At 46.1% G+C, this 72,089-nt stretch overlaps 1 protein-coding gene across 1 annotated transcript; it reads right to left on the bottom strand.

Annotated features, from left to right (window-relative positions):
• Positions 1–40,136: 40,136 nt before the first annotated feature.
• On the bottom strand, positions 40,137–60,090 carry LOC140219578 (uncharacterized). The gene is made up of 4 exons (XM_072289472.1): positions 59,893–60,090; positions 45,232–45,241; positions 41,006–41,111; positions 40,137–40,670 (listed from the first exon to the last, which is right to left on the bottom strand). The coding sequence occupies exons 1-4, from the start codon at positions 60,088–60,090 to the stop codon at positions 40,394–40,396; spliced, it is 591 nt and encodes a 196-aa protein (XP_072145573.1). The 3' UTR covers positions 40,137–40,393.
• Positions 60,091–72,089: the final 11,999 nt, after the last annotated feature.

Here is a 72,089-nt window from a genome sequence, read left to right on the forward strand (position 1 = left end):
ATAACCTGACCCTAAGGCTTCGGTCAAAGATTTTGCTACTGTGAATGGAGAAATAAATCTAGCTTGTTTTTCAGGATCCTCACTGTGTACTACGTGGTATTTTGGGTTGGTCTCTTTCGTGCGGTTGAAACAAGTGCTTATGTCTTCAGTGCGTCCCCTCTTCTGAGGGTGACGATCAAGTAGGCGGGGAAATGCGGGTGTTCCCATAGTAGTTTGGTATGTTTTCAGCAGCAATGGCGGCCACCCACCATGGAGCCCAACTTGGGGACGCTGCAGGACTTAAACGGGTAAGGCTGCAGGCGCCTACCGTACACTGCCACTATAACCTAATATATTATACCCAAGGGAGGGCACATACACAAGGTTAACCCTTGCCGCCGTGGAGAAAGGAAGTAAATGGAAGAGAGAAGAAGACAGGAAAGATCAAAAAGGGAGAGATAAAGACGAAGGTTTGAGGAGAGAGAGACAGGAAAAGGCGACTACCGATTTCCCCCGGGTGGGTCAGTCCGGGGGTGCCGTCTACGTGAAGTAGAGGCCAAAGAGGTGTGTTGCCTCCGCCGGGGGGCCTTAAAGGTCCAAACACCCGGCATCGGCTCAACCCCCAGGATCCCCCTTTCCCCGGACACGGCTAAGCCGCGCACGGCTACACGCGGGAGGGTCCAACCCTCGTGTGCTCGGGTACGTGGTGTCGCAACACACCAAACGGCTGCTTACGCAGACGCCCCTGCGGGGAAATTTTTTTTTTTTTGCACTTCAAAAGAAAGCTTTATACAAGTTCAAAACAAAAATCATGGAATGAAGAGAACGGGCAATATTAGCTATTACAGTACTCCTACATACATACAATACCCTCCTTAATGCCATTTGGGCATTACACATTATTGCATCTAGTACTCCCTCTACAGTCGAGCATGAATCTCAAATGACACCAAGAGGATAAAACAGGCAGACAACAATACAAGCTATTTCCAATGCAAGCAAATGAAATGCAGATATGACAGCTTGAACAAAATTTGGGAAAACTACTTTTGTTAACATAGGTGAAATAAAGCTGCCTCCTGTTTACAAAAGATTGCTTTTTTGCTGCGCATAATCAAATTGTCATAACTATCAACACATCGTTTATGCCCACCGCAGAACGAAGGCGTCTCCAAGTGATCTCCAATTACCCGTCTTGCACTAGCTGACTTCAACTGGCAGCTGCAAATTCCCTCATTTCACCACCCCACCTCATTTTCTGCCATTTTCGACTGCACTTCACTTCGCTTGGCACCCAGATTCTTTAACTCCAATGGCCGACCGGTTATCTGCCCTACATATTATATGGCCTGCCAAGCTACATTTCTTTCTCTTAATGTCTTTTGGAACATCGGCTATGCCCGTTTACTCTCTGACCCAGACCGCGCTCTTCCCACTTACAGTTACACCTCATATAATATGTTTGATCAAATAAACAATATCAAAGTGTCACCTATCACCAGCAGTACAACATCTTGATGAAAATTTTCTTTTTTATGCTTTCACATTATGTAGAATACCGCTAACATTTACAGAGATTACCTAATTAGCATTCTCACCTTCATTATCCTTCTGTCTGTTGATATATCTGTAAATTAGGTCATTGGTCAGTTGCCTCTATGTCGCCTTCTCAGCAACTCAGTCTTCCCTCAGGGCCCTAATGCTTAAAGATTTGTGCATACTGTATTGCCACCTCTTAGACAGACCACAGTCCTTCTTGCCACCAAAGCTAGTTGTCAATATCTCTTTGTCAATATACGAACTGTCATGTTGATATTTAGGTGCAAAAAGGGCAAAGTGAACAAAGTAAACACGGATACCAATGTCCATGTGTTTGTTGTTCCATGTCCATTTTACAGTGAAGTTTCAATGCGAATCAAGATCAACTAGCCCAGCTTTCAGTTCTTAAGCAACAGCTACCATTTTTCAATACCTAGCCAAACCGTGAAAGCCGATGGTTGACATCATTGACATCTTTGCTAGAATGTCAGTGACTTTCCCAATTGTAATTAATCTAAATCCATGAACCGTCACGCCCATTTCTTCACCACATTTCTTCGGAATTCTGCTCGTTATTCAGGATTGTTCAGTCCTGTACGGCATTGCTGATTTTACGTGTTATTCTTTATACTTGTGTCACTTTGTTGCAGAGAAATCTTGGAATTTCCTAGAAGCTCCTAGATGTCCTGCCTGCACCATGCTGGCTACTTTACTTTAACCACGCTGCTTTTTCCAACACAACTTTTTGAAGCTACTTGAGATGAGGCCTAGACTGGGCTTTCAATATCTCTAAGGCGTCATAGCCACATTTTCTGATAAAGTACAAGAAATGCTGAAGCTGAAATGGCATGAAGTAGAATCATATGTTATCACTATGTGTGCACTGTTCAGCAGAATGTTCTACCAGCTCAGAGGCACTATCCAACCACTTGCGTTAGCATTCTTGTCACCTACCTCCTAAAGTATGCTACATTTACGAGACCCAAAATGAATTAGAATTGCTTTTTTTATTCGCACATCTAGAGAAGCATTGCCAGATATTAATCACCCACAAAGAGCTTTGCCCGAGACACAGTACGCTCCTCCGAGTGCGCTCCGTGCTTCATTTGTTTTCCTCTTTACCTCCTTTATATTCTAAAGAGGCTTTCTTTTAACCCTTTTTGTGCCAAGGACAAGTTTCACTTTCATTTGTCACAGACAAATGAAAAGTGTAATTATTTGGTATGAACGCAGCGCCTCTAGATTGTGCCAGGTTCACAAGAACTATAATGTTATTTGGGGGAGAGGCACTTGTTGGCGGGAACAAGTAGAAATCTGGTTCCCCTAGATTTTTAAAATGGCAGCACAGAGTTTCAAGATACAGCGAAGAGCTGCACATTTTTTCATTGCTGGAATTGTGTTTTTGGATGTTTGTTCCGTTCAACTAAACAATTAGACCAGGCAAGCTCTAGCGTGTCATGTTCGGGGCTTTATACAAGTAGTGCTGATCATAGCAAGTAATAACGTGAACCTTTGCCAACCTCCCTTGCAAGGTTACGGCTAAACAGAAACACATTGTAGCCTGTGCCTCAGCAGTTGCCATTCCTCGATGCCAGTTACCACATGGAGAACAAGAAAAGCACCGTTTGGCTTCCATGCCAAAAAATAAGACGATTCATATAGTTTTTTGTGGCCTTGCATTGATATACTAAAAAACAGGAGAAAAAATTGACAGTAATTGGCAACAGAAAATAGGAAACGCACTGCTATTTTAAAAATGAAAGCTGTTAACAATGAATGAGTCATTAAAAATATCAAAAATTTGCTGCTTTACAGAAAAAGAAAAATGACATAGAAAAAGCTACGCACTTGCTTTAGCCTTGGACATCAGTTTCAGGGGGCAAGATCTGAAGAGCAGGGACGTTGTACGGTTGTCATCCCACATTTTGCCAAAAAGTGCCACATGCTGAGTGCTGTGTGAGCAAAGGTACTGCTTTGGTACACAAGCCCACTGCCCATTCACACAGGTATTTACTCCTAACTACATCACGTAACTACTTGGGCACGTCACTGTAAATATGCTGGTCGACTACCTGAACTTGTGGTGCAAATTTAAAATTAACAAGCCCTTTTATGTCAAACAATTTCTCAGGACAGAAATGAACTAAACGCACAGATGTTATGTCCACCACAGCAAAACTGATGCAGTCAATGCAGGCTTAGAAGAAAGCAATGCAGTGAGCAGACAACTTTGCACAAGGTCACTGCTTGCCTATGGAGACGACAGCGCAGCATGTGTACATAGTGACGTCCATCGGTGTTAACATCCCTCTCCGACCTGAGTGAAAAATTCTCGTTCCTTTATGGGCCCTCTCTCATCATGCATTCACAACCAAATTCAATCTCTTTCAATTTTGTTTGGCAAGTCACAAATCAATGTTTTTCCTTCATTTCTGAAATTGATATACATACAGATGTCAGCCACCTCCTGTGGAAGCAATAAATCTCAGTTTCTGTCCGGTGACAAGAAGCATTTCTTAATGTGAGGAGGGACTGGAATTCCATCTGCAATAATTAGTGGCCTGCAGAAGAGAGCACAAATGTCTGCCTCTTTTACAAAGAATGTCATTTCGATGCATTTGTAGCAGCCACTGTTTGTTCTGATGAACCTTGTGTCAGATTTGGTTGCCCTTTGGTTGGCAGTGCTGTGAAATACTTGTTTCTTCATAATGAAACGCTCATACTCCACTGCCCTTGTTATAGATATCCCACAAGAATGGTGACGTTTGTCCTGTTTATTAGCACTGATAGCTGTAGCTTTTCCCTTTCTCAACAAAGTCAAATTGCAAACATGTAATGCCTTTTTTATGGTTGGGTACCCAATGAACTCATTGCAAAGCTCTCTTTCTCGAATAGATAACAGGGGACTTTCTATCAGCTGATTCGGCTTTTGTGTCATGATGACTCGTTCAGTTATCTGCCGTGGCAGCCCGTTTGCAGCTGACACGAGGCGCACAATGCTTCCATTCCCCCCCCCCCCTCAAATACAAACGCCAAATGTACCCAAAGTGGTCCAAGTGAGCGAGCACAGTTTGCCAAGTGTTGCAGGGCATGGACATTGAATGTCATGAATGCTGTGCCGTATAATCTCTTGCAGCGGCAAACGAAATTGCTCAGGAGGGCCTCTGAAAAAGAAAGCATTGACTTCAGATGTTGCAAGTGTTTGACAGCACTTTCAATTTTCAATTTCAATTTTTTTTCCCCATCTTACAATACAGATGGAGGGGTTGCAGAAAAAAGCTACACCAGGGCAGCTTCACAAGTCTACAAACATAATGTTCAGCAGGGAGGCAGTACTGGAACTTGTACAAAAACAAACAAACAGATAAGTATATCAAGTAATCACTAAAGTATACACGAAACAGCAATACGTGCACACAAGTAAACTCAAGCCATGTTATTTAAACACATAGTATGAAGCTCTTCGCGCGAACAAGAAAACAAATCAAAATTAATGAGAGTATAACCATTAAGAAGAGATGGAAGAATATAGTGAAGGCGTTGTTGTTCAAGTTTAAGTCGAGGCGTCGGTAGTATCCATTCCTCGCCATGTCTTGTTGGATAACTTAACGTTTTTTTCTTTAGTTCTGCTAATTTCCTGAGATTGGTTATATTATTCCTAATTTCCTATTTAAAGATGACACTGAGACGATATTTATAGAGATTATGTATTTTAATCACTCTAGAATGACTAACTAAAGCTGCACTTGGATGTCGGTATGACGTATTATACACATGTCGGAGATACTTTTTTGGATAAGGTGAATACGTTCAAGGTTAGTGAAGGTTGTGGTACCCCAAACTAAGTGGCAATAATTGAACTGCGAGTTGAAGCTCGAGTTGTAAATCAGCATGTTAGTTTGTGTAGGAAGGATGTTTTTTAAACGACCTATAGCGCCAGTGATTTGAGCTATTTTGTTTGAGACGTTATTAACGTGATGATCCCATGACATATTGGAGAAAGATATAACCCCTAGGCATCTGATGATGATGATATGTGGTGTTTAATGGCGCAAGGGCCAGGTTTGGCCAAAGAGCGCCATGACTAGTTGTGATGTTGACGATGTATTATGGAGATGTGACTTGGCTGTAAACTGGCCTAAAAATTGTCGCTGTAAAGTGCGTAAAATCTACGTGCTATAAAATTATGGCGATGAGTCATGACGAATACTTTGAACATTAAAATCCATCGTAAAAGAATGGTGCAGAATAAAACATATATGAGATAATAAAAATACCTGGAGCACTGTTGCCTCACCGGAGCCCTTGAAACACAAGGGCCTAGAGGCACGTACTATACAAAAGAGCTATCACAGTGCCATCCTCCGAAGAGAGGAGACGCTACGAACATATGGGGCTAACAACATGCAACACAACATCTTTCAGGAAACTTAGGACTGCATTGGCGTCAAATAGCGGTTCTGGGCCGAGTAACATTACGGGATGAAGGGGGATCTGCTGCCGGTATGCTAAGGGAAAATGTTTCTTTCTGTCATATTCGGCTTCCCGACACTCCAGGAGGACGTGGAGGACGGTCAGCCTCTCCCCGCATCTACCGCAGGTTGGAGGCTCATTTCCAGTGAGTAAAAAGTTATGCGTGCCAAAAGTGTGTCCTATACTCAGGCGAGAGAATAGGACATCTGTTCGCCGTGATTTTGTTACGGGGGGCCAAGAACCTAACTGTGGTTTTATCACGTGCAGTTTGTTATTTACTTCTGCGTCCCACATACGTTGCCAGTGGTTTCGCAGTTTTCTTCTTAAGAAAGGTTTCAGGTCTGTGACAGGGACTGCAGCGGTAGAATTAACAGTGTGTGATGCAGTTGATGTGGCCATCTGGTCCACTAGAACGTTACCCTGGATGCCGCTATGGCCAGGCACCCAGCATATAATTACATGCTGGTTAGATACATATGCTTTACATAGGACGGAATAGAGTTCGATTATTATAGGATTTTTGTGCTTACAGAACGACATCAAAGACTTCACAACACTAAGGGAGTCCGTATATATAACTGATTTTCTGAGTTTTGATTTCCTTATATGCTTCACGGTCGACAATATTGCGTAGGCCTCAGCCGTGAAGATACTAGTTTCGGGATGCAGTAAACCGGATTTCGAGAAGGATGGACCGATGGCTGCATATGACACCCCCTCGCGTGACTTCGATTCGTCTGTGTAAAACTCCGTGCAGGAGTGTTTGTATTGCAGTTCCCGGAAATGCATCTGGATTTCAATCTCTGGAGCGTGTTTTGTAACCTGCATGAAAGATATATCGCATTTTATCGTCTGCCACTCCCAAGGAGGTAGCAGCTTAGCTGGAGGCATTAGGCGGAGCTCGAGGAGTGGAACATGCATTTCATCACTAAGCTCTCTCACACGCAGCGAGAAAGGCTGTCTTATTGAGGGACGATTGCGAAAAAGTGTAGCATATGTCGTGTCATTAACGGTATTGAAAAATGGATGTTGAGGATTTGAGTGGACTTTCAGAAAATATGCTTGGCTGATGTATGTTCTCTGCAGATGAAGTGACCACTCATTCGATTCTACATATAAGCTTTGTATGGGACTCGTTCTGAAAGCGCCAGTGGCCAGTCGGATTCCTAGATGATGCACTGGGTCTAGCATCTTTAGTGCGCTCGGGGAGGCAGAGTGATAAATTACGGCACCATAGTCAAGTCGCGATCGAATGAGGCTTTTATAGAGATTCATTAAACACCTCCTGTCACTACCCCACGTAGTCTGGGATAGAAGTTTCATTATGTTCATTGTTTTCAGACATTTTTCTTTAAGATGTTTAATGTGGGGGACGAAAGTGAGTCTGCAGTCAAGTATAACACCTAGAAACTTGTGCTCTTTGTTTACAGGTATTTGTTGTCCACCCAGTTCTAAGCAAGGGTCTGGGATCATTCCTCTCTTTCTTGTAAAAAGAACGCAAGTGCTTTTGTTAGGATTGATCTTAAATCCATTCCTGTCTGCCCACATTGAGACTTTGTTCAGGCCATGCTGTACCTGTCTCTCGCACACTGCGAGGTTACAGGATTTGAAAGCTAGCTGAATGTCGTCCACGTAGACAGAGTAAAAGATGGCCTGATGTAATGAAGCGCGAAGCGTGTTCATCTTCACAATGAAGAGCGTGCAGCTGAGCACGCCTCCTTGGGGTACACCCGTTTCTTGCGTAAAAGGACGTGAGAGTGCATTGCCTACTTTTACCCGGAACGTACGATTTGACAGATAGCTTTCCATTATGTTAAGCATATTACCATGGATGCCCATTTCTGACAGGTCTCTTAAGATTCCGTAACGCCACGTTGTGTCATAGGCCTTTTCCATATCGAGAAATATCGATAGGAAGAACTGTTTATGTATGAATGCCTCCCGAATATTTGCTTCAACACGTACGAGATGATCGGTTGTGGACCGCCCTTCTCGAAAGCCGCATTGATAAGGATCAAGCATTTTGCTCATTTCAAGGAAATGGATCAGTCGCCGATTAATCATTTTTTCAAATACCTTACAAAGGCAACTTGTGAGGGCTATCGGGCGGTAACTTGCCACTGAGGAAGGGTCTTTACCTTGTTTCGAAACAGGGACCACAATAGCTTCCTTCCATGCGGTTGGAAGGTACCCTGCATCCCAGATGGTGTTGAAAAGTGTGAGTAGTGTAACTTGCGTGTCATCGTGTAAGTTTTTGAGCATTTCATACATAATTCTGTCAGATCCGGGTGCAGAGCTCTTGCATGAGCTCAAGGCAGCTTTCAACTCAGCAATACTGAATGGGCAGTTGTATGATTCACTCTGTGGACATTTTCTTTTGAGTGGCTTACATTCTTCTATTTGCTTATATTTCAGGAAGGATTTCGAATAATGTTTTGAACTTGACACACTCTCAAAGTGCTCCCCAAGTGAGTCTGCCTGATGTTGCAGCGTATCACCCTGTGTGTTTACCAGAGGGAGTGAATATGTTTGTCTCCCTCTAATTCTATTTACGCGGTTCCAGATTTTCGCCTCATCTGTAAACGAGTTGATGTTCGATAAAAACTTTTGCCAGCTCTCTCTTCTGGCCTGTCGGCGGGTTCTCCTGCCTTGAGACTTAACTTTCTTAAAGTTAACGAGATTCTCTGCAGTGGGCGAAGCGCGTAGCAACCCCCACGCTTTGTTTTGATTCCTACGTGCGACTCTACATTCATCGTTCCACCACGGGACATGCCGTTTGCATGCCGATCCACTTACTTCACGTATGCATTTAGATGCGGCATCTATAATAAAAGCTGTAAGGTAATCCACAGCAGCATCAATTTGTAACAAGGACATGTCATCCCATGATATGCTAGTTATGGTTCGGAATTTCTCCCAGTCGGCTGTGTCAACCTGCCACCTAGGAGCCTGTGGTAGATATTCGTTTTGTTTAAGTGTTCTTAATAGTATGGGGAAGTGGTCGCTTCCGTAAGGATTGTTCGCAACTTCCCACTCAAGTTCAGGCAGTATAGTCGGGGAAACTATGCTGAGATCAATTGAGGAAAAGGTATTATTTGCAAGACAGTAATAAGTGGGTTTCTTCTTATTCAAAAGGCACGCACCAGAAGAAAAAAGGAACTGTTCAACAAGACGACCTCGCGCACCTATACGACAGTCACCCCACAGGGAGCTGTGCGCATTGAGATCGCCGAGAACAACGTAAGGTTCTGGCAATTCGTCTATAAATGACTGGAATTCATGTTTGTTTAATTTGTAGTGTGGGGGTACGTAAAGCGAGCTAATGGTGATGAGTTTGTTTAGGAGGACAGCTCGAACTGCCACTGCTTCAAGAGGCGTTTGGAGCTGTAAATGTTGACACGCAATGCTTTTGTGGATAACTATAGCTACACCTCCCGATGATGCGAGAGCATCATCGCGATCTTTGCGAAAAGTTATATACTGTCGGAGAAAGTTTGTGTGTTTTGATTTTAGGTGTGTTTCCTGTAAACACAGCACTTTTGGATTGTGTTTGTGTATGAGTTCTTGTACGTCATCCAGGTTTCTAAGAAGACCTCTGACGTTCCATTGAATAATTTGTGTAGCCATATTTATTTTAAATAAGTACTGTGTCTACGGAAAGGGAGGTGATGCCTTAGGTTACAGAGCTCTTTCGAGGCCCTGTAACCGGGGTTTTGTTTTTTCTGGAGCGCTCGAGGGAACCTCGCCGCTCCTTAGGCGCTTGCTGCGCCGTAGGTATAGGTGTTGTGTCCATTGCCTCTTGTGAGGCGCCGGACACACGCTCTTTTGAGCGAGAAGTTTTTCGTGAGAGTCTCACCTCGGAAGGCAAGACCCCTGCGCCCACCAGCCCTGAGGTCGATGGGGCTCCCTGTGGGATTTGGCTGCGCCGGCTGTTGCCAGCGCTGGGAGGGGCCGGGAATGTCGAGGCAGCCTCAGCTGCGCCTACCTTCGTGGCCGCTATCGGTCCTGCGGGATCGCTGCGTGCAGCGCAGGTTGCCGCAGATAACTCTTGTGGGACCGGCAACCCAAGGGTAGCCGGGCCTGGTTGCTGGTTGGATGGAGTAGGCTTACCTACTTCCACCCTGGGGGCAGGAGCCAAAGGTGCCTGCTCGCTGCACGCGGGCAGGGCACTCGGCGATTGCCGCTGCGACGCTGCCCCCCGACGCGCCGCATCAGCATAAGGTGTGTTGTGGAATGGAGAGCACCTTTTACGGGCATCCTTAAACGAAATATTTTCTTTGACTGTAAGGGTGATTATATCTTTTTCTTTCTTCCAGTTCGGACAGGAGCGTGAGTAAGCTGGATGGTCACCACTGCAGTTCACACAGTGAGGTGTGCCACTGCAGTTCTCGGAGGGGTGGCCCTGCACTCCACACTTTGCACAAGTTGTCTGACCACGGCAGCTCTGCGAGCCATGGCCGAACCTCTGACATTTGAAACACCTTCTAGGGTTGGGGATATATGGTCGAACATTTAATCTGATGTATCCTGTTTCAATCGTTTCTGGCAGAACGCTGGATGAAAATGTTAGGATAAGATGTTTAGTGGGGATTTCCTTGTTGTCTCGTCTAATTTTAATACGTTTTACGTCAGTAACATTTTGTTCTTTCCACCCTTCCAGGAGTTCAGTTTCTGTCAAGTCTAGGAGGTCTGCCTCTGACACGACTCCCCGTGAGCTGTTCATTGTTCGGTGTTGTGAAATAGAAATTGGTATGTTACCAAATGTCACAAGACTGCCAAGCTTCTCATACTGATGTTTCTGAGGGATCTCAAGGAGAAGGTCACCGCTAGCCATTTTTGTTACCTTATAACCTGACCCTAAGGCTTCGGTCAAAGATTTTGCTACTGTGAATGGTAAAATAAATCTAGCTTGTTTTTCAGGATTCTCACTGTGTACTACGTGGTATTTTGGGTAGGTCTCTTTCGTGCGGTTGAAACAAGTGCTTAAGTCTTCGGTGCGTCCCCTCTTCTGAGGGTGACGATCAAGTAGGCGGGGAAATGCGGGTGTTCCCATGGTATTTCGGTTTGTGTTCGGCAGCAATGGCGGCCACCCACCACGGAGCCCAACATGGGGACGCTGCAGGCCTTAACGCGTAAGGCTGCAGGCGCCAGCCGTACATTGCTACTATAACCTAATATATTATACCCAAGGGAGGGCAGATACACAAGGTTAACCCTTGCCGCCGTGGAGAAAGGAAGTAATAAGAAGTGAACAGAAGACAGGAAAGATGTAAAAGTGGGAGAGAAAGTCGAAGATTGGAGAGGAGGACAGGAAGAGGCGACTACCGATTTCCCCCGGGTGGGTCAGTCCGGGGGTGCCGTCTATGTGAAGCCGAGGCCGAAGAGGTGTGTTGCCACCGCCGGGGGGCCTTAAAGGTCCAAACACCCAGCATCGGCTCAACCCCCAGGATCCCTTTTTCCCCAGACACGGCTAAGCCACGCACGGCTACACGAGGGAGGGTCCGACCCTCGTGTGCTCGGGTCCGTGGTGTCGCAACACACCAAACGCCTGCTGACGCAGACGCCCCTGCGGGGCCCTAGGCATCTGAACTGCTCTATTATTTCTACAGGACGTGAATTCAAAATAATATCTTCATGCGGTGGGATAAGTTTATTTCTTGGTTTGAAAATGACTGCCCAATCTTACCCTCGTTTATCTTCATTGAATTAGCAATGGACCAATCCTCGAGGGCTTTCATTGCAACGTTGCATTGATCAATAAGTTCTGAAATGTTATTACCGGCAAAAAATAGACTTGTATCATCCGTATAGATGACAAACTTTGCATTATAGTTAATATTTATTATATCATTTATATAAATGTTGAAGAGTAAAGGTCCTAGCGTACTTCCTTGAGGGACACCGCACTTGAGAGGTTTTGGTTCAGACTGCCTACCATTAATTAATACCACTTCTTGCCTAAATGATAGATAAGAGTTCAATAATGATAGTGCTTTCCCTCGGATACCATAGTGCTGTAATTTATTAAGCAGTATATTATGGTCCACGAGCTCAAAAGCCCTTGAAAAGTCCGCAAACACGCCAACGACACTAGCTTTCTTTTCTAGTTGTGCTATTATATATTCTTCTTGTTCGAGCAATGCAGACTCAGTTGATTTGCCTTTGCAGAAGCCAAACTGAAATGGTGTTAGCAGGTTAAATTTATGAATGAAGTTAGACAGCCTTAGATGAAGCATTCTTTCAAAGGCTTTTGAGAACGCTGGCAGAATTGAAATTGGTCTGTAATTACCAAGAACATTTCGATCTCCCTTTTTAAAAAGGACAACGACTTTCGGTAATTACATTTCTTTGGGAAAAACTGCAGTTACTACACAGATGTTAAAGATGTGAGCAAGTATGGGAGAAATAACTTCAGCTACATGCTTGACTGGCCGAATTTGAATGTCATCAATATCACAGCTACTGCTGTTGAGATTTCTTATCACTGACACTACTTCACCTTCTGTAACAGGATGCAGGAAGACTGATTCATCATTTCGAATGGGCATGTATCTGCTAGCGTCTGATTGAGCAGCGCTAGTAGTCAGGTTTGTTAAAAACGTATTGAATACATTAGCCAATTCCAAACCATAAACTTCCTTTCCATCAATATTTAGTTTGGTTAATGCAGTGTGTGCACTATTACGCTGTAAGAGAGTATTTAATCTTGCCCATAGTGCACTATGTCCAGCATTCTTGACGTCTAGAAGTGATAGGTGATAGGAAGTTCTTGCAGATCGCAGTTTTTTAGTCAATTTATTTCTGTATTTCTTAAAGACCGCAAGGTCCTCAGCCTGACGAGTGCGCAAAAAAATTCTGTATAACTTTTGTTTGGTTTGTATTTATCCGCGGAGCTCTAACGTCTTGCGGGTTTTGCGACTTTTTATGCGGGTCAAAGGAGGAAAGCAGTGATGATAAATTCGTTTAAATGTATCAATAAACGTATTATAGGCTAAAACTTCAAAAGAGCATTAACACACTCCAATAATTATTTGTTTAATCTCAGTTCTGTTAACATTGAACAGAATTTGCAATTAACTTGTGGGTTTTCGCATCCACCAGCTGCGCTGTAGGCTATGAGGAATGCCAAATGTAGGGCACTCCAGATTAATCGTCACCGCCTAGGGTTCTTTATTAAAGCGAAGTTTCCTTTGCCTCTTCCTTCGACTTTCCCACTGCTGTCTGGCACACCGCGTCGGGGGTGGTTCAGAGCGTGTATATGCATGTAAGTAGCGTGGTAAGAAGAAAAGAGATGTGAGAAACTCCTCTAGACCACATCGTGTCAAATGTGCACAATGTCCTCTGGAGCTCCCTGAGCGTCGCCAATTTGCCTCTTGACAGCTGTAATTATCCATGACCCCCCATGCGCTCACCTTTCTACTAAAGTGCAAGTCCAAAGGGAAGCTAGATAGAATAGATGAGAGGAGGAGTAGAGGAGGCAGAGAATGGGTAGAACCGACGCAGTCGCGAAATGAGTGAATAGCAGCCTTGCCAATCTTCGCTCACAGTTCTCATACAAATACAATATGTGCGGGATAGGGAAAAGGTGACGTGAGAAGGGAAGGAAACGCTACTACTATGGACCATCTTCTTATGGGCACTGCCATACTGCGTATGCAGTGGCATCACCTATGGACAGTCAGCATGTTGGCTTGGGCGAGCACTCTGTGTTTTATGCCAAGCGTACATTCGCCGGCAGTTTCTGGTGGTTCTCGCGCTCGCGCGATCTGCTTTGCATGATCTGGCATCTGCTACACGGGAAACAGTTCTGTGAGACGTACTGAAGCAATTGAAGTCGGCATGGCCGGAGTTTCTGTGGCGTTGAGGGGGACGGAGCACCAAGCATGATGTGTGCGCGTGTTTGAGCCTGATGTCAGCCTCGGAGATCAGTTTTGAATTTCTAGAAATTCGTTTCGCTAAAGTGACCTTACTGCGGCATTCTCGCTGTAATTCTAAGCTATGGTTTAGCAGCAATGCATAGTTCCGAAGCATATGACAATCCCAAAAGTGTGGGTACTCTCCTGTTACAGAGTAAGTTGTGCTGTTTAATTTGACAGGCGTTCAAACTGTTATCTGCAGATAGATTTCACGGCTATATACCTCTGTTGTTGGACGAGGTTTCTGCTCACGAATAAACTAGTTGTTTTAACAATAACAGCATACTGTACAATGTGAATTACTTTTCAAGTGGTTAAGTGATCATCTGCAGACTGCGTGATTTTCTGAAGCAGTGGTAGATTCTGGGTTATAGATCGCTTTGTTCTGTATAACACATGGTCCAAGCATGCGGCATGACCATGCGAGGTTTTATTGTAGCGTTAGAACATTTTCTTTTTTTTTTCCTGCAAAAGAAGAGAATAAGAACTGATATGTTTTTTTTTTTTCGTCTCATCCTAGCAACCACCTGTCTTATAGAAATTCTGTTCTCACAAATAGTTGCCATATTCATTTTATTCGATCCCCTTCGGATATTACTGTTTTACAGGGCAAAACCTCAACGCCAAAGCACAAAGCTTATATGGGCTATGAAGTTTTACGAACTGCAGTGATTGCTGTATTGAGAAAAGTCATCAGCCTCAGACAGCAGGCTAGCACAGACACTTCACAGTGATTTCAAGTCTACTAGACTTGAAATCATCCTTCTCATCCGGCATCTTTCTTGTGGATTCCAAGTCTACTAGACTTGAAATGCAAGAGAAGCATGCCGGTGACTGACGCAAATATTTTATAACCATCGGCGCTTAGACGTGTCGGAGATGCATTGGGTCAGCCGTACACTAGCATGCACTTTTACGTTTTAATTTCCACACCAAGCGATGAGACAGTGAGGTTATATTCCAATTCACACTGGCAATTCACAGACACCGGTTCTCTTTGTCGAATGCATATGGATATAATCAAAATAGTTCACAGCACGTGCACACACGCGGCTGATGATGCACGTCGCTTGTTTGCGCACTCAAGAGAAATTTCCGCATATTTATTTATTTATTTTACAAGTACTGCCAGCCTTGTTACCAGGCCTTAGGCAGGAGTAGGCATTTGGAAAAAAAATATATGAAATAAGATCAAACAATATTGTAGTATATATTGTAGTTACTGCTGTGCCGAATGGCTACACAGTGGTTCCTCGACGACCTTGTATACACTGACATCACATACATTTCAAAGAGACCAAGCTAAAACATCTCCAAATGGTTCTACAGCACGCAATAGCAACATGTACAAGCCGCGCCGCGCCGACTCGCACAAGCCAGAGAAGAGGAAAGGCTCATTGCGCTAACTTTCCTCCTCACCCGACTAAATGGTCCTTAGACACGGCAGCGGTTGCAAGGAAACTAGATAAACTTAATTTCAAGGCATGGTACGGTGTGTTTCTGCTATATCTGAAAAATAAAACCATGCAAATATGTCTAGCGGACAACTTAAGCACTGCGTGCAGAAGCAGCGGCGCATTAATTAAAGCACACCACCGGGTCTTGGTCACACGACAGAAGCGGTCACACGTCAGATCAACACTTCTGTGCCCGCCGTGGTAGTTTTGCGGCTATGGCATTGCTCGAGGTCATGGATCTGATCACGACCGCGGCAACCGCGCTTTGACGGGGGCGAAAGAAAAAAACGCTCGCCCACTTACACTTAGGCCCACGTTAAAGAACACCACGGTGTCAAAATTATTCCAGAGACCACCACTACAGCCTGCCTCATAATCTGATTGTCGTTTTGGCACGTACAGCCCCGTAATGCAATTGAAGTTTAATGCTTCTGCCACGATACGATGTGCCATGTGCGTTATGTGTACTACGTAGACAAATAGCAGTGGAGTACGCAAGGTATTGTTTAACATCAACTCCAGACTCTCGTGTTGGACTAAATATTGAATTAAGCATTCACCGTAAATCACCACTAATCATCGTCGATCAAAGGAACCAGCAAAGATAGCTTCGTTTACATTGATTCCCACAGCGCGTGGGATCTGCACAACTTTATGCACATGTGCCTAAGCACATAGGCACACTATGAAACTGCAGTCCTTCAGAATTCAATGCAGTATTACTAATTACACGGTCACATGAGAAATACCTGCTCTGTCAATGTCACGGGCACCCAATTCTTCTTGAAAAAGGATGTAGATGCCTTCCGAGAGCCGAGACAGGTGCTACCAATACGCAGGATGCAGAACACCATCAAGGCAAGGGATTGCAAAAAACAATATCTATTGCCTCCACTCAGATGCCTTCCAGTGGCCACAATCGTTTGAGCGGGCACGGCAGCCTGGTCACGCAGTGTGGGGGCTTTATGGCAAGCAGCCGCAACTCTATCCTCGCAGCAACTGAAGGCGGACTTGCAAACAGCAATAATGTACAGTTAGTCACCTATAACAAAAAAATAATTACCAAAACACGTCTCAACAAAAACAAGGAAGTACATTGCGATCTTCATGCTTACAGCTACATTTCCAGATGTGACTGTAAACATCAAGCTTACCTCGAAGATCAATTATGACCCCCTTTTTTAATATTGCATGTGCATTTGTTACTATAATGCATGGCTGAACTTAAATTCACCTAATGTGAATGCATGTCATAAGCTATGCAGCCACGAAGTGTGCTCAAGTAAAAAGCACTCGTGTCACAGTTACGGTTGACAGCACCTGAAGTCATGGCATTTACATGACTATGACAACGGTTCATTGCATTGCATTTTAAACATATCTCACACACGTAAATGGTGGTAGAAATGCGGTTCTGGCACAGAAAAACTAAGTGGGAAAGCTAGAAGAAATCCAACTAGCCCAACGTCGAATTCTCTTGTAAATGGTGGTTGCAATGCACAAGGAATTGAATGCAGCACCGACAATGCTCTGCATTGTGAATGGTAGCTAGTTAGTTAATCCGGGTTTAATGGCACAAAAGCGACTAAGGCTATGCTGCGCCAGCCACAATATATTTAGAAATGAAATGTTAAAGCAGCGCAAGCTGTGTTACTTTAGAGTTTGTATAAAAAACCGATTTCTTCTAGAAAGCTGAAAAATTCAGGGAAGGGCACTAGCGGTTCATCTCCGAGTATTGAGGCGGTGTGTAAAGTTATGTGTAAGTTCTAAAGATTATGTAAAAGCTTCCGTCTCTCTGTGTTTCAATATGTGGACATGACATAATAATGCGCATTACTGTGAGTGGTTCATGGCACTTCTCGCAAGTTGGCGGGTTCTCGTTTTGAAGTAGGAAATCAGGTGTGTATGCCCTATTCGGAGTCTACATAGGATCACCTCATAGAAGCGTTGCTGGTGACTGCACGACTTCCACTCGCTAAGCAGGGGTTTTATTGTGTGTAACTTGTTATTTATGCAAGAGTCCCACTCTAGTTCCCACTTTGATGCCAGGGCCTTATGAATCGCTCGGGTACTGTCTCTGTATGGAAGTGTTGTTTGTGTTATACCTTTGTGCGCTGCCATGAATGCGCATCTATCTGCTGCTTCATTCCCTGGTATCCCAACATGGCTTGGGCCCCAGCAGAATCGTAAAGTTCTTCCGTATTCATTATAGGCCAACATGTTTAGGATATCACCAAGTAGGGGTTCAGACGCAGAGTTAAGGTTTGGAGCTCTGAGTGCGTTTAATGAATAGGTATGTACGACAGCATTCACCTGCTTGTCGCTGGTAATTTTTTTTTACTGCCGTCCATATCGCAAAAACTTCGGCGGTAAACACTGAAGAAAAATTATTTATCCGAATGCTATTTCGCCAATTTTGGTTATTATTCTGACACCTACGTATTCTTGTGTTTTGGAGCCGTCAGTGTAAGATTCCATGTAATTTTTACATTTTTCTTGAATAGCTCGGAACTCTTGTATTATGTATCCTTGTGGAATGGCCTTTTTCTTTAGATGGGTTAGTGTCCAGTCACATAGCTGTGAAAAGTTGTACCATGGTGGCAATCTTGGTGGCCTTTCAGCAACCTGCAGGGCCTCATGAGGAACATCATAAGTCTGACAGTATTCTTCGTGTTGTAAGATTAGTGGCCGAATCATGTTCGGTTTGTTTGTGTAGTGTATCCGTGATTTGCGCTGTGTTACGATGCTGTAGCATCTATGTTGTGGTTATGATCGAATTCGTAGTACATAGGAAAATGTAAGTAGTGTTCTGCGTTGCTATGAGGAAGGCTCATTGCAGTCGACATATCAACTTTGGACAGGCGATGTTCTGTAGGCACCACTCGCCAGTGGTAGGCCGAGATTATGAGCTCGATTAAGTCGCTTGATGTATGACTGCCTAGCTGCACCAAAACTACACTACCGTAGTCGAGGATGCTACGTACAAGGGACCGGTATATACGCAGTAGACAAGTTCGGTCAGATCCCCAGTGCTTGTGCGATACCACCTTGAGGATGTTTAATGCTTTATTTGCTTTAATTTTAGTTGTGTTAATGTGGGCCAGGAAGTTCAGCTTTGTGTCAAATGTTCCGCCTAAAAATGTGTGGTCGTCTTTGACCGGCAAGATTGTACCACCCAATGTGAGAACTGGATTGCAGTGTAACCCTCGTTTCTGGGAGAAGAGAACTATAACGGTTTTGTCTGTTGAAAAACGGAATCGATTTTTGTCAGCCCATTGTGAAAGATTATTTATGGTTATTTGTAGTTGCCTTTCGCAGGTCGGTAGATTTGAGGCGCGGCAAGGCACTTGCAAATCGTCGACAAATATTGAGTGCATAACAGAGGATGGAATGATCTTAATAACACAGTTCATTTTGATTATGTAGAGTGTCGTGCTCAGAATGCAACCCTGTGGAACGCCATTTTCCTGTGTAAATAGACGCACCTTAAATGTTCTATTTGCCATAAAATCAGATAGACAGTTTAACATTCTGCTACGCACTCCCAAGTCAGCCAGATCTCTTAAAATTCCATACCGCCACGTGGTATCATACGCTTTTTCTAGATCGAAAACAACTGCGAGACAGTGTTGTTTGTGTAGAAACGCGTTACGTATTTCATGTTCTAGTCGTACTAGGTGGTCAGTTGTCGAGCAGCCCTTTCTGTATCCGCACTGGTGCATGTCTATTAGGTTCCTTGATTCAGGGATGAATGTGAGCCTGATATTTAGGATACTCTCGTAGGATTTGGCTAGACAGCTTGTTAACGCAGTGGACCTGTAGGTTCTTGGGGACGTTGCGGGTTTACCTGATTTCAAGAAAGGCACTACTACTGCATTTTTCCAGTCTGTAGGCATTACTCCAGTTCCCAGATCTTGTTGAAAATTTTAAGAAGTGTTTCTGCTGATGCTTCAGATACGTGTGCCAACATTGCGTAGTGGACACGGTCAAGACCTGTTGCCGTTTTTTACCGGCAGAGAGAACCCTGTTCAATTATTGCATTGTGAGGACGTTATTATAAGGTTCATTTGAAGCCCCGGTAGTGGGGCTCTGTTTCTCTGCCGACTTTTTATAATTTAGGAAAGCATTAAAGTAGTTTATTGAGCTGGAGACCTTCTAAAGGTGTTCGCCTAATAAGTTGGCCTGGTCCTGTAGTGTTGTTTGTGTGCCTGGACATGTCAGTAGTGGTATTGCCTACGATGTGTACTCTCCTTTAAATTTCCTGACCTTGTCCCACATTCGTTTTGACGTGACGGTACTATTAATTAAAGATATGTATTTTTGTCATGACGATTTCTCTGCCTGTCTTCGAATAAATCGTGCTTTGGCTTGTTTGAACGTTAAAAGGTTGCTATCAGTGGGGTACCTCCGCAGGATTCCCCAGGCCTTATTTTGTTTCTTTTTGGCTTCGGTACACTCGTTCGTTCACAAGGGATTTAACCTTTTGCTCAAAATACCGGATGACTGCGGTATTGCCCTTTCTACTGCAGATATTATGATCCCAGTGATTTTTTGTTGAGTTCGTCAATGCTTAGTTTTTGTGAAAATACAGCTTCCAATTTCGCGTTTTCCATAAAAACCGGCCAGTCAGCGAGCTGTAATTTCCACCGACGTGGCCTATTGACTAAGGTTAGTGGTGATGATAAAAGTTTGATGATTGCCGGCAAGTGATCACTGCCATAAGGCCTGTCGAGGGCTTCCCATTTAAGATCATTAAACAGAGATGGTGAGCAGAAAGCTAAATCTAGACAACTAAAACTGCGGGAACTTGGTGAGAAGTACGTCGGGGCACCTGAATTTAAAAGGCAGATATCATTGAATAAGATAAAATCTTCACCCAGCTGTCCTCTTTGGTCAGTTTTGACACTACCTGAAAGAGTACAATGAGCATTAAGATCCCCTACTAAATCAAATGGTTCCGGTAATTGATCTGTTAAATTTTCGAATTGTTTAGTAGTGAAGTGGGTGTGGGGTGGAATGTACCGTGAGCAAATGGTGATGGTTTTGCAAGATACAATGGCTGATGATATGTGGTGTTTAATGGCGCAAGGGCCAGGTTTGGCGAAAGAGCACCATGACAAGTGGTGATGTTGACGATGTATTATGGAGATGTGACTTGGCTGCAAACTGGCCTAAAAATTGTCGCTGTAAAGTGCGTAAAATCTACGTGCTATAAAATTATGGCGATGACTCATGACGAATACTTTGAACATTAAAATCCATCGTAAAAGAATGATGCAGAATAGAAGATATATGAGATAGTAAAATTACCTGGAGCACTGCTGCCTCACCGGAGCCCTTGAAACACAAGGGCCTAGAGGCGCGTGCTATACGAAAGAGCTATCACAGCGGCGTCCTCTGATGATGATATATGGTTTTTAATGGCGCAAGGGCCAGTTATGGCCAAAGAGTGCCATGTCCGTGTTAATGAGTTTGCAATGAAATCATGAGTTCGATGAAGTTGGTGTGACGTGGCTGTAGAGGGGCCTTAAAAATGTTCGCGCTAAAGTGCGCAAAATCTGTACAATAAGATTATGGCGATGTCTTATGACGTGTACAATGAACATTTAATGTGCATTTAAAAAGAATGATACGATGTGTAAAATATATATATGGTTATAAGATATGCTAGACCACTGCTGCCTCCTTAGAGCCCTTGAAGAACAAGGGCCTGGAGGCATGTGCTATGCAAAACTGTTATCGCAGTGGCATCCTCTGGAGCGAGGATGCTCTACGAATTTAATGGGCATATAACGTGTAGTACGACATCATTTAAATAGTTGAGGATTGCCTTGGTGTCAAAAAGCGGTTCCTCGCCGAGAAACATAGCCGGGTGTAGAGGTATGTTATAATGGTAAGCAAGCGGAAAATGTTTCTTTCTCTCCGCTTCGGCTTCCCGACACTCCAGGAGCACGCGGAGGGCGGTAAGCCTCTCACCGCATCTACCGCAGGTTGGAGGTTCACTTTCAGTAAGCAGGTAACTATGGGTGCCAAATGTGTATCCTATACTGAGGCGACAGAATAGGACATCTGTTCGCCGACATTTTGTTGGGGAGGGCCAAAAACCTAACTGGGGCTTTATGACGTGCAGTTTGTTATTTGTTTGCGCGTCCCACGTGCACTGCCAGTGATTTCGCAGTTTATTTCGTAAGAAAGCCCTCAGGTCTGTGACAGGCACATCAGCGGTAGGGTTAACAGCTTGCGATGTGATGGACGTGGCCATCTCGTCCGCGAGCACGTTACCTTCGATTCTTCTATGGCCAGGGACCCACCATATTATGATATTCTGGTTAGATGAGTACGCTTTACATAATACCGAATACAGTTCACTGAATACGGGATCTTTATGTTTGTAGGGTGTCATTAAGGCCTTCACGACGCTTAGAGAGTCTGTATAGATCGCTGCTTTTGAAAGTTTTGATCTTCTTATGTGCTTCACGGCAGAGAGTAATGCGTAGGCCTCGGCCGTAAAGATGCTTGTTTCCGGATGTAGTGGATCGGATTCCGAGAAGGATGGGCCGACGGCTGCATAGGATACCCCGGCATTTGACTTTGAAGCGTCTGTGTAGAAATCTGCGCAGGAGTGTTTGTACTGAAGTTCTAGGAAATGCATTCTGATTTCGGCCTCAGGAGCGTGCTTTGTAACTTTTATAAAGGATATGTCACATTGTATCACCTGCCACTCCCAAGGAGGTAAGAGCATTATTGTGTGCATTAAGCGATGCTCGAGGAGTTGGACATGCATTTCATTGCTAAGCTCCTTCACACGCAGCGAGAAAGGTTGTCTTATAGAGGGGCGATTGCTGAAAAGTGTAGCGCACGTCATATCGGTAACGGTATCAAAACATGGATGTTCAGGATTTGAGTGTACTTTAAGGAAATATGAAAAGCTGTTGTATGATCTCTGTAGGTGGAGAGACCATTCATTTGATTCGGCATATAAACTTTCAATCGGGCTTGTTCTGAAAGCGCCCGTGGCTAAACGGATGCCTAGATGGTGAACCGGGTCTAGCATCTTTAGCGCGCTTGGAGCGGCAGAATTATATACCACGGCACCATAATCTAATCGTGACCGGATGAGGCTCTTATACAGATTCATTAGGCACTTCCTGTCACTACCCCACGTAGTCTGGGATAGAAGTTTCATTAGGTTCATTGTTTTCAGACACTTTTCTTTGAGTTGTTTAATGTGTGGGACGAAAGTGAGTCTATTGTCAAGTATAACACCTAGAAATTTGTGCTCTTTGTTTACAGGTATCTGTTGGCCACACATTTGTAAGCAAGGATCCGGAGCTAGGCCTCTCTTCCTTGTAAAGAGCACACAAGAACTTTTTTGAGGATTGACTTTAAAACCATTTTTCTCTGCCCACCCTGACACCTTGTTCAAACCATGCTGTACCTGTCTCTCGCATACTGCGAGGTTACAGGATTTGAAGCCTATTTGAATGTCCTCCACATAGACGGAATACAAAATGGCTGGTGGTAAGGAAGCACGAAGCGTTGTCATTTTAACAATAAAAAGTGTGCAACTGAGCACGCCTCCCTGGGGTACACCAGTTTCTTGTGTAAAAGGGCGTGACAGCACATTGCCGACTTTCACCCGGAAGGTACGATTGGACAAGTAGCTTTTTATTATGTTTATCATATTACCATTAATGCCCATTTCCGATAAGTCTCGCAAGATCCCGTATCGCCACGTTGTGTCATACGCCTTTTCCATATCGAGAAATATCGAGAGGAAGAACTGTTTATGTCTAAATGCGTCCCGGATATTTCCTTCAATACGTACAATATGGTCGGTTGTGGAGCGCCCTTCTCTGAAGCCACACTGATATGGATCAAGCATTTTGTTCTGTTCAAGGAAATGGATCAGTCGCCGATTTATCATTTTTTCAAATACCTTACATATGCAACTTGTGAGGGCTATCGGGCGGTAGCTTGCCACTGAGGAAGGATCTTTCCCTTGTTTTAAAACAGGGACCACAATGGCTTTTTTCCATGCGGTCGGAAGGTACCCTGCGTCCCAGATAGTGTTGAAAAGTGTAAGTAGTGTCACTTGCGTGTCATTGTGTAAGTTTCTCAGCATTTCGTACATGATTCTATCACATCCTGGTGCGGAGCTCTTGCATGCGCTCAAGGCAGCTCTCAATTCGGCAATACCGAAAGGACGGTTGTAAGGCTCATTCTCTCGACTTTTTCTTATTAATGGCTTACGTTCTTCTATTTGCTTATATATGAGAAAAGATTGCGAATAATTTTTTGAACTTGACACGCTCTGAAAGTGCTCCGCAAGTGAGTCTGCCTGATCTTGCAGTGTATCGCCCTGTGTATTTACCAGAGGGAGTGAATATGCTTGTCGCCCTCTAATTCTATTTACCCTGTTCCAGACTTTGGCCTCGTCTGTAAACGAGTTAATGCTCGATAGGTACTTCTGCCAGCTTTCTCTTCTGGCCTGTCGGCGGGTTCTCCTGCCTTGGGATTTTACTTGCTTAAAGTTGACTAGATTCTCTGCAGTGGGAGAAGCGCGTAGCAACCCCCACGCTTTGTTTTGCTTCTTACGAGCGATCCTACAATCGTCGTTCCACCACGGGACCCGCCGTTTACATGCCAAGCCATTTACTTCTGATAGGCATTTAGATGCAATATCTATAATGAAAGCTGTGAGATACTGCACAGCACCATCAATTCCTAACGAAGACATGTCATTCCATGAGATACTAGTTAAGTTTCGGAACTTCTCCCAGTCGGCTGTATCGATCTTCCACCTAGGAGCCTGTGGTAGACATTCTTGTTCTTTATGTGTTTTTAGCAGTATGGGAAAGTGGCCACTCCCGTAAGGATTGTTGGTCACTTCCCATTCGAGTTCAGGCAGTATACAAGGGGAAACTAGACTGAGGTCAATTGAATAAAATGTTCTGTTTGCAAGAGAATAATATGTGGGTGTCTTTTTATTCAGCAGACACGCACCGGACGAAAAAAGGAACTGTTCAACGAGACGACCTCGCGCATCTATACGAGAGTCGCCCCAGAGAGAGCTGTGTGCATTGAAATCGCCAAGAACAACATAAGGTTCTGGCAATTGATCTATCAAGGACTGAAATTCGTGTTTGTTTAGTTGGTAATGCGGGGGTATGTAAAGCGAGCAAATGGTGATGAGTTTGTTTAGTAGGACAGCTCGTACCGCCACTGCTTCAAGGGGCGTTTGTAGCTGTAAATGTTGACACGCTATACTTCTGTGAGTGACTATGGCAACACCGCCCGATGATGCGACGGCATCATCGCGATCTTTGCGAAAAGTTAGATACTGTCGAAGGAAGTTTGTGTGTTTGTTTTTTAGGTGTGTTCCTTGTAAACACAGCACTTTTGGATTGTGTTTTTGTATAAGTTCCTGCACATCATCAAGGTTTCTGAGAAGACCTCTGACGTTCCATTGGATTATTTGTGTATTCATATTGGGAGTTAATAGGTGCTGTGTGTACAGAAACAGAAGTAGTGATTATGGAAATTACAGTGATTAAATTACAGAGCCCTTTCGAGGCTCTGTAACGGGAGTTTTGCCCTTTCTGGAGCGTTCGAGCGAGCCTCGCCGCTCCTTAGGCGCTTGGTGCGCCTTGAGGACAGGTGTTGTGTCCATTGCCTCGTGTGAGGCGCCGGGCACGTGCTCTTACGAGCGAGAAGTTTTCAGAGGGAGTCCCGCCTTGGAGGGCAAGACCCCTGCGCCCACCAACCCGGAAGTTGATGGGGCTCCCTGAGGGATTTGGCTACGCCGGCCGTTGCCAGCGCTGGGAGCGAACTGGGATGTTGGAGCAGCCTCGGCTGCGCCCACCTTCCGGGTCGATGGTTCCTTCTCCTCGGTTGACGGAGCAGCGCTAGCTGCAACCGTCGCGGGGGCAGATGGCGTGACTGCCGACTCACTGCTTGTGGGTCGGACAGCCGCCGGAGGCCGTTGTGGCGCTGCCCCCTGACGCGCCACTTCGGCAAAGCTTTTCTTTGGCAGGTATGCTACCCGCCTTCGTGCCTCTTTGAACGATATATTCTCTTTTACTTTTATGGTTACAATTTCTTTTTCCTTCTTCCAGGAGGCGCACGACCGCGAGTACGCGGCGTGATCCCCATCACAGTTTACACAGTGTAGAGAGTTCTTACATGCTTCAGTGGCGTGTTCAAGGGCACTGCATTTCGCACATGTTTGGCGGCCTCGGCAGCTCTGCGAGCTGTGGCCAAAACGTTGGCATTTGAAACATCTCAAAGGATTTGGCACATACGGTCTTACACGAAGCTTGATGTACCCGGCCTCGATTGACTCGGGCAGGACACTTGAATTGAAGGTGAGTATTAGGTGTTTGGTCGGAATTTCTTTACCGTCTCGCCTTATCTTGATTCTTTTGACATTTATGACATTCTGTTCGCTGAAGCCCTCCAAGAGCTCAGCCTCAGTGAGCTCCAGCAAATCATCGTCCGAGAGAACGCCGCGGGAGGTATTCATCGTGCGGTGCGGGGTTACTACTACTTGGGTCTCCCCAAATGATACTAGCTGAGGCAGTTTCTCAAACTGCTTCTGATCGCGGAGCTCCAAGAGGAGGTCTCCGCTAGCCATCCTCGACACCTTATATCCTGGACCAAAAACTTCGGTAAGAGACTTAGATACAAGGAACGGGGAGATTGTTCGCACTTGCTTAGCTGGTTTTTCAGAGTGGATCACGTGAAAACGAGGGAAGAATTCTTTTTGCCGACCAAAAAACTGGAATACATCATCGGTGCACCCTCTTTTCTGAGGGCGATCAGGAAGCGGAGGGAAAGAGGTTGCCATAAAGAGATTGAATTTTCGGCAATAACGCCAGCCACCCACCGTGGAGTCCTACAAGGGGACGCTACAGGGACTGTAAGAACAGGTCCTGCAAACGCCAGCTGTACGTTATCACTATAACCAGATATGAGATAACCTAGGTGGGTTATTCACACAAGGTTAACCCTTGCTGCCTGGAAAATTGGAAGTGAGCGGAAGTTAGGAGAAGACAGGAAAGATGGAAAGTAAGAGAAAGACGAAGGTTGGAGGGAGAGTGAGAGACAGGAAAACGCAACTACCGATTTCCCCGGGTGGGTCAGTCCGGGGGTGCCGTCTATGTGAAGCAGAGGCCAAAGAGGTGTGTTGCCTCCGCCGGGGGGCCTTAAAGGTCCAAACACCCGGCATCGGCTCAACCTCCAGGATCCCCTTTTCCCCAGACACGGCTACACGCGGGAGGGTCCAACCCTCGTGTGCTCGGGTCCGTGGTGTCGCAACACACCAAACGCCTGCTGACGCCGACGCCCCTGCGGGGGCGGCGTCCTCTGAAGAGAGGACCCGCTACGAACACGTGGGGCTAAAAACATGCAAGCCAACATCTTTCAGAAAACTTAGGACTGCGTTAGTGTCAAACAAAGGTTCTGGGCCGAGTAGCATTACGGGATGTAGGGGGATGTGCTGCCGGTATGCTAGGGAAAAATGTTTCCTTCTTTCAGATTCGGCTGCCCGACACTCCAGGAGGACGTGGAGGACGGTCAGCCACTCCCCGCATCTACCGCAGGTTGGAGGATCATTTTCAGTGAGTAGAAAGTTATGCGTGCCAAATGTGTGTCCTATTCTCAGGCGACAGAATAGGACATCTGTTCGCCGTGATTTTGTTACGGGGGGCCAAGAACCTAACTGCGGTTTTATCACGTGCAGTTTGTTATTTACTTCTGCGTCCCACATACGTTGCCAATGGTTTCGCAGTTTTCTTCTTAAGAAAGGCTTCAGGTCTGTGACAGGGACCGAAGCAGTAGGACTAACTGCATGCAATGAAATGGATGTGGCCATCTGGTCCGCTAGAACGTTACCCTCAATGCCCCTATGTCCGGGCACCCAGCATATAATGACATGCTGGTTAGACATATACGCTCTACAGAGAATGGAATAGAGCTCAGTTATTACGGGGTTTTTGTGTTTACAGTGTGACTTTAAGGCTTTTACGACACTTAAGGAGTCTGTAAATAAAATTGTTTTTTGAATATTTGATTTTCTGATATGTTTGACAGCCGACAATAGTGCATGGGCCTCAGCCGTAAATATACTTGTTTCAGGGTGTAGTACCCCGGATTCCGAGAAGAATGGACCAATGGCTGCGTAGGACACCCCGGCATGCGACTTAGAAGCGTCTGTGTAAAACTCTGCGCACGAGTGCCTGTACTGGAGCTCCAAGAAATGCATTTTGATATGTGTCTCTGGCGCATGTTTAGTGACCTCTACAAAGGATGTGTCACACTCTATCAGCTGCCACTCCCAGGGTGGTACTAGCTTAGCTGGAGGCATTAAGCGTTGTTCGAGAACTGGGACATCCATTTCCGCGCGAAGTTCTCTTGCACGCAGTGAGAAAGGAAGTCTCATAGAGGGTCTGTTATGAAAAAGTGTTTCACACGTCAAGTCGTTAGCGGTTGTGAAACACGAATGTTCCTTATTAGAGCGAACCTTGAGAAAATACGTTAAGCTGATGTTTGTTCTCTGAAGATGGAGTGGCCACTCATCTGACTCTACATATAGGCTTTCAACAGGGCTTGTCCTAAATGCACCAGTGGCCAGACGGATACCCAGATGGTGAACAGGGTCTAACATCTTAAGTGCGCTCGGTGCGGCAGAGTGATATACTACGGCACCATAATCTAACCGTGATCGAACAAGGCTCTTGTAAATATTCAATAAACACTGTCTGTCGCTACCCCACGTTGTGTGGGATAGGATTTTAAGTAAGTTCATTGTTCTAAGACACTTTTCTTTTAGATGTTTTATGTGCGGAATGAAAGTAAGCCTGGAGTCAAGTATAACACCAAGAAATTTGTGATCTTTGTTTACAGGAATTTGTTGTCCGCCCAGTTCTACGCAAGGATCTGGGACCAGGCCTCTCTTTCTTGTGAAGAGAACACAAGAACTTTTGTGGGCGTTGACCTTGAATCCGTTTTGGTCTGCCCACTTGGAAACCTTGTTCAAGCCTTGCTGTACCTGTCTTTCGCATACTGTGAGGTTGCAGGATTTGAAGCCTATTTGTATATCGTCTACGTATACGGAATAAAAAATGGCAGGTGGTAGTGAAGCACGTAGGGTGTTCATCTTAACGATAAAGAGAGTGCAGCTGAGCACGCCTCCCTGGGGTACACCAGTTTTCTGGGTAAAGGGACGTCACAGTGCATTGCCAACTTTTACACGGAAGGTACGATTGGACAAATAGCTTTCAATTATTTTCAACATATTTCCACAGATCCCCATTCCCGACAAATCTCGCAGGATCCCGTAACGCCATGTTGTATCATATGCCTTCTCCATATCGAGGAATATGGAGAGGAAATACTGTTTGTGTACAAAGGCATCGCGAATATATCCTTCAATGCGCACAAGATGATCTGTTGTTGACCGCCCTTGTCTGAAGCCACACTGATAGGGGTCGAGTATATTGTTGAATTCAAGGAAGTGTATGAGTCTGTGATTAATAATTTTTTCAATGAGCTTACACACACAATTCGTAAGAGCTATCGGACGATAACTTGCGGCCAAGGAGGGGTCTTTTCCCTGCTTCAGGACAGGAACCACAATCGCCTCTTTCCATGTAGATGGCAGGTATCCCGCAGCCCACAGAGTGTTGAAAAGTGTAAGTAGGGTAAATTGAGTGTCAGTACGTAAGTTTCTGATCATGTCATACATGGCTCTGTCAGGTCCCGGTGCAGTGCTTTTGCATGTATTCAAGTCAGCTCTCAACTCAGCAATACTGAAAGGCCGGTTATAGGGTTCATTCTGTCTGGATTTTCTAATTATTTGCTTACATTCTTCTGTTTGTTTATATTTGAGGAAGGACTGAGGATAATGGGTTGAGCTGGAGACGCTCTCAAAGTGCTCCCCAAGTGAGTCTGCCTGATCTTGCAGGGTATCGCCTTGTGTGTTTACCAGAGGGAGTGATTGTGCTTGCCGTCCTATTATCCTAATAACCCTGTTCCAGACTTTGGCCTCATCTGTGTACGAGTTGATGCCCGATAAAAACTTCTGCCAGCTTTCTCTTCTGGCCTGTCGGCGGGTTCGCCTGCCTTCGGATTTTACTTTTTTAAAGTTAATAAGATTCTCCGCAGTGGGAGAGGCGCGTAGCAACCCCCACGCTTTGTTCTGTTTCTTACGGGCGGTCCTACATTGGTCGTTGCACCACGGGACGCGTCGTTTGCATGCAAGACCACTTACTTCAGATATGCATTTAGATGCTGCATCTGTAATGAAGGCTGTAAAATACTGCACAGCAGCATCAATTCCTAAAGAAGACATGTCATTCCATGAGATCCTAGTGAGAGCTCGGCACTTCTCCCAGTCGGCTGCATCGATCTTCCACCTAGGAGCCTGTGGTAGATATTCGCATTCTTTATATGTTCTTAGGAGAATGGGGAAGTGGTCGCTCCCGTAAGGATTGTCGTTAAGTTCCCATTCAAGTTCGGGCAGTATTGACGGGGAAACTATACTAAGATCACTTGAAGAAAAGGTTCTGTTTGCGAGACAGTAATAAGTGGGTTCCTTCTTATTCAGCAGACACGCACCGGACGAAAAAAGGAATTGTTCAACAAGGCGTCCTCGCGCATCAATACGAGAGTCGCCCCACAGGGAGCTGTGCGCATTGAAATCGCCCAGAGCAACATAAGGTTCTGGCAATTGATCTATATAGGATTGAAATTCATGTTTCATTAATTTGTAATGTGGGGGTATGTAAAGAGAGCTAATGGTGATGAGTTTGTTTAGGAGAACAGCTCGAACCACCACTGCTTCGAGAGGCGTTTGTAGCTGTAAAAGTTGACACGACACGCTCTTATGGATAACAATGGCGACACCGCCCGATGATGCGACAGCATCATCGCGACCTTTGCGAAAAGTTATGTACTGTCGGAGAAAGTTTGTGTGTTTGGAATTTATGTGTGTTTCCTGTAAACACAGCACTTTTGGATTGTGTTTTTGTATAAGCTCTTGCAAGTCATCAAAGTTCCTTAGAAGACCTCTGACGTTCCATTGTAGATTTGTGTATCCATATTGGTGGTCAATAGGTGCTGTTTGTACAGAAACAGAGGTAGTGATTATGTAAATTACAGAGATTAAATTACAGAGCCCTTTCGAGGCCCTGTAACGGGAGTTCTGCCCTTTCTGGAGCGTTCGAGGGAACCTCGCCGCTCCTTAGGCGCCTGGTGCGCCTTGAGGATAGGTGTAGTTTCCATTGCCTCTTGTGAGGCGCCGGACACGTGCTCTTGCGAGCAGGAAGTTTTCAGAGGGAGTCCCGCCTTGGAGGGCAAGACCCCTGCGCCCACCAGCCCGGAGGTCGATGGGGCTCCCAGAGGGATTTGGCTACGCCGGCCGTTGCCAGCGCAGGAAGGGACCTGGGAAGTTGAGGCAGCCTCGGCTGCGCCCACCTTCGGGATCGATGGTTCCTTCTCCTCGGTTGACGGAGCAGCGCTAGCTGCAACCGTCGCGGGGGCAGATGGCGTGACTGCCGACTCACTGCTTGTGGGTCGGACAGCCGCCGGAGGCCGTTGTCACGCTGCCCCCTGACGCGCCACTTCGGCCAAGCTTTTCTTTGGCAGGTATGCTACCCGCCTTCGTGCCTCTTTGAACGATATATTCACTTTTACTTTTATGGTTACAATTTCTTTTTCCTTCTTCCAGGAGGGGCACGACCGTGAGTACGCGGCGTGATCCCCATCACAGTTTACACAGTGTAGAGAGTTCTTACATTCTCCAGTTGCGTGTTCAAGGGCACTGCATTTCGCACATGTTTGGCGGCCTCTGCAGCTCTGCGAGCTGTGGCCAAAACGTTGGCATTTGAAACATCTCAAGGGATTTGGCACATACGGTCTTACACGGAGCTTGATGTACCCGGCCTCGATTGATTCGGGCAGGACACTTGAATTGAAGGTGAGAATTAGGTGCTTGATGATGATGATGTGTGGAGTTTTATGGCGCAAGGGCCAGGTGTGGCCAAAGAGCGCCATGTCTGTGGTAATGAGTTTTCGGTGTAATTATGATTGCTATGAAGTTGGTGTGAGGTGGCTGTAAAGAGGCCTTAAAATATACGCTCTAAAGTGCGTAAAATCTGTATGATAAAATTATGGCGATGACGTATGACTTGTACTATGAAAATTTACATGCATATAAAAAGAATGATACGATAGGTAAAATATATCACGATTATAAGAAATGCCAGAGCACTACTGCCTCCTTAGAGCCCTTGAAGCACAAGGGCCTGGAGGCATGTGCTACGCAGAACAATTATCGCAGTGGCATCCTCTCGAGAGAGGAGGCGCTACGAATTCGTGGGACTAATAACATGTAAGACGACATCTCTGAGGAAACCTAGGACACTGTTTGTATTAAAAAGCGGTTCTGGACCGAGAAACATTAGGGGATGAAGAGGAATGTGTCGGCGGTATGCTAAGGAAAAATATCTCTTTCTCTCAGATTCGGCTTCCCGACACTCCAAGAGGACGTGGAGTACGGTCAGCCTCTCCCCGCATCTACCACAGGTTGGAGGCTCACTTCCGGTGAGTAGAAAATTATGGGTGTCAAATGCGTGTCCTATTCTGAGACGACAGAATAGGACATCTGTTCGGCGCGATCTTGTACTAGAGGGCCAGAATCCTTACTGTGGTTTTATCAGGTGGAGCTTATTATCCGTTTCCCCATCCCACATGTGTTGCCAGTGATCTCGCAGCCTCCTTCGCAAGAAAGGCCTCAGATCTGTGACAGGCACCGCAGCGGTAGGGTTAACAGCTTGCAATGTGATTGACGTGGCCATCTCGTCCGCCAGAACGTTACCTTCGATTCGCTTATGGCCAGGGACCCAGCATATTATGATATTCTGGTTAGATGCGTACACTTTGCACAAGACCGAATATAGTTCATTAAATACGGGATTTTTATGTTTGCTGAGTGACATTAAGGCCTTCACGACGCTGAGAGAGTCTGTATAGATCGCTGCTTTTGGAAGTTTCGATTTTCTTATGTGCTTTACAGCAGAGAGTAATGCGTAGGCCTCGGCCGTAAAAATACTTGTTTCCGGATGCAGTACATCGGATTCCGAAAACGATGGGCCGACGGCTGCATAGGATACCCCGGCGTTTGACTTCGAAGCGTCTGTGTAGAACTCTGCGCAGGAGTGCTTGTGCTGGAGTTCTAGGAAATGCATTCGGATTTCGGGCTCAGGAGCGTGTTTTGTAACTTTTATAAGGGATATGTCACATTGTATCACCTGCCACTCCCAAGGAGGTAAGAGCCTGGTTAGCTGCATTAAGCGATGCTCGAGGAGTGGGACATGCATTTCATCGCTAAGCTCCTTCACACGCAGCGAGAAAGGTTGTCTTATAGAGGGGCGATTGCTGAAAAGTGTAGCGCACGTCATATCGGTAACGGTATCAAAACATGGATGTTCAGGATTTGAGTGTACTTTAAGGAAATATGAAAAGCTGTTGTATGATCTCTGTAGGTGGAGAGACCATTCATTTGATTCTACATATAGACTTTGTATGGGACTCGTTCTGAAAGCGCCAGTGGCCAGTCGGATTCCTAGATGGTGGACAGGATCTAGGATCTTTAGTGCGCTCGGGGCGGCAGAGTTATATACTACAGCACCATAATCCAATCGAGACCGAATTAGGCTCTTGTATAGGTTCATTAAACACTTCCTATCACTACCCCATGTAGTCTGGGATAGAAGTTTCATTAAGTTCATTGTTTTTAGACATTTTTCTTTCAGATATTTAATGTGTGGAATGAAAGTGAGTCTGTAGTCAAGTATGATACCTAGGAATTTGTGCTGTTTGCTGATAGGTATTCGTTGTCCACACAGTTCTAAGGAAGGATCCGGAACCAGGCCTCTCTTTCTTGTAAAAAGAACACAAGAGCTTTTGTTAGGATTGATCTTAAATCCATTCTTGTCTGCCCACATTGAGACTTTGTTCAGGCCGTGCTGTACCTGTCTCTCGCACACTGCGGGGTTACAGGATTTGAAAGCTATTTGTATGTCGTCCACGTAGACAGAATGAAAGATTGCCGGTGGTAATGAAGCGCGAAGCGTGTTCATCTTCACGATGAAGAGTGTGCAGCTGAACACGCCTCCTTGCGGTACACCCGTTTTTTGCGTAAAAGGACGCGAAAGTACATTTCCTACTTTTATCCGGAAGGTACGACTGGACAGATAGCTTTCTATTAGGTTTAGCATATTACCATGGATGCCCATTTCTGACAAATCTCTTAAGATTCCGTAACGCCACGTCGTATCGTACGCCTTCTCCATATCGAGGAATATGGATAAGAAGAATTGTTTGTGTACAAATGCGTCCCGGATATTTGCTTCTACACGTACAAGATGGTCAGTTGTGGAGCGCCCTTCTCGGAAGCCGCACTGATAGGGATCAAGGATTTTGCTCAGTTCAAGGAAATGGATGAGTCGCCGATTAATCATTTTTTCAAACACCTTACAAATGCAACTTGTGAGGGCTATCGGGCGGTAACTTGCCACTGAGGAAGGGTCCTTGCCTTGTTTCAAAACAGGGACCACAATGGCTTCCTTCCATGCGGTTGGAAGGTACCCTGCATCCCAAATGGTGTTGAAAAGTGTGAGTAGTGTAACCTGCGTGTCATTGTGTAAGTTTTTGAGCATTTCATACATGATTCCATCAGATCCTGGTGCGGAGCTGTTGCATACGCTCAAGGCAGCCCTCAATTCAGCAAAACAAAAAGGACGGTTGTAAGGCTCATTCTCTCGACCTTTCCTTCTTGTTAATTGCTTACGTTCTTCTGTTTCTTTGTATTTGAGAAAGGACTGTGTATAATTTGTTGGACTTGACACGCTCTCAAAGTATTCCCCAAGTGAGTCTGCCTGGTCTTGCAGTGTATCGCCCTGTGTGTTTACCAGGGGGAGTGAATGTGTTTGCCGCCCTCTAATCCTGTTTACTCTGTTCCAGGCTTTGGCCTCATCCCTAAACGAGTTAATACTCGATAGATACTTTTGCCAGCTTTCTCTTCTGGCCTGTCGGCGGGTTCTCCTACCTTGGGATTTTACTTTTTTAAAGTTGACAAGATTTTCTGCAGTGGGCGAAGCGCGTAGCAACCCCCACGCTTTGTTCTGATTCCTACGTGCGATACTGCATTCATTGTTCCACCACGGGACATGCCGTTTGCATGCCGAGCCGCTTAATTCACGTATGGATTTAGATGCGGCATCTATTACGAAGGCTGTGAAGTACTCCACAGCAGCATCGATTTCTAAAGAAGACATGTCATCCCATGATATAGTAGTTAAGTTTCGGAACCTCTCCCAGTCTGCTGTGTCAATCTTCCACCTGGGAGCCTGTGGCGGATATTCGTTTTCTTTAAGCGTTCTTAATACTATGGGGAAGTGGTCGCTTCCGTAAGGATTGTTCATAACTTCCCATTCCAGTTCAGGCAGAATGGACGAGGAAACTATGCTCAGGTCAATAGAAGAAAAGGTTCTGTTTGCTATCGAGTAATACGTGGGTTCCTTCTTGTTCAGCAAGCACGCACCTGAAGAAAAAAGGAACTGTTCAACAAGACGACCTCGTGCGTCTGTACGAGAGTCGCCCCACAGGGAACTGTGCGCATTGAAATCGCCAAGGACAAGATAAGGTTCTGGCAATTCGTCTATAAATGACTGAAATTCATGTTTGTTTAACTTGAAGTGTGGGGGTACATAAAGCGAGCAAATGGTGACGAGTTTGTTTAAAAGAACAGCTCGAACCGCCACTGCTTCAAGGGGCGTTTGTAGCTGTAAACGCTGACAGGAGATACTTTTATGAACCAAAATGGCAGCACCGCCTGACGATACGGCAACATCATCGCGATCTTTGCGAAACGTGACATACGGTCGGAGACAGTTTGTGTGTAGTGGTTTTAAGTGTGTTTCCTGTAGACACAGCACTTTTGGATTGTGTTTTTGGATAAGCTCTTGCACGTCATCAAGGTTCCTGATAAGTCCTCTAACGTTCCATTGAATTATTGGTGTATCCATATTGGAGGTCAGTAGGTGCTGTGTGTACAGAAACAGAAGTAGTGATTATGAAAATTACAGAGATTAAATTACACAGCCCTTTCGAGGCCCTGTAACGGGAGTTTTGCCCTTTCTGGAGCGTTCGAGGGAGCCTCGCCGCTCCTTAGGCGCTTCGTGCGCCTTGAGGATAGGTGTTGTGTCCATTGCCTCTAGTGAGGCTCCGGACACGTGCTCTTGCGAGCGAGACGTTTTCAGAGGGAGTCCCGCCTTGGAGGGCAAGACCCCTGCGCCCACCAGCCCGGAGGTCGATGGGGCTCCCTGAGGGATTTGACTGCGCCGGCTGTGGCCAGCGCTGGAAGGGGCCGGGGAGGTTGTGGCAGCCTCGGCTGCGTCCACCTTCGGGGTCGATGGTCCCTTCTGCTCAGTTGGCGGAGCAGCGCTAGCTGCAACCACCGTGGGGGCAGATGGCGTAACTGTCGACTCACTGCGTGTGGGTCGGACAGCCGCCGGAGGCCGTTGTGACGCTGCCCCCTGACGCGCCACTTCGGCAAAGCTTTTCTTTGGCAGGTATGCTACCCGCCTGCGTGCCTCTTTGAACGATATATTTTCCTTGACTTTGATTGTGACTATTTCTTTTTCTTTTTTCCATGATGGACAGGACCGCGAGTACGCGGCGTGTTCCCCGTCACAGTTCACGCAGTGTGGAGCATTCTCGCAATTGTCAGATGGGTGTTCTTGGGCACTACATTTTGCGCAAGTCTGGTGGCCTCGGCAGTTCTGTGAACTGTGGCCAAATCTTTGACACTTAAAGCATCGGAGAGGATTGGGGATGTACGGTCTGACTCGGATCTTTATGTAGCCAGCCTCAATGGTCTCAGGTAGCATACTTGATGCAAAAGTTAAAAGTAAGTGCTTTGTCTCGATCTCCTTGCCATCGCGCCTGATTTTTATTCTCTTGACATTGGTCACATTTTGATCGCTCCAGCCCTCCAGTAGTTCGGCTTCAGTCAGTTCCATGAGATCGGCATCGGAAACGACTCCGCGGGTGGTGTTCATTGTGCGGTGCCGTGTGACCGTCACTGCAAGATTCCCAAAGGATACTAGATTAGAGAGTTTCTCGTACTGTGTCTTGTCACGCAGTTCTAAGAGGAGGTCGCCACTTGCCAACTTAGAGACTTTATAGCCTGGGCCAAAAGCTTCACTAAGTGTCTTCGCAACAAGAAAAGGTGAGATCATTCTCGCTGCCTTTTCTTTTTTCTCTGAATGTACTACATGAAATCTTGGAAAATTGTCATTATTTCGGCCAAAAAACTTGAAAACTTCTTCGGTGCGCCCTCGCTTATGAGGGCGATCAGGAAGGGTTGGAAAAGAACTTGCCATAGATATGTGTAAAAATTCGGCAGCGCCGCCAGCCACCCACCATGGAGCCCAACAAGGGGACGCTGCAGGACCGTGAAAAGACGGCCTGCACGCGCCAGCTGTACGACACTACTATAACCAAATCTGTTATAATCATCATCATCATCAGCCTGGTTACGCCCACTGCAGGGCAAAGGCCTCTCCCATACTTCTCCAACTGCCCCGGTCATGTGCTAATTGTGGCCATGTTTACCCTCCAAACTTCCTCATCTCATCTGCCCACCTAACTTTCTGTCGCCCCCTGCTACGCTTCCTTTCCCTCGGAATCCAGTCCGTAACCCTTAATGACCATCGGTTATCTTCCCTCCTCATTACATGTCCTGCCCATGCCCATTTCTTTTTCTTGATTTCAACTAAGATGTCATTAACGCGCGTTTGTTCCCTCACCCAGTCTGCTCTTTTCTTATCCCTTAATGTTACACCTATCATTCTTCTTTCCATAGCTCGTTGCGTCGTCCTCAATTTAAGTAGAACCCTTTTCGTAAGCCTCCAGGTTTCTGCCCCGTACGTGAGTACTGGTAAGACACAGCTGTTATAAACTTTTCTCTTGAGGGATAATGGCAACCTGCTGCTCATGATCTCAGAATGCCTGCCAAACGCACCCCAGCCCATTCTTATTCTTCTGATTATTTCACTCTCATGATCCGGATCAGCAGTCACTACCTGTCCTAAGTAGATGTATTCCCTTACTACTTCCAGTGCCTCGCTACCTATTGTAAACTGCTGTTCGCTTCCGAGACTGTTAAACATTACTTTAGTTTTTTGCAGATTAATTTTTAGTCCCACCCTTCTGCTCTGCCTCTCCAGGTCAGTGAGCATGCATTGCAGTTGGTCCCCTGAGTTACTAAGCAAGGCAATATCATCAGCGAAGCGCAAGTTACTAAGGTATTCTCCATTTACTCTTATCCCCAATTCTTGCCAATCCAGGTCTCTGAATACCTCCTGTAAACATGCTGTGAATAGCATTGGAGAGATCGTATCTCCGTGCCTGACGCCTTTCTTTATAGGGATTTTGTTGCTTTCTTTATGGAGAACTACAGTGGCTGTGGATCCACTATAGATATCTTTCAGTATTATTACGTACGGCTCGTCTACACCCTGATTCCGCAGTGCCTCCATGACTGATGAGGTTTCGACTGAATCAAACGCCTTCTCATAATCAATGAAAGCTATATATAATGGTTGGTTATATTCCGCACATTTCTCTATCACCTGATTGATAGTGTGAATATGATCTATTGTTGAGTAGCCTTTACGGAATCCTGCCTGGTCCTTTGGTTGACGGAAGTCTAAGGTGTTCCTGATTCTATTTGCAATTACCTTAGTAAATACTTTGTAGGCAACGGACAGTAAGCTGATCGGTCTATAATTTTTCAAGTCTTTGGCGTCCCTTTTCTTATGGATTAGGATTATGTTAGCGTTCTTCTAAGATTCCGGTACGCTCGAGGTCATGAGGCATTGTGTATACAGGGTGGCCAGTTTTTCTAGAACAATCTGCCCACCGTCCTTCAACAAATCTGCTGTTACCTGACCCTCCCCAGCTGCCTTCCCCCTTTGCATAGCTCCCAAGGCTTTCCTTACTTCTTCCGGCGTTACTTGTGGGATTTCGAATTCCTCTAGACTATTCTGTCTTCCATTATCATCGTGGGTTCCACTCGTGCTGTATAAATCTCTATAGAACTCCTCAGCCACTTGAACTATCCCATCCATATTAGTAATGATATTGCCGGCTTTGTCTCTTAACGCATACATCTGATTCTTGCCAATTCCTAGTTTCTTCTTCTCTGCTTTTAGGCTTCCTCCGTTCCTGAGAGCTTGTTCAATTCTATCCATATTATACTTCCTTATGTCAGCTGTCTTACGCTTGTTGATTAACTTCGAAAGTTCTGCCAGTTCTATTCTAGCTGTAGGGTTAGAGGCTTTCATACATTGGCGTTTCTTGATCAGATCTTTCGTCTCCTGCGATAGCTTACTGGTATCCTGTCTAACAGAGTTACCGCCGACTTCTGTTGCACACTCCTTAATGATGCCCACAAGATTGTCGTTCATTGCTTCAACACTAAGGTCCTCTTCCTGAGTCAAAGCCGAATACCTGTTCTGTACCTTGATCTGGAATTCCTCTATTTTCCCTCTTACCGCTAACTCATTGATCGGCTTCTTATGTACCAGTTTCTTCCGTTCCCTCCTCAGGTCTAGGCTAATTCGAGTTCTTACCATCCTGTGGTCACTGCAGCGCACCTTACCGAGCACGTCCACATCTTGTATGATGCCAGGGTTAGCGCAGAGTATGAGGTCTATTTCATTTCTAGTCTCGCCGTTCGGGCTCCTCCACGTCCACTTTCGGTTATCCCGCTTGCGGAAGAAGGTATTCATTATCCGCGTATTATTCTGTTCCGCAAACTCTACTAATAACTCTCCCCTGCTAATTCCTAGTGCCTATGCCGTATTCCCCCACTGCCTTGTCTCCAGCCTGCTTCTTGCCTACCTTGGCATTGAAATCGCCCATCAGTATAGTGTATTTTGTTTTCACTCTACCCATCGCCGATTCTACGTCTTCATAGAAGCTTTCGACTTCCTGGTCATCATGACTGCATGTAGGAGCGTAGACCTGTGCAACCTTCAATTTGTACCTCTTATTAAGTTTCAGAACAAGAGATGCCACCCTCTCGTTAATGCTATAGAATTCCTGTATGTTATCAGCTATGTTCTTATTAATCAGGAATCCGACTCCTAGTTCTCGTCTCTCCGCTAGGCCCCGGTAGCACAGGACGTGCCCGCTTCTGAGCACTGTATATGCTTCTTTTGGCCTCCTAACTTCACTGAGCCCTATTATATCCCATTTACTGCCCTCTAATTCTTCCAATAGCACTGCTAGACTCGCCTCACTAGATAACGTTCTAGCGTTCAACGTTGCCAGGTTCATATTCCATCTGTTATAATCAAGGTTGGCTATCCCACACAAGGTTAACCCTTGCCGCCGAGGAGAATGAAGTAAATGGAAGAGAGGAGAGGACAGGAAAGGTCAAAAAGTAAGAGATAAAGACGAAGATTCGCGAGGAAGAGACAGGAAAAGGCGACTGCCGATTTCCCCCGGGTGGGTCAGTCCGGGGGTGCCGTCTATGTGAAGCAGAGGCCAAAGGGGTGTGTTTCCTCAGCCGGGGGGCCTTAAAGGTCCAAATACCCAGCATCGGCTCAACCCCCAGGATCCCCTTTTCCCCAGACACGGCTAAGCCGCGCACGGCTACACGCGGGAGGGTCCAACCCTCGTGTGCTCGGGTACGTGGTGTCGCAACACACCAAACGCCTGCTTGCGCAGACGCCCCTGCGGGGTGCAGTAGCACGTTTTCCTTTTTATTAACAAAAGCAGTTGCTACAATTTTGTTGCACAAAGGAAATTTATGGCAGATTTTCTTCTGCAATAAAAAACATGCAAATCGCGTAAAGAAATTTTACACTGCTTTGGAGTTAAAACAAATATGATCTTATGATGCAAACATTATTTACAGTGTGCCTCACTGCCTCAAGAGTTATTGGGTTGCGCTCACTCTCCCTTCCTTGGCGATCTCCCGCAGTGCCTCCATGTAATCTTCATGTGCTTGGAGGATTTCTCGATATCGCTGTGCACGTGCTTCTTCACGCTTTCTCTTTCTTCCTTTCGAGCTTCGCGTTGTTCATTTATTTTGTACATCTCATCAAAAAACGTCTTCATATGCTTCATGCGGTCAGTACTTGGCCGTTGATTTCTTGCGCGCTCAGGTCTTCCTTTGGGTGTAGTACCATCACAATCCACCTGCCATTTCCCACCTGCTCTGGAGGTGCTGTGTTGACGGAGCCGTGGCTATGTTCACACGAGTTTGATGGTATTGACGACTCAAGATTTGGGTCCTTTGCAGTGGCATGTGCAGCAGAAGGTAGCCTCTTGTAGATCACTTTCTTAACTCCCCGAAGAACTTCTGGTTCTTGGCTGTCATCTGTAGCTCGAATCGATGCAAACTCTTCCTCCTCAAAAGCCACATTACAGCGTGAATGGCCAGATGTGCGATTATTGCGATCCTCATTGCGTTTGCGCTTCGCAGTGCTCTTAAAACGACTCTCGCACTGAATACCAGTTCGCGCAACAATGAGTAAAGCAAAAATATCGCGGCCAATTTACTCAAACATTGCCCTCTTGCATTTAAACTTCTTCATTGGCCCCACATTTGGCGCATACTTGGCATAATAATCGAGAAGCAGCTTTGTCTCTCCATCACTCGAGGCAGCTGTAAATGAAATGGAAAATGTTTAAAATAAAGCATCAGACAAGTGGCAATTACAATTTTAGAAATAACCATTGCATAAAACATACTTTGTTGGACAAAGGGCCGAATACGCAGCTAAAATGTGCATTGTGAACTGAATAGGTAACCTTGAATAGGGAACCTTGAATAGGGAACCTTGAATAGAGGAAAATTACCAGACAATACCATTACATAACGTTGCTCTGCTAAGATGAACAGTGCAGTCACTTTTGCCTTACATCCCTGAACAAAGGTACAATTGAGGTGGCAACGGAATAAATACAAAATAACACTAAAAAACGTCAGTTTAGCCTGACGTGTTGGCTGCAAGAATGTACCTGCATTGGTTCTGCAGACTATAGTTGGTTGCTAGCTGAAGAAACGTAATGTACCGTTTCCCTGAAAAATTATTCGTCTCAATATGGTGTCAGCACATGAGGGAGACCACGGTGCTCAGTGTTTTCCAACACTTCAGCAGTTGCTTTTTTTTTTGAGAGGAAGTGTACTGAAGACTAACGCTACTTTGCATCCTAAGACGAGGAAGCGAGAAATTCAGCAATTATGTGGGCTTGACGGGTACCATGCCCTATTTCCAGGCATCTACTGCAACATATGGAACACAACTATCAGGCGCTAACAGAGGGTACTGTAAACTTAAAGCCAAGTTTACGATAATATATGCCACGTGTAAATCACATGAAACCAATGGAAATACAATATAAAGTAGAAACTAGTGAGAGAAAAGTGTACTGCGTATGCGTATATAGCAAGCATAAAAAATAATTTAATACGGCAATGGCTTTGCAATTGAGTATTTCAGAATAAAAAATAGCAAATGAACACTTCTTTAAAGTGTGAAGAATACGAGACGTAAGAGGTGAGAGCAAAAATAAAATGGAAACTAATAAATCCAGTCATATGTGCACTATGTTAAAGTATACATTGAATGAAGTGTTCTTTCTGTTATTTAGGTATGACAGCGTCAGGGCTAATGCTAAGTCCTAGCAAAATATTTGTGATGGACGGTAACAGGGAATGCAATTTTCGGCATCTATAGTTGATTCTGCTAAAGAGAATGCGCCAAGGTGGAGACCGACAAAAGTGGCATGTGTGTGTGGATTTTGGTTAGTTTAGAAATGTTCTTTAGTAGTGCACCATTTCTCCCTGGGCCTTTTACGTCGGGCGAATTACAGATATAGGTAAGTATTTAAGAGGAATCATCCTAAACTCTTGGAGCAAGGGATTACTATTAACCATAAAGAATGCTGGCTATGATGCGAATCGTTTTCTTTTGCAAAAGTTAGTTAGTTAAATGGGGTTTAATGGCGCAGAAACAGCTAAGGCTATGCTGCGCCAAACACGAGGTGTTTTAAAATCCAGTTTATGAACGAAAAAGCTGTGTTAGTAATGTATATTTTACGTACAAATCTAGTGTCGTCTAGGAATTTAAGGACGTCACATAATGGGACTCGCGTGTCATCACCTAAAATTAGAGCAGGGTGTAAAGGTATGTGTAGTTGATATAATTTGTGCAAAAGTGTTCGTCTTTGTGTTTCAGTGTGCGTACATGTGAGTAATATGTGCATAACTGTTAGTGGCTGTTGACATTTCTCGCATGTTGGTGTGTCTTCTTTCGTAAGTAATTGTGTGTGACGTGTGTATGCCCAATGCGTAGTCGGCATAAAACTACTTCGATGAACCGCTCCTGATGATAGCATGACTTCCACTCGCCAACTATAGGTTTCGTGAGATGTAGCTTGTTGTCGGCACAACGGTCCCATTCGCGCTGCCATTTTACCGTGAAGGCTTTTCTAATCGCACGGATGCTATCTTTGTATGGAAGTGTTGTGTTTGTTATTTCTTTGTGCGCTGCCATCAATGCATATCTATCAGCTGCTTCGTTACCCGGTATCCCAACATGGCTTGGGATCCAGCAGAAACGAATTGACCTCCCGTATTCGTTAAAAGCCACCATGTTTAAAATGTCTCCAATCACGGGTTCACACTCAGATTTCAAATGTAGAGCCTTCAGTGTGCTTAAAGAATTTGTGTATATGACTGCATTTTTTTGTTTATCAGCGATATTCTTTTTAACAACAACCCATAAAGCGAAAACTTCGGCCGTGAAAACAGAGGCGTGTTGTTAGTTAGTTAGTTAAATGGGGTTTTGTGGCGCAAAAGCGGCTGAGGCTATGCTGCGCCAAACACGAGGTGTTTTAAAATCCAGTTTATGAAGGAAAAGGCTTTGTTAATCTATATTTTATGTAACAAGCCAGTGTCATCTAGAAATCTACGAACGTCACATAATGGTACTAGTGGGTCATCACCTGAAATTAGAGCAGGGTGTAAAGGTATGTGTAGTTGATATAATTTGTGCAAAAGTGTTCGTCTGTGTGTTTCAATCTCTGTACATGTGAGTAATATGTGCATAACTGTTAGTGGCTGTTGACATTTCTCGCATGTTGGTGTGTCTTCTTTCGTAAGTAATTGTGTGTGAGGTGTGTGTGCCCAATGCGTAGTCGGCATAAATCTACTTCGATGAACCGCTCCTGATGATAGCATGACTTCCACTCGCCAACCATGGGTTTGGTGAGATGTAGCTTGTCGGCACAACGGTCCCATTCGCGTTGCCATTTTACCGTTAAGGCTTTTCTAACTGCACGGATGCTATCTTTATATGGGAGTGTTGTGTTTGTAATGTCTTTGTGCGCTGCCATCAATGCATATCTATCAGCTGCTTCGGTACCCGGTATCCCAACATGGCTTGGGACCTAGCAGAAACAAATTGACCTCCCGTATTCGTTAAGCACCACCATGTTTAAAATGTCTCCAATCAAGGGTTCACACTCAGATTTAAAATGTAGAGCCTTTAGTGTGCTTAAAGAATCTGTGTATATGACTGCATTTTTGTGTTTATCAGCGATAATCTTTTTTACAACAACCCATATAGCGAAAACTTCGGCTGTGAAGACAGAGGCGTGTTGTGGCAATCGAATACTTTTTTCCCAATTTTCCGTTACGACCCCCACACCCACGTGCTCTTTCGTTTTAGAGCCATCAGTATAATATTGCATGTTATATTGATATTTGTCCTGAAGTGTACGGAATTCTTGTGTGATGTGTTCGCGTGGGGTGTCTTTCTTCTTTAAATGTGTCAATGTCCAGTCACATAGCGGTTCAAGATCATACCACGGGGGTAAACGCTGTGGCTTTCTGGCAACCTGTAGGACTTTGCAAGGAATGTTATAATCCCGAACATATTCCTCATATCGCAGGACAAGCGGTTTAATCATGTTCGGTTTATTTGTATAGTGTAGGCGTGAGTTGCATTGTGTGAGGATATTGTAGCATATGTGTTGTGGTGATGACTGAATTCTTAGTACGTAGGAAAAAGTGAGTAATGCTCTGCGCTGATGTAATGAGGGTTCATTACACTCAACATATAAACTGTGGACAGGTGACGTTCTGTAGGCGCCACTTGCCAGTCGCAGTCCAAGGTTGTGTACTGGATCAAGTCGCTTGATGTAGGACTGTCTGGCTGAGCCGTAAACCACGGAGCCGTAGTCTAAAAGGCTACGCACAAGAGACCGGTAAACACGTAAAAGACACGTTCGGTCGGAACCCCAGCGCTTATGAGACAAAACTTTAAGGATATTTAGAGCTTTATTTGCTCTAATCTTTAGTGCTTTTATGCGAGTTAGGAAATTAAGTTTGGTGTCAAAGGTTACTCCTAAAAACTTATGACCTTGTTTCACCGGCAATATGGTGTCGTTCAATTTTAGGACTGGATCGTTGTGTAGCCCTCGTTTCTGAGAGAACAAAACAGTAACTGTTTTCTGTGTGGAGAAACGGAAACCATTTTGTTAGCCCATTGCGTAAGTTTATTTATTGTCATTTGAAGCTGCCTTTCACAGGTTGGCAAAGTTGAGGCGCGGCAAGCTACTTGGAGATCGTCTACGTAAACAGAGTGCATGAGAGATGACGGTATAATCTTATTAATTGAGTTCATTTTTACTATAAATAGCGTCGTGCTGAGAACACAGCCTTGCGGAACGTCATTTTCCTGTGTATATGTATTAGAATGAACTGAGCCCAGACGTACCTGAAATGTTCTGTTAGACATAAAATCAGCTAGGCAATTCAGCATTTTACCACGGATGCCGAGGTCAGCCAGGTCTCTTAAAATTCCATATCTCCACGTGGTATCATAGGCTTTTTCTAAATCGAAGAAAACTGCAAGACAGTGTTGCTTGTGTAAATATGCATGTCGAATTTCATGTTCAAGACGGACAAGATGGTCGGTGGTTGAACAACCCTTTTTATATCCACACTGATGGGGGTCTATGAGATTTCTTGATTCTAAAATAAATGAGAGTCTTATATTGATAATGCTTTCATATGATTTTGCCAAACAGCTTGTGAGGGCGATGGGTCTGTAGCTGCTTGCGGATGTTGGGGATTTACCGGCTTTTAGAAATGGGACTACTATTGCTTTTTTCCACTCTTCGGGCATTATACTAGATTCCCAGATTATGTTGAAAAATTTAAGGAGAGCGTCTACAGATGCCTGAGATAGATGAGCCAGCATGGCGTAGTTAATACGGTCGTGACCTGGCGCTGTTGTTTTCCCTGCAGAAAGAACTGTTTATTTCTTGTTGTGTCAGGGGGGAATTGTACGGTTCATTTGACGCGCCAGTAGTGGGCAGCTTCTGTTTTTCAGCGGACTCTTTGTATTGTAAAAATTCCTCTGTATAATTCCCTGAACTGGATACATCACGGAAATGTTCGCCAAGTATATCTGCCTGTCCTTGTATTGTTGTTTGTGTGCCTGGACATGTAAGTAGTGGAATTTTGTACGATGAGTACTCTCCTCTAAATTTCCTGACCTGATCCCACATTCGTTTTGATGTTACTGTACTGTTGATTGAAGATATGTATTTTTGCCATGAAGATTTTTCAGCCTGTCTTCTAATGAATCGTGCTTTGGCTTTGGCTTGTTTGAAGTTTAAGAGGTTGCAATAGGTGGGGTACCTCCGTAGCATTCCCTAGGCCTTATTTTGTTCTTTTTTAGCGTTGGTACACTCCTTCGTCCACCAGGGGTTTAGCCTTTTGCTCATAATTCCCGATGACTGGGGTATCGCCTTTTCTGCCGCTGAGATTATTACCTTAGTGAATTTTTTGTTAAGTTCATGAACGCTTAGGTCTGGCGAAAAGACATCTTCCAGTTTCGAATTTTCCGTAAAGAGCGGCCAATTAGCGAGCTTTAGTTTCCATCGGCGTGGCCTAGTGGTTAAGGTTGGTGGTGATGATAGGAGTTTAATGACTGCTGGTAAGTGATCACTACCATATTGTCACGTGGTAGTGACGCCAAAGAACACAGTAGCAGTACTGTGAAAGACAAAACTAGCTTTTATTGGGCGAACCTGTGCCCACAAAACAGGCTACACTTAAAGCACAACGATAGCGGCGAACACAGTCGGCGATCGTCGAAAATCTGCTCAGCGGGTCAAGTGCGTCGGTTTTTATACAGCAGCCATCGAATGTTCCAGACTAATCGCTGGGACCCGCATGCCTTCCACAAAGTTCTACAACATTCGAGTCACGCGATGAAATCAGACAACACAAGGTTCGGCGACAACAAACACCGGATAGAAGCATCGATAACTTTCCAGAAACTTCGGATACATGCAGACGCGTCCAGCGCTATGCGATAACATTTGTTAGCCGGCGAATGTGGTCGCCCGTTAAATATAAGTACACGTGTCAATACCCCCCTCTTAAAAAGCATCGACCCGATGCCGCAAACAAACGAAAGTAATAAAAGAAAAGCACTCCTAGCAAAGAAAACAACAAAATAAGGAAGTTCGTCAGCGTCCGTAAAAGGGTTTAAGACGCACCACGCGGACCACTTCAGATCGTGCGCGGCGTCGCTGTGAATGCGAAATGCCGTCTGGCACGACCTCATAGTCCAGCGCGCCAATACGTCGGATGACCTTGTAGGGTCCGAAATATCGTCGCAGTAGTTTTTCACTGAGTCCTTGTCGGCGTATCGGGGTCCACACCCAAACACGGTCGCCGGGCTGGTACTCGACGAAGCGTCGTCGGAGGTTGTAGTGTCGGCTGTCGGTCTTCTGCTGGTTCTTGATCCGTAGGCGGGCGAGCTGTCGGGCTTCTTCGGCGCGCTGGAGATAGGTAGCGACGTCAAGATTCTCCTCGTCAGTGACGTGCGGCAGCATGGCGTCGGGCGTCGTCGTCGGGTTCCTGCCGTAAACCAGCTTAAACGGCGTGAGCGGTGTCGTTTCTTGCACCGCCGTGTTGTAAGCGAAGGTTACATACGGCAGGACCGCGTCCCACGTCTTGTGCTCGACGTCGACGTACATTGCTAGCATGTCGGCGAGGGTCTTGTTCAGGCGCTCCGTGAGACCATTCGTTTGCGGATGGTAGGCAGTTGTCCTCCTGTGGCTTGTCTGGCTGTATTGCAGAATGGCTTGTGTGAGCTCTGCTGTAAAATCCGTTCCTCTATCAGTGATGAGGACTTCTGGGGCACCATGTCGCAGCAGGATGGTCTCGACAAAAAATTTCGCCACTTCGGCTGCGCTGCCTTTTGGTAGAGCTTTAGTTTCAACGAAGCGGGTGAGATAGTCCGTCGCGACGACGATCCACTTATTCCCGGATGTTGACGTCGGAAACGGCCCCAACAAATCCATCCCAATCTGCTGGAATGGTCGGCGAGGAGGTTCGATTGGCTGTAGTAATCCTGCTGGCCTTGTTCGTGGTGTCTTGCGTCGCTGACAGTCTCGACATGTCTTGACGTAACGGGCAACGTCGGCGGTCAGACGCGGCCAGTAATACCTTTCCTGTATCCTCGACAGCGTCCGGGAGAATCCGAGGTGCCCAGCGGTTGGATCGTCGTGTAGGGCGTGCAGTACTTCTGGACCCAACGCTGACGGTACAACAAGAAGGTAACTGGCGCGGACTGGTGAGAAGTTCTTCTTCACGAGCAGGTTGTTTTGTAGTGTCAACGAAGACAACCCACGCCTAAATGCCTTAGGGGCAACGTCGGTGTTCCCTTCCAAATACTCGATGAGGCCTTTTAGCTCCGGGTCTGCTCGTTGCTGTTCGGCGAAGTCTTCTGCGCTTATTATTCCAAGGAAGGCGTCGTCGTCCTCGTCGTCTTGCGGCGGGGGATCGATGGGGGCGCGTGACAGGCAGTCGGCGTCAGAGTGTTTTCTTCCGGACTTGTATATTACGGTGACGTCATATTCCTGCAGTCTGAGGCTCCACCGCGCCAGCCATCCTGAAGGGTCCTTTAAGTTACCTAGCCAACACAACGCGTGATGGTCGCTGACCACTTTGAATGGTCTCCCATATAGGTAAGGGCGGAACTTTCCTGTAGCCCAAATGATGGCGAGGCATTCCTTTTCAGTCGTAGAATAATTGCCTTCCGCTTTTGACAGCGACCGGCTAGCATACGATATCACCCGTTCAAGTCCGTCTTTCCTCTGGACTAGGACGGCACCGAGGCTAGGCTACTGGCGTCAGTGTGGATTTCGGTATCGGCGTTCTCGTCGAAGTGTGCAAGTACCGGCGGCGACTGCATGCGTCGTTTGAGTTCTTGAAATGCATCGGCCTGCGGCGTTTCCCACTTGAAATCGACATCACCTTTGGTTAGATGCGTAAGCGGCTCCGCGATGCGTGAAAAATCCTTGAGAAAGCGCCTGTAGTAGGCACACATGCCAAGGAATCTACGCACTGCCTTCTTGTCGATGGGCTGCGGGAACTTTGCGATGGCAACTGTCTTCTGTGGGTCGGGGCGTACTCCTGATTTGCTGATCACGTGGCCTAGGAACAAAAGCTCATCGTAAGCGAAGCGGCACTTTTCCGGCTTCAGAGTGAGCCCTGATGACTTGATGGCTTCTAACACTGTCGCAAGCCGCCTAAGGTGATCGTCGAAATTTCCGGCGAAGACAACGACGTCATCCAGGTAAACAAGGCACGTCTGCCACTTCAGTCCGGCTAACACCGTGTCCATGACGCGCTGAAACGTTGCAGGCGCCGAGCACAGTCCGAATGGCATAACCTTGAACTCGTAGAGGTCATCTCGGGTGATAAAGGCGGTCTTTTCGCGATCTCTTTCGTCGACTTCTATTTGCCAATAGCCAGACTTGAGGTCCATCGACGAGAAGTATTTAGCGTTGCAGAGCCGATCCAATGCATCGTCTATCCGTGGGAGGGGGTATACGTCCTTCTTCGTCATCTTGTTCAGACGACGATAATCAACGCAAAAACGTAGGGTTCCGTCCTTTTTCTTTACCAAGACTACAGGAGATGCCCACGGGCTTTTTGACGGCTGGATGATGTCGTCGCGCAGCATTCCGTCGAATTGGTGCCGTATAGCTTCACGTTCTCGCGTAGAAACTCGATAAGGGCTCTGGCGGAGTGGTCGGGCACACTCTTCGGTTATAATGCGATGCTTTGCGACTGGTGTTTGTCGAATCCTTGATGACGTCGAGAAGCACCCTTTGTATCGTCGAAGTAGACTTCTGAGCTGTTGTTGCTTAAGCGTGGGGAGGCTTGGATTAATGTCGAAGTCTGGTTCGGGGACTGCGGTCATCGGGGTTGATGCGACAAACGCATTGCTGGTTTCCAGAATTTCCTCGATGTATGCGATCGTCGTGCCCTTGTTGATGTGCTTGAACTCCTGGCTGAAGTTTGTCAGCAACACTTCAGTTTTCCCTCCATGCAGTCGAGCGATGCCTCTTGCGACGCAAATTTCACGGTCTAGTAGTAGACGTTGGTCACCCTCGATGACGCCTTCTACGTCGGCAGTTGTTTTGGCACCGACGGAAATGACAATGCTGGAGCGAGGCATGCTCACTTGAGTTTTGAGCACGCTTAAGGCATGCTGACGACGAGAGCTCTCCGGTGGTATCGCTTGATCTTCAGACAGGGTTATCGACTTCGACTTCAGGCCGATGACTGCGCCGTGTTGGTTTAGGAAGTCCATGCCGAGAATGACGTCGCGTGAACATTGTCGGAGGATAACGAAGGTGGCAGGGTAAGTCCGGTCATGAACGGTAATTCTTGCCGTGCAGATTCCAGTCGGCGTAATCAGGTGTCCTCCAGCGGTCCGAATTCGAGGGCCTTCCCATGCAGTCTTAACCTTCTTCAACTGGGTGGCGATGTGTCCACTCATGAAGGATGATGATGATGATGATATGTAGTGTTTATTGGCGCAAGGGCCAAGTGTGGCCAAAGAGCGCCAAGACAGTGGTGATGAGTTTGCAATGTAGTTATGGCATCGATGGGGTTAATGTAAAGTGGCTGTATAGGGGCCTTAAAAATAGTCGCTCTAGAGTGCGTAAAATCTATCTGTAATAAGAATATGTCGATGACAATGACGTGTTCTATGTGCAATCAAATCCATCGTGAAAGAGTGATGCAAAATAGAAAATATATAAGCTGGTAAAATCACTTGGAGCACTGCTGCCTCGCCAGAGCCCTTGACACGCAAGGGACGAGAGGCATGTGCTATACGGAAAAACTATCACAGCGCTATCCTCTATAGAGAGGAGGCGCTGCGAACGTATGGGCTAATTACATGTAATACAACATCTTTCAGGAAACATAGGACTGCGTTAGTGTCAAAGAGCGGTTCTGCTCCGAGTAACATAACAGGATGGAGGGGGATATGCTGCCGGTATGCTAAGGGAAAATGTTTCTTTCTGTCATGTTCGGCTTCCCGACACTCCAGGAGGACGTGGAGGACGGTCAGCCTTTCCCCGCATCTACCACAGGTTGGAGGCTCGTTTCCCGTGAGCAAAAAGTTATGTGTGCCAAAAGTGTGTCCTATTCTTAGCCGGCAGAGTAGGACATCTGTCCGACGTGATTTTGTTGCAGAAGGCCAGAACCCTAATTGTGGCTTTATTACGTGCAGTTTATTATTTGTTTCCATGTCCCACGAGCGTTGCCAGTAGTTCCGCAGTTTTCTGCGCAAGTAGGGCCTCAGATCTGTGACAGGGACTGCTGCGGTAGGATTTACAGAATACGATGCTATTGATGTGGCCATCTGGTCCGCCAGAGCATTGCCTTCGATGCCCCTATGACCCGGCACCCAGCATATGGTGACATGCTGGTTACATATATACGTTTTACATAGGACGGAATAGAGTTCATTGATTACTGGGTTTTTGTGCTTAGAAAATGACATTAGGGCCTTCACAGCACTTAGTGAGTCCGTATATATAACTGATTTCTCGAGTTTTGATTTCTTTATATACTTTACAGCCGACAACAGTGCGTAGGCCTCAGCCGTAAAGATGCTTGTTTCCGGATGCAGTACATCGGATTCCGAGAAGGATGGGCCGACGGCTGCATAGGACACCCCCTCGGGTGACTTCGATGCGTCTGTGTAGAACTCCGTGCAGGAGTGTTTGTATTGGAGTTCCCGGAAATGCATTTGTATTTCAATCTCTGGAGCGTGTTTTGTAACTTGCATGAAAGATATATCGCATTCTATGTGCTGCCACTCCCAAGGAGGTAGCAGCTTGGCTGGCTGCATTAGGCGGAGCTCGAGGAGTGGGGCATGCATTTCATCACTAAGCTCCCTCACACGCATCGAAAAAGGCCGTCTTACGGAAGGACGATTATGAAAGAGCGTAGCATATGTCATATCGTTAATGGTATTAAAACATGGATGTTGAGGATTAGAGTGGACTTTCAGGAAATATGTTTGGCTGATGTATGTTCTCTGCAGATGTAGTGACCACTCATTTGATTCTGCATATAAACTTTCTATGGGACTTGTTCTGAAAGCTCCAGTGGCCAGTCGGATTCCTAGATGGTGGACCGGATCTAGCATCTTTAGCGCGCTCGGGGCTGCAGAATGATAGATCACGGCACCGTAGTCCAACCGCGATCGGATGAGGCTCTTGTAAAGATTCATTAAACATTTCCTGTCGCTGCCCCATGTTGTGTGGGATAACACTTTAAGTAAGTTCATTGTTCTTAAGCATTTGACCTTGAGGTACTTTATGTGTGGAATGAAAGTTAATTTCGAATCAAGTATGATGCCTAAGAACTTGTGTTCTTTGTTCACAGGAATTCGCTGACCATACATTTCGATACTGGGTTCTGCAATGAGTCCTCTTTTTCTTGTGAAAAGCACACAAGAACTTTTGTTGGGGTTGACTTTAAATCCGTTTTCTTCTGCCCATTTGGACACTTTGTTCAAGCCCTGTTGAACTTGCCTCTCACATACTGTAAGGTTGCAGGATTTGAATCCTATCTGTATGTCGTCTACGTAAACAGAATAAAAAATGGCTGGCGGTAACGAGGCACGAAGGGTGTTCATTTTCACGATGAAGAGCGTGCAGCTAAGTACACCTCCTTGAGGTACACCAGTTTCCTGTATAAAAGGTCGCGACAATACATTGCCGACTTTCACGCGAAATGTACGGTTGGACAAATAGCTTTCTATTAGGACGAGCATATTGCCACGGATGCCAATTCCCGACAAGTCTCTCAATATTCCATAGCGCCACGTAGTGTCGTACGCCTTCTCCATATCGAGGAATACGGATAGGAAATATTGTTTATGTAGAAAGGCGTCGCGAATGTTTCCCTCAATGCGCACAAGGTGATCCGTTGTGGACCGCCCTTCTCTGAAGCCACACTGAAAGGGATCGAGGATATTGTTGAGTTCAAGGTAGTGTACAAGTCTGCGGTTAACCATTTTTTCAAAAAGCTTACAAAGACAATTTGTAAGAGCTATCGGACGGTAACTTGCCGCCAAGGAAGGGTCCTTGCCCTGTTTAAGAACAGGGACCACAATCGCTTCTTTCCATGTGGATGGGAGGTTTCCCGCAGCCCAAATAGCGTTGAAAAGCGTGAGTAGTGTAAGTTTGGTGTCAGCGTGTAAGTTTCTGATCATTTCGTACATGATCGTATCAGGTCCCGGCGCAGAGCCCCTGCATGTGGTCAAGGCAGCTATCAACTCAGCAATATTGAAAGGCCGGTTATAAGGTTCATTCTGCCTGGATTTTCGTATTATGGACTTACATTCTTCTATTTGTTTGTATTTCAAAAATGATTGCGAATAATGGTTTGAACTCGACACGCTCTCGAAGTGTTCCCCAAGTGAATCTGCCTGATCTTTTAGTGTTTCACCTTGTGTGTTTACCAAAGGAAGTGAATATGTTTGTCGCCCTTTTATCCTATTAACCCGGTTCCAGACTTTGGCCTCATCTGTATACGAGTTGATACCGGATAAAAACGTCTGCCAACTCTCTCTTCTAGCCTGTCGGCGTGTTCGCCTGCCTTGCGATTTCACTTTCTTAAAGTTAAACAAATTCTCCGCAGTGGGAGAGGCGCGTAGCAACCCCCACGCTTTGTTCTGTTTCTTACGAGCGATCCTACAGTCCTCGTTCCACCACGGGACACGCCGTTTGCATGCCCAGCCATTTATTTGTGATATACATTTAGTTGCGGCATCTATTATGAAGGCTGTAAAGTATTCCACGGCAGCATCAATTCCTAACGAGGACATCTCATCCCATGAAATATTACTGAGAGTTCGGAATTTCTCCCAGTCTGCTGTATCAATCTTCCACCTAGGAGCTTGTGGGGGAAATTCATTTTCTTTAGATGTTCTTAGCAATACGGGGAAGTGATCGCTCCCGTAAGGATTGCTCGTAACTTCCCATTCGAGTTCGAGCAGTAAAGAGGCGGAAACTATACTAAGATCTATTGACGAAAAGGTTCTGTTCGCAAGAGAGTAATATGTGGGTTCTTTCTTATTTAGAAGGCACGCTCCAGAAGAGTAAAGGAACTGTTCAACGAGACGCCCTCGCGCATCGATACGAGAGTCTCCCCACAAGGTGCTGTGTGCATTGAAATCGCCAAGAACAACATAGAGTTCTGGCAATTCATCTATTAATGACTGAAATTCATGTTTGCTTAGTTTGTAGTGTGGGGGTATATAAATCGAGCAAATAGTGATAAGTTTGTTTAGCAAAACTATTCGAACCGCCACTGCTTCAAGGGCCGTTCGTAGCTGTAAATGTTGACATGCTATGCTCTTTTGGATTACAATTGCAACACCTCCCGATGATGCGATTGCGTCATCGCGATCTTTGCGAAAAGTAACATGCTGTCGGAGAAAGTTTGTGTGTTGTGTTTTTAGGTGTGTTTCCTGTAGACACAGCACTTTTGGATTGTGTTTGTGTATGATCTCTTGCACATCATCAAGGTTCCTAAGAAGACCTCTGACATTCCATTGAATGATTTGTGTATCCATGTTGAAAGTAAATAAGTGCTGTGTGTACGGAAAGGGAGGTGATGATTTAGGTTACAGAGCTCTTTCGAGGCCCTGTAACGGGGGTTCTGGCCTTTCTGGAGCGTTCGAGGGAGCCTCGCCGCTCCTTAGGCGTTTGGTGCGCCTTGAGGACCGGAGTAGTGTCCATTGCCTCTTGTGAGGCGCCGGACACGTGCTCTTGCGAGCGAGAAGTTACAAGAGAGAGTCCTGCCTTGGAGGGCAAGACCCCTGCGCCCACCAGCCCGGAGGTCGATGGGGCTCCCTGAGGGATTTGGCTGCGCTGGCCGTTGCCAGCGCTGGAGGGGGCCTCGGAAGTTGGGGCAGCCTCGGCTGCTCCCACCTTCGGGGTCGATGGCTCCGTCTGCTCGGTTGGCGGAGCAGCGCTAGCTGCAACCACCGGGGGGGCAGATGGCGTGACTGCCGACTCACTGACTGTGGGTCGGACAGCCGCCGGAGGCCGTTGTGACGCTGCCCCCTGACGCGCCACATCGGCAAAGGTTTTCTTTGGCAGGTATGCTACCCGCCTTCGTGCCTCTTTGAACGATATATTCTCTTTTACTTTTATAGTCACAATTTCTTTTTCCTTCTTCCAGGAGGGGCACGACCGCGAGTACGCGGCGTGGTCCCCGTCACAGTTTACACATTGTAGAGAGTTCTTACATGTTTCAGTGGCATGTTCAAGGGCACTGCATTTGGCGCATGTTTGGCTGCCTCGGCAGCTCTGCGAGCTGTGGCCAAAACGTTGGCATTTGAAACATCTCAAGGGATTCGGCACATACGGTCTTATACGAAGCTTGATGTACCCGGCCTCGATTGACTCGGGCAGGACACTGGAGTTAAAGGTGAGTATTAGGTGTTTGGTCGCAATTTCTTTTCCGTCTCGCCTCATCTTGATTCTTCTGACATTTATGACATTCTGTTCGCTGAAGCCCTCCAAGAGCTCAGCCTCAGTCAGCTCCAATAAATCATCATCGGAGACTACGCCACGGGTGGTATTCATGGTACGATGAGGAGTTACTGTTACTTTGGCGTCACCAAATGAAACTAGATTGGGTAGATTTTCATATTGTTTCTGGTTGCGGAGCTCCAAGAGGAGATCGCCGCTTGCCATCCTGGATGCTTTATAACCTGTACCAAAAACTTGGGTAAGAGACTTGGACACGAGGAATGGAGAAATTGTTCGCACGGGTTTGCCTGGTGTTTCAGAGTGCACTACATGGAAACGAGGAAAGGTTTCTTTTTGGCGGGCAAAAAATTCAAAGACATCATCGGTGCGCCCCCTCTTGAGGGAGCGATCAGGTAATGGGGGGAAAGAAGAAGCCATAAGAGATTATAATTTCGGCAGTAACGCCAGCCACCCACCGTGGAGTCCTACAAGGGGACGCTGCAGGATCCGTAAAACACGGCCTGCAAACGCCAGCAGTACGTTACCACTATAACCAGATACGAAATAACCTAGGTTGGCTATTCACACAAGGTTAACCCTTGCTGCCTGGAAAAATTGGAAATAAGTGGAAGCTAGGAGAAGACAGGAAAGATAAAAAGTGAGAGAAAGACGAAGATTAGAGGAAGAGAGAGACAGGAAAAGGCAACTACCGATTTCCCCCGGGTGGGTCAGTCCGGGGGTGCCGTCTACGTGAAGCCGAGGCCAAAGGGGTGTGTTGCCGCCGCCGAGGGGCCGTAAAGGTCCAAACACCCGGCATTGGCTCAACCCCCAGGATCCCCTTTTCCCCGGACACGGCTAAGCCGCGCACGGCTACACGCGGGAGGGTCCAACCCTCGTGTGCTCGGGTCCGTGGTGTCGCAACACACCAAACGCCTGCTGACGCAGACGCCCCTGCGGGGCACTCATGAAGGAGTAATCGGCCCCTGTGTCGACTAAGGCGGTGACTGCGTGGCCGTCGAGAAGCACGTCGAGGTCGGTGGTTCTTTGTCTTGCGTTACAGTTAGGTCGTGGCGTCGGATCACGGCTGTGTCGCGTTGACCTGTGGCTGATATGGGGCGTCGGCAGGTCGTTTTTCGTCGTCGTATTTTTTGCTTTCACACTTCGTCGGGACGGCGGCGTGTCGTTATGTCGTCGAGGTAGTTTCTTCGGCATCTTCGTCGGCGGCGGAGGATCTTCGTCAGTTCGACGAACAGCAACCGCACCTCCATCGGTTGCTGCTTTTAGTTTTCCGGATACGGGCTCGCTGACCGGCCCCGGGCTGGGCCAGTGTATGGACGGCGCTGCGGCGACAGGTAGCGGCCTGGTGACGGCGAACGGGACGGTCGTCGAGGGCTCCACTGAGTAGCGGCGAGGTAGTCGGCGATGTCACGAGGGCGTTCACCTGCCCGAGGGCGCGGTGCGTTGACGGCGAACCCTCGCAATCCCAGGTCGCGGTATGGGCAACGGCGGTACACATGGCCGGCTTCCCCTCAGTGGTAGCAGAGCGGGCGGTGGTCAGGAGCGCGCCAAACGTCTGTCTTCCTCGGGTAGCTGCGCTGCGCGACGGGTGGGCGTGCTGGCGGCGGCGGCGGTGGTCGACGGAACTGCGGCGTTACAGGGCCCTGGCGCGGTCGTGGAGGGGGACCTTGACGGCGGGCGACGGCGGCGTAGGTCATTGCTTCTGGCTGAGGTTGCGGTGATCGTGGTTGCACCTCAGGCACTCCAAGCGATCGCTGAACCTCTTCTTTGACGATTTCAGTGATTGGATCCACTTGGGACTGCGACCTTGGGTAGAACTTCTGCAGCTCCTCCCGTACGACCGCTCTGATAGTCTCTCGTAGATCGTCGGTAGCCAGTGATTGAACCCCGGCGTAGGTTGTAGAGTTCGTGCGGCGATCGAATTGCCGGTTTCGCATCTCGAGTGTCTTCTCGATGCTGGTGGCCTCGCCAAGAAACTCTTCGACGGTCTTCGGTGGGCTTCGTACCATTTCGGCAAAAAGTTCCTCTTTCACACCACGCATGAGTAGGCGGACTTTCTTCTCTTCGGGCATTTCGGGGTCAGCGTGACGGAATAGACGGCTCATTTCCTCCGTGAAGATCGCGGTTGTCTCATTGGGTAGCTGCACCCGGGATTCTAATAGCGCTTGGGCTCGTTCTCGGCGTACGACGTTTGCGAATGTCTGCAGGAAGCCGCTTCGGAACAGGTCCCAGGTCGTCAAGGTGGCTTCGCGGTTCTCGAACCACGTCCTGGCAGCGTCTTCCAATGCGAAGAAGACATATCGCAGTTTGTCGTCATTGTTCCAGCTATTAAACGTAGCGACCCTCTCATATGTTTCCAGCCAGCTTTCCGGGTCCTCAAATGTGGAACCGCGGAACGTCGGTGGTTCCCTGGGCTGCTGCAGCACGATGGGGGACGCTGGGGCTGCCATTGGGGTTGCTTTGGCCACAATCTTCTTGGTCTTCTCAAGTAGAAGTCCGTGCTCTGGGGATAGCTGTTGAAGACGGCGGCTTGCTCGATGGTCCGGGACTACGTTGGTGTCCTTTTTGCAGTACGGGCTTGGATCACGGCTTGTCGGGGGCGTCCGGTACATGGACAAAAAGCACCTCCACCAGATGTCACGTGGTAGTGACGCCAAAGAACACAGTAGCACTACTGTGAAAGACAAAACTAGCTTTTATTAGGCGAACCTGTGCCCACAAAACAGGCTACACTTAAAGCACAACGATAGCGGCGAACACAGTCGGCGATCGTCGAAAATCTGCTCGGCGGGTCAAGTGCGTCGGTTTTTATACAGCAGCCATCGAATGTTCCAGACTAATCGCTGGGACCCGCATGCCTTCCACAATGTTCTACAACATTCGAGTCACGCGATGAAATCAGACAACACAAGGTTCGGCGACAACAAACAGCGGATAGAAGCATCGATAACTTTCCAGAAACTTCGGATACGTGCAGACGCGTCCAGCGCTGTGCGATAACATTTGTTAGCCGGCGAATGTGGTCGCCCATTAAATATAAGTACACGTGTCAATATGATGTGTCGAGGGCCTCCCACCTATAATCATTAAAAAGAGATGGTGAGCAAAAAGCTAAATCTAAACAGCTAAAACTGCGGGCAGTTGGTGAAAAGTACGTTGGGGCACCTGAATTTAAAAGGCAGATATCATTGGATAAGATAAAATCTTCAACCAGCTGTCCTCTTTGGTCAGTTTTGACGATGCCCCAAAGAGTACAATGAGCATTAAAATCCCCTACTAAAACAAATGGTTCCGGTAATTGATCTGGTAAATTTTCTAATTGTTTAGTAGTGAAGTGGGTGTGGGGTGGAATATACAGTGAGCAAATGGTGATGGTTTTGTAAGATAGAATGGTGACAGCTACGGCTTCTAAAGATGTATTCAATTGGACGTTTCGGGTAGGAGTGCCGCCCTGCACGACTATAGCCACTTCGCCTGACAAACGGGTGGAACATTCGCGGTCCCTTCGGACAACGGTGAAACCTTTGAGAATTTGACTATTTTTTGGACCGAGATTTGTTTCCTGAAGACATACAGCAACTGGTGAAAATATGTTGATGATGTCTTTGATGTCACCTAGATTGTGCATGAGACCTCTACAATTCCAATGAATAATAAAAGCCATTTTGAAATTAAAAGGTAAGAATTGGCACTACGGAAAGAATAAGAGATAAGAGGTGAGATGTTAGCTGACATGGATTTAAAAGGGCTTATACAAATGAGCGATAACCTTTAGGTTATCGTTTTCTTATTCTGAGTGGTTATTGGGATTTTGTCCCTTTTACCGCGCTCAAGCGCTTGTCCTTTGGTGTCAATGACACCGGGGTTTTTGCGTCGACCTCCATCGCTCTCTCTGAGGCGCTGGAGGATCGAGAGTTAGGCGCCGAGACACGTGTCTCGGGCCTTGGGGTTCGCTTGATCTTAGGGCCCTGCGGGACTGGTGTCTGCAGGGCGTTTGAAGTGGATGGAGCAGCGTCGGCTGCTTCCATCACGGGGGCGGGAGGGGTCACTGCGGGACCACTACGCGTGGGCTCGGAGGACTCCTGAAACCTCTGTGACGCTGCCCCCATCTGCGTCACATCGGCGTAACTTCTTCGCGGAAAGTACGATAGCCGCTTTCTGGCTTCATAGAACGAGATTTTTTCTTTGACTGTTAGAGCAATTACTTCTTTTTCTTTTTTCCAGTAAGGGCAACTCCGTGAGTAAGTTGGATGATCGCCCTTGCAATTTACACATTTCGCGGGAGCATTGCAGTTATCAGAAGGATGGTCATTGGAACTACATTTCGCACATGTTTCTTTGCCTCTGCATGATTGTGATCCATGCCAAAACCTCTGGCACTTGAAACACCGCCTCGGATTCGGTATGTACGGCCTCACCTTGATTTTCAAATATCCTGCGTCGAGTGAACTAGGGACTGTGCTGCTACCAAATGTCAATATCACATGTTTCGTCGGAATCTGTTGGTCATTGCGTCGTAGTGTGATTCTCTGTACCTTAATTACGTTTTGCTCCTGAAATCCTTCGAGGAGCTCTTCATCACTAAGGTTCAGGAAGTCTTCTTCAGATATAACTCCTCTGCTTGTGTTCAGTGAGCGGTGTGGAGAGATTGTCACTTTGATGTCACCGATAGTGGTGAGTTCGGCGAGTTTTTCTAGTTGATCTTTTTTCGTCAGTTCAAGGAGGAGGTCTCCGCTAGCCATCTTCGAGGCTTTGTAACCAGCTCCAATTGTGTTTGCTAGGCATTTCGAAACTGTGAATGGTGACAGTTTTCTTACGGTTGTGTTGCCTTCACTGTGAAGAACGTGGTATTTCGGAAATGAGTTTTCGGTTGGTTTTAAAAAGAACTGGAAAGTTCCTTCGGTGCGACCTCTTTTCAGAGGCCGATCTAAAAGTCGCGGGAACGCTTCTGCCATTGGATAGTTTGAAAATTCGGCAGCGGTGGTAGCCACCCACCACCGAGCCCAACAAGGGGACGCTGCAGGTTCCAGGAAACCTGCAGACGCCAGCTATACACCGCCACTATAACCTAATGTATATACCCAAGGTTGAATATATGACACACGGTTAACCCTTGCCGCCCGGAAATACGGAAGTAAGAATAAGTGAGCAGAAGACAGGAAAGATTGAAAGTGAGAGAGACCGAAAAAGATTGAAGAGGGGGACAGGAAAAGGCGACTGCCGATTTCCCCCGGGTGGGTCAGTCCGGGGGTGCCGTCTGTGTGAAGCAGAGGCCAAAGGGGTGTGTTGCCTTTGCCGGGGCGCCTTAAAGGTCCAAACACCCAGCATCGGCTCAACCCCCAGGATCTCCCTTTCCCCAGACACGGCTAAGCCGCGCACGGCTACACGCGAGAGGGTCCAACCCTCGTGTGCTCGGGTACGTGGTGTCGCAACACACCAAACGCCTGCTGACGCAGACGCCCCTGCGGGGAGAGGCGTGTTGTGGCAATCGAATACCTTTTTCCCAATTTTCCTTACGACCCCCACACCCACGTGTTCTTTCGTTTTAGAGCCATCAGTGTAATATTGTATGCTATTTTGATATTTGTCCTGAAGTGCACGGCATTCTTGTGTTATGTGTTCGCATGGGGTGTCTTTCTCGTTGAAATGTGTCAATGTCCAGTCACATAACGGTTCAAAATCGTACCACGGGGGCAAACGCTGTGGCTTTCTGGCAACCTGGAGGACTTCGCAAGCAATGTCATAAGCCCGAACATATTCCTCATATCGCAGGACAAGCGGTTTAATCATGTTCGGTTTATTTGTATAGTGTAGGCGTGAGTTGCATTGTGCGAGGATGTTGTAGCATATGTGTTGCGGTGATGACTGAATTCTTAGTACGTAGGAAAAAGTAAGTAATGCTCTGCGCTGCTGTAAGGAGGGTTCATTACACTCGACGTACAAACTTTGAATAGGTGAAGTTCTGTAGGCACCACTTGCCAGTCGCAGTCCAAGGTTACGTACTGGATCAATTCGTTGGATGCAGGACTGTCTGGCTGAGCCGTAAACAATGGAGCCGTAGTCTGAAAGGCTACGAACAAGAGACCGGTTAATACGTAAAAGACACGTTCGGTCACAACCCCAGTGCTTATGAGGTAAAACTTTCAGGATATTCAATGCTTTATTTGCCTTAATCATTAGTGTTTTAATGTGGGCTAGGAAGTTTAGTTTTTTATTTATTTATTTATTTATTTTATTTTCAATACTGCTGCTCTCCTTCGAGGGCGTGGCAGTTGGGCAGTACAATAATTCAACTGTACAATGCAAGGAAAAAGTCTAGACTACACAAAAAGTAAAAAAACGACATAAGCAGTGCAAGTTATACATAGTACTATACAAGTAAACCATGTTAAGATTAAACGGAATAGTAAATAATAAAAAAAAGAAATGTAAAAGAGCAAGATGCTTTATAACACTAGCACAGATATTACTAAGGGCAAGTAATAAAACAGAAATAACTAAAACAAACTGCGAGTGTTAGGGAATCATTATGGCAAACGAATAAGCTGTCGAAAATTAGAGTGTTTATTAAAATTTCCTAACGAATAAAGCAATGTATGCCGGTGGCTCTGCATGCATAATAGGTACTGTTATTCACACACAGTTTTTTCTATTTGTAAGATAAATTCGGATAATGATTCAATGTTGGTGATAGTAGGATCAAGTTGGTTCCATTCCGCTATCGCAAGCGGGAAAAAAGAATACTTAAATGTGTCATTTTTGCATGTGTATTCTGTCAATGTGTGCGCATGCTTGTTACGTGTAGGTCGAGCCTCGGAGAATGAAATGTATCGGGAGGTATCTATTCTGTAGTTATTTTTTAGTAGTTGAAACAAGAATTTTAAGCGAGCGTGTTTCGCTCTCGTGGATAGCGTTCGCAAACCGGACTGGGTTAAAAGATGTGTTGGCGAGTCTGTACGTCTATATTTGTTATGAATGAACCTCACAGCTTTCCTTTGTATTGATTCTAGCTTACTTATGTTATTCTGTGTATGCGGAAACCAGACTGTGTTAGCGTATTCGAGAACAGGTCTTACAAATGATGTGTAGGCTAGCAGCTTCGTCGACTTGGTTGCGAGTGCCAGGCTTCTCTTTAAGAAAAATAGTTTGCGCAGCGCCTTTGAGATTATATTACTGATGTGTTTGTCCCATTTGAGCTCCGAGGTTAATGTAACGCCTAGATATTTGTGTTCTTCAAGTTTGTTAAGTGGAGTGCCGTTAATTGTGTAAACAAAAATTGATGATACCGTTTTTCTGGTTACAGTCATGATCGCGGATTTTTGTATGTTTATTTGCATCTGCCATTTGGAGCACCAATCAGCTATGTCAGCTAGAGAATCATTTGATGTAATATGATCATTGTAATTGTTAATTTCTCTGTATATGACGCAGTCGTCTGCGAATAGTTTTATATTGCAATTGATGTTAGTTGTGATATCGTTAATTTAGAGTAAGAAAAGCAATGGTCCAAGCACAGACCCTTGGGGGACTCCGGATGTTACTGCGACTGTGTTAGAAAGAGTTTTTTCGTAAACCACAAATTGCGAGCGGTTACTTAAGAAACCTTTTATCCAAGCAGAGAGTTCTCCTACACCAAAAACCTTTTCGACTTTAGCTATTAATTTTCTGTGACATACACAGTCGAAAGCCTTGGACAAATCGAGTAGAATCAAGTAAGTTTGACCGCGGTTATTAACTATAACAGCAAGATCGTGGACTAGTTCCGTTAGTTGGGTTACTGTCGATAGACCACCGCGAAAACCGTGTTGGTTGGGTGAGAAAAAATTAATGCGCTCTAGGAATACGGCCATGTGCTTTAAGATTATGTGTTCTAGAAGTTTACATGACGTGCTAGTTAGTGAAATGGGTCTGAAATTTGAAGGTAATGTTGTGTCACCTCCCTTGTGGATAGGGATTACCTTTGCAATTTTCCAATCATGAGGTAGTTGTGAAGTCTTAAGTGATTTCCGGAAAACTAGGCCAAGATATTTACTGCACCACTCTGCATATCTTTTGAGGAAAGTATTAGGTACGTCGTCGGGGCCACTACCTTTCTTGGGGTCAAGTTTAAGCAGTAGATTGAAAATACTGGCATCCGTAATGTCTAGTTTAGCGATTTTCGCGCGATGTTGCGTTGCAAATGGGGGAATAATGTTATCATCTACAGTAAACACTGACCGAAAAAATCGTTATATGCGTTAGCCTTAGTAGTTTTTTCTTCGGGAAGAGAATGCGATGCAGCATTTTTATTAGTACGAAAGTAATTCCAGAACCTCTGAGGGTTATTAAAAAGAAAATTAGGTAGTGTTACATCAAAGTAGTGCTGTTTAGCACGTTTAGCTTTAAACTTGAATTCTGCGATGGCATCCGGTAATTTCTAAATTCCGGATTCTCCACCACCTTTTGTTTTTATTGCCCTACGTAACCTTTTCAAACGTCGCTTTGCTTGAATAACTTCTCGCGTGATCCATGGATTATTTTTTGGAGGACGCTTTGGTTTTGTAGGTACGTAGTGAGTGATGCAGTAAAGTACAACCGATTTGAAGTGACACCAAAGGGAATTTACATCTACTGAAGCATCTGAGCCAATTTCTGAAAAATGCTGGAATTCATGAGCGAGGTGCATTAGTATGCTGTTATCGTCAGCGTTTTCGAAGTCTGTTACTACAGATACAGAAGGATGAGTGGTTATGCTGCCACCAAGAGGCACGACGCACACTGGTACGTCGTGCTCTGATATACCATGAATTACATCCGTTTTTATGCGATTTATGCCGAAGTGGTTACTGAAAAAGATTAGATCTAGTATGTTCTTAGTATTTCCCTGTGAGCGGTGGGGCATGAAACGATCTCATGAAGATTGAAGGTTAGCATGAGGTCAAACAATGCATCCGAAGCTGACGATGAGTAGCACATACTATTCCAGTTAATGTCTGGCAGATTAAAGTCACCCAAGAGGACAACGCGGGAATCGAACACGTGGCGTTCTATGTAATCATGAATGACACTGATAGAGGCATCATCAGAGTTTGGGCTCCGATAAACACAGCCTATGAATATGCTTGTGCCGTCACAAAGTAGTTTACAAAAAATGGCCTCTGCGCCTTGTACCTCTGGAAGGGCTATAAAGGAAAGGCCCTTTTTTATCAATAATTCCACTCCACCACCACGTGTGGGGGCGGTCCTTCCGGACCACAGAATAGTTGGGCGGTGCGAACTCGTGATCAAAAATGTCAGGTGTGAGCCACGTTTCTGTTATGGCTGCTAGGTCAGGTTCATGATCAATGATCAGATTTTCAAGTGATTCGGTCTTGTTGTTAACGTTTTTTATCAAAGATTACTCGCAAGAATTTATATTCTTGTTTTACCGGCAGCGCGACATCATTCAATTTTACATCCGGGTCTGAGTACAACCCGTTCTTGCGAAAAAAGCACTGTAACAGTTTTCTGAGCAGAGAAGCGGAAGCCATTTTTCTCAGCCCACTCCATTAGTTATTTATTGTTATCTGGAGCTGCCTTTCACATGTTCGTAAATTTGAGGCGCGGCACGCTATTTGCAGATCATCGACATATATGGAGTGCGTAACCAAGGTGGGAAGTACTTTGTTGACAGAGTTCATTGTTACTATAAAGAGTGTTGTGGTAAGTACGCAACCATGTGGCACGCCGTTTTCTTGGATATGTGCGCGAGAGCACAGTGCCTAGACGGATTTGGAATGTTTTGTAGGACATAAAATCAGCGAGACAGTTTAGCATTTTGCCACGGATTCCTAACGCGGCGAGGTCACGTAAGATTCCAAATCTCCACGTGGTGTCGTACGCTTTTTCTAGGTCGAAGAAGACTGCCAGGCAGTGCTGTTTGTGTAAAAATGCTTCACGTATTTCGTGTTCAAGTCGGACGAGGTGGTCTGTCGTTCAACACCCTTTTTTATAGCCGCACTGGTGAAAATCAATGGATTTCCATTTATCAAGCGTGAAGGTTAACCTTGCATTTACGACACTTTCGTACGATTTCGTCAAACCGCTTGTCAGGGCAATAGGTCGAAAGCTGCTTGGGGATGTGGGGGCTTTTCCTGTTTTTAAAAAAGGCACTAATATTGCGTTTTTCTAACTCTGATGATGTGTGGTGTTTTATGGCGCAAGGGCCAGGTTTGGCCAAAGAGCGCCATGACAGGTGGTAATGTTGACGATGTGTTGTGGATGGCGTGCACAATGAACTCATCATGGTAGATGTGATATGGCTGTAAAAGGGCCTAAAGACTCCCGCTGTAAGTGGAGTAGAATATATAGGTGCTAAAATAATCACGGTGACTAGGATGTGATGTGGGCTATGGCAATGGGTTTTCGTTAAAACATGATGCAATAAAACTTAACACTGATACAAGAGTTTCAAGAAAGCCCTTAAATGCAGAGCTGTTAGTCGAATGCTAAAAGTTGCCTGGCCAGATCATTTTCAGGGTGGCCGTTTCGGCTAAAAACTCGAAGACTGTTTGCAGATGAAAAAGCGGTTCATCGCTAAGAAAGAAATGCAGGGTGAAGGGGTAAATTATCGCGATATGCAGCAGGGAAATACTTTTTCCTCTCTGTTTCTATTGCAGGGCACTGAATAAGAACATGGAGGACTGTGAGACTATTGCCGCACTTAACACAAGTTGGAGAATCGCCCCCAGTCAAGAGGTGAGAGTGGGTACCGTATGTGTGGCCTATCCTTAATCGGCAAAGAAGTACTTCCTTGTACCTTGCTATTTTTCCATTTATCCAGTTCGCCAGTTTTGGTTTTATTATGTGGAGCTTATTCATTGCTTGTCTATCCCACTCGCCTTGCTAATTATTTATCAATTTACTGCGCAAAAAAGGCTTTAGGTCTGTGGGAGGGATGGGGATATTTGAATCTGCATCGCTAAAAGTTACTGCCCTAGCGCTTTGGTCAGCAGCTTCGTTGCCTTTTATACCTTTGTGACCAGGTACCCAGCATATGATAATCACTTGATTGCACATATATAGGGAGCACAACAGACTGTACAGCTCACTAAAAACTGAGTTTTTATATTTTCTTGGGCTAAGTAGGGCTCTGACTACACTTAGTGAATCTGTAAACACAATAGCCCTAGCAAGTTTTGTGAGCCTTATGTTTTGAACTGCCGACAGTATAGCGTAGGCTTCAGCTGTAAATATACTTGTGTGTGGATTTAGTGTTCCGGATACTGAAAATGAAGGTCCCAGAGCTGCGTAGGAAACTCCTTTAGAGGACTTGGAAGCGTCTGTATAATATTCTGTACAGGAGTACTTCTCCTGAAGTTCACGAAAATAGAATTGTATATGTGCTTCTGGCGCCCTCTTAGATATTTCTACGAAAGAGACGTCGCATTCAATGGTCTGCCATTCCCATGGTGAGAGCAGGCGAGTGGGCGCCATTAGGACATCCTCTGGGACTAAGACACCTGTTTCTTCTGTCAGTGTTGTCAAACGAAGGCTCAACGAAGCTCTAATAGCTGGGCGGTTATGAAATATTCTGGCTGTAGACACTTCTTGAATAGATAAGTGGCATGGATGGTGCACGTCTGATTTGACCTTGAGAGCATAGGAAAAAGTTAAATATGTCCTTTGGAGATGTAATGACCATTCATTACACTCCACATACAGGCTTTCTACGGGACTTGTCCTAAAAGCGCCTGTAGCCAGGCGTATACCCAAGTGCTGAATGGGATCTAGCATCTTTAAAGCACTAGGTGCAGCAGAGCTATATACTATTGCTCCATAATCGAGGCGGGACCGTATAAGGCTTTTGTAGAGGCTCAAAAGGCATCTCCTGTCACTTCCCCAAGATGTGCGGGACAAGAGCTTTAGTAAATTCATTGTCTTCAGCCATCTCGCTCTCAGATACCTAAGGAGAGGAACAAATGTTAGTTTCGAGTCTAAGATGATTCCTAAAAATTTATGTTCGTGACTGACAGCTAGCCGTCGTCCATTAAGATAGATACCAGGGTCAGGTAATATACCTCTCTTTTAAGAAAATAGAATGCATGTGCTTTTTTGGGGGTTTAACTTGAATCCATTCTCGTCAGCCCACTTAGATATTTTGTTTAGGCCAAGCTGTATATGTCGCTCACAGATAGAAATATTGTATGATTTAAATCCTATCTGTACGTGATCCACATACACGGAATAAAACATTGTTCGTGGTATGACGCTATAGAGGGAATTCATTTTTACGATTAAGAGCGTGCAGCTCAGTACACCTCCTTGTGGCACACCTGTTTCCTGCGTAAATTGATGAGATAGCACTTTACCAACCCTCACACGGAACGTACGACTAGAGAGGTAGCTTTGAATCAGATTCAAGAGATTGCCTCTGACACCCATACAAGCCAGATCACGAAGAATTCCATAACGCCAGGTTGTGTCGTATGCCTTTTCCATATCTAAAAATACGGCTAATAAAAACTGCTTGTGCACGATGGCATCTCGGATATTTGCCTCCATACGGACAAGGTGATCTGTCGTACATCTACCCTCCCTAAAACCACACTGCAAGGGGTCTAGTATTTTATTACTTTCAAGATAATGAATTAGGCGTCTGTTTACCATTTTCTCAAAGAGTTTGCATAGGCAGCTTGTGAGGGCTATAGGCCTGTAGCTGCAGACCGAAGTTGGATCCTTGCCCTCTTTGAGAATAGGAATTACGACTGCTTGCTTCCAGGCAGGTGGAATGTAACTGGCAGAGAATATGGAATTAAAGAGTGATAGTAGTGTTTTGTGTGTTTCGGCGTGTAGGTGTTTAATCATCTCATAAACTATTCGGTCGCCTCCAGGAGCTGATTTATTGCAACAGTTCAGTGCAGCCTGAAATTCCACCATGTTAAATGGCCGGTTGTAAGCTTCATTTTTATTTCCTTTCCGGTTCAGAGGCTGTCGTTCCGTTTGTCGCTGATATCTTAGAAATGTATCTGAGTAATGCGATGAACTCGAGATGTACTGTAAATGTGCCCCTAGCGAATCAGCTTGGTCCTCAATAGTGTCTCGTTGTGTGTTTACTAAAGGTAGAGGGTGAGTTTCGCGGCGTATTATTTTGTTTACCTTATTCCAGGCTTTCCGTTCGTCTGTATATGAATTGATGCTACTGATGTATTTTTGCCAACTTTCCCGTTTGGCCCGGCGGCGTGTTCTTCTACCTAGTGACTAAATTGATAAGATTCTCGGCAGTTGCAGATTCGCGAAGGTGACTCCAAGTGTTATTTTGATTTTTACGAGCTTCTTTGCACTCCGCATTCCACCAGGGAACACGTCGCCTAGTGGGTGATCCATTTGATTCAGAGATACACAGTGACGCCGCATCAACAATAAATGCTGTCAGATATGCCACGGCGTCATCAATAGGAAGTGCAGAGATGCCTTCCCAGGTCATGCGGGTGAGTTCTTTATAACGCTTCCAGTCGGCTGACTCGACTATCCAGTGGGGGACGCATGGGGAGCATTGATCATGTTTTGTTGATTTTATGAGAATTGGAAAATGGTCACTCCCATATAGGTTTTTAAGCACGTTCCACTCTTTATACGGTACGAGTGTACCAGATCTAATGCTCAAATCGATCGATGAAAATGTTTTGTTTGCCACGCTATAGAATGTAGGGTCTTTATTATTGGGTAAGCATGCACCTGTAGTGAAGAGGAGGCTTTCTACTAAGCGTCCCCTGGCATCACAACGACAACCTCCCCAAAGAGTGTTGTGTGCATTGAAATCTCCGACGACAATATAAGGTTCGGGCAGTTCATTAAAAAAGCTTTGGAATTCTGTTTTTGAAAGATGGCAGTTCGGGGGGGTGTATAGTGAGGAAATTGTTACTAGTTTATTAAAGAGTATCGCACGGACGGCAACTACCTCTAGGGGTGTTTTAAGCTGTAATTGCCGGCAAGCAACACCCTTCTCTACAATTATTGCCACACCGCCAGACGAGGCAAGGGCGTCGTTGCGGTCTTTTCGGTATATGGCATACTGCCGGAGAAGGTTTGTGTGTGAAGGATTGAGATGTGTTTCTTGGACACACAGCACCTTTGGACTGTACTTATGTAAGAGTTCCTTAATGTCGTCTAGGTTGTGGAGTAAACCCCTGACATTCCATTGTATTATCTGTGTATCCATAATGTATGTGTTTTGTGCTGTGTGTCTAAGAATAATAGATTAGATTATCTCACGAGACCTTTCCAGGCCCCGTGAAACGAGATCTCTCTATCTTGCGGACGCGCTCGAGGGAGCTGCGCCGCTCCTTGGGCGTCTGAGACGCCAGGTTTGTGCTCGTATCCATCACCTCTTCTGAGGCGGTGGATACTGCCCGCGGAGCGGGCACTTTCGCGGGAATGGTAGGCTGATCTGCACCGGCAGTGGCCCTGGGTTCAACAGGCCCAGAGGTCTGCTGGCCCTCATTTGCGGGAGACGGAACAGCGTTGGCTGTTCCAGTCAGGGGGGCGGATGGCGTGACCGCCGTCACTCTCCGAGTGACTTGGGCGGCCGCCGAACGATGTGGCGCTGCCCCCCGGCGCGCCCCATCGGTATAAGAAGGACTGGTCTGATTGTTGGAATGGAAACGCTTGCGTGCCTCTGGGAAAGTCAGATTTAGTTTCACCTTGAATTCTATTATTTGTTTTTCTTTTTTCCACGAAGGGCAGGATCGCGAGTAAGCAGGATGGTCTCCTTCACAGTTGGCACAGTGGGTTGCTGAACTGCAAACGTCAGAAAAGTGTTCGATGGAGCTACACTTGGCACAAGTCGCACGCCCTCTGCAGGTTTGGGACCCGTGCCCAAAACGTTGACACTTAAAACATCGACGTGGGTTTGGAATGTATGGCCTGACACGTAGCTTGCAGTAACCGGTCTCGATTGATTCAGGAAGAATGCTGGTTCCAAAAGTTATGATAATGTGCCTAGTTGGTATTTCTTTGTCATCTCGTCTTATTTTAATCCTTTGCACCTTGACAACGTTCTGTTCTTGCCATCCTTCTAGTAATTCACTTTCACTAAGTTCCAGAAGGTCATCTTCCGAGATGACCCCACGCACTGTATTCATCGTCCTGTGTGGGCCTACTGAGACGAGAATGTCCCTGAACGCTACAAGTTTTGAGAGTCTGTCGTACTGTGGCTTGTCGCGAACTTCGAGAAGAAGATCACCACTTCCCACCTTTGTTACTTTAAAACCTGGCCCTATTGCTTCAGTGAGGAATTTCGCTACAAGAAAAGGTGATATCATTCGGACTGTCTTAGTTTCGTGTTGACTGTGAACGTGGTATTTCGGAAAGGACTCTTTTGGTTGCATAAAAAAGTTGAAAGGTTCATCGGTGCGCCCCCTCTTCAGGGAGCGATCAGGTAATTGGGGAAAAGCTTCAGCCATAAAAAATTGGAAAATTCGGCGGCGATGGTGGCCACCCACCACCGAGCCCAACAAGGGGACGCTACAAGGTCGGGAAATTACCTGCAGACACCAGCCATGCATCGCCGCTATAACCTAATATACGATACCCAAGGTTGGATAACTACACCAGGTTAACCCTCGCCACCTGGAAGTAAGAAGAAGCGAAGAGAAGACAGGAAAGATTGAAAGTGAGAGAGAAAGACGAAGAATGAAGAGAAGGACAGGAAAAGGTGACTGCCGATTTCCTCCAGGTGGGTCAGCCTGGAGGTACCGTCTGTGTGAAGCCGAGGCCGAAGAGGTGTGTTGCCTCCGCCGGGGGGCCTTAAAGGTCCAAACACCCAGCTTCGGCTCAACCCCCAGGATCCCCTTTTCCCCAGACACGGCTAAGCCGCGCACGGCTACACGCGGGAGGGTCCAACCCTCGTGTGCTCGGGTACGTGGTGTCGCAACACACCAAACACCTGCTGACGCAGACGCCCCTGCGGGGAGTCGAGGGAAAGTTGATTCCCTAAGTAATAATAATATATTCGGCAGGGATGGCCGCCACCCACCATGGAGCCCAACCAGGAGACGACACAGGACGGGAAGTACTCAGTTCAGCGCACGCCAGCGGTACATCCCCACTATAACCAAATACCTATACCCGAGGCTGGGCATAATGCACAAGGTTAACCCTTGCCGCCAGGAAATACGGAAGTAATCAGAAGTGAAGAGAAGACAGGAAAGATGGAAAAGTGGGAGAGAAAGACGAAGAATGGAGAGGAGGACAGGAAAAGGCGACTGCCGATTTTCCGATTTCCGCCAGGTGGGTCAGTCTGGAGGTGCCGTCTATGTGAAGCAGAGGCCAAAGAGGTGTGTTGCCTCCGCCGGGGGGCCTTAAAGGTCCTAACACCCGGCATCGGCTCAACCCCCAGGATCCCCCTTTCCCCCGAAAATTTCTTGTCTAGTTATCCCTGCCTGTGTTCACAAAGCTGGATGTTGAACACGAGAAGTAAACAAAAACCCATGCCTGACCACTTTTTCGACCTAATACGATAACCGTTCACCCTTGCAATTTAGTTATTGCATTTTATGCGTGCTGTGCAAGTGACAGCCTTGCGGTAGTTTTACGGCTTGCGTCAGTCCTACCGCGTCTTGCCTAGACAGGGCAATTGGCGACATTACCGGTCCGCGGCGATGCTCGATTCATTCTTCCAGCCATCTTTATAAAATAAGCTGTCAAATACACCGTGAATCAGCTGAGGGTTCGCTACGCGAACACTGCACAGTAGTTTAAGGTTTGTTTAGCGTAGTCTAAC

This window comes from Dermacentor andersoni, chromosome 7, assembly GCF_023375885.2.
Source record: "Dermacentor andersoni chromosome 7, qqDerAnde1_hic_scaffold, whole genome shotgun sequence".
NCBI classification, from domain to species: Eukaryota; Metazoa; Arthropoda; class Arachnida; order Ixodida; family Ixodidae; genus Dermacentor; species Dermacentor andersoni.

What these genes read in the sequence shown, in the direction of transcription:
- LOC140219578 (XM_072289472.1), bottom strand. Translation starts at nt 60,090, where the DNA reads ATGGCTAGCGGAGACCTCCTCCTTGAACTGACGAAAAAAGATCAACTA. An exon ending in TGCAAGAGGGCAATGTTTGA is followed by an intron (nt 40,671 to 41,005) that starts GTAAATTGGCCG and finishes CCGTCAACACAG; the next exon opens with CACCTCCAGAGCAGGTGGGA.